At 46.8% G+C, this 72,089-nt stretch overlaps 2 protein-coding genes across 2 annotated transcripts; both read left to right on the top strand.

Annotated features, from left to right (window-relative positions):
- Positions 1-14,099: 14,099 nt before the first annotated feature.
- LOC137542760 (E3 ubiquitin/ISG15 ligase TRIM25-like) lies at positions 14,100-30,388 on the top strand. Its single transcript, XM_068264631.1, has 2 exons — positions 14,100-14,148; positions 28,189-30,388. Exon 2 carries the CDS (start codon positions 28,191-28,193, stop codon positions 30,111-30,113), a length of 1,923 nt encoding a protein of 640 aa, XP_068120732.1. The 5' UTR covers positions 14,100-14,148; positions 28,189-28,190; the 3' UTR covers positions 30,114-30,388.
- Positions 30,389-48,744: 18,356 nt separating this feature from the next.
- LOC137542776 (E3 ubiquitin/ISG15 ligase TRIM25-like) lies at positions 48,745-52,078 on the top strand. Its single transcript, XM_068264632.1, has one exon. It carries the CDS (start codon positions 48,745-48,747, stop codon positions 50,854-50,856), a length of 2,112 nt encoding a protein of 703 aa, XP_068120733.1. The 3' UTR covers positions 50,857-52,078.
- The last annotated feature ends 20,011 nt before the right edge of the window (positions 52,079-72,089 follow it).

Below are 72,089 nucleotides of genomic sequence, written 5' to 3' on the forward strand. Positions count from 1 at the left end.
GAATATACAAATTATTGATGCCAAGGACCCCAAATCTCACAAACTTAGTCATTGAGTGTTTGTGCGTTAGGGTTAGAAAGTGGGCGGAGACAAATACAAATTTCACTGGGAAAATGTAAACTGCAGCCATTCTTACATTGTTAATGGCAGGGTTTTTAAACTTTGCACAGTTGGTCACTGGGTGACTGGGATTAATATTCAGAAAATGGGTGGAGCCTACAAAATTAGGCTCCACCTATTGCTTTTCAAGGGGAATATTTAATTGCTACCATTCTTGCACTGTTAATGGCACAGGCCTCCACCCTGGTACAGTTGGTTATTAGGTGACTGGGGTTCAAATTCAGAAAAGGGTGTGGAGCCACAAACAGCCAATCTGATTTTTTCATTTCAATGCAAATTATTGATACCAAAGACAGCAAAGCTCACAAATTTGGTCATTAAGTAATTGTGTGTTAGGGTTAGAAAAAGTATGCAGAGCCAACACCAGCCAAATACATACCCGGGCAACGCCGGGCAATCAGCTAGTTTATGATAAAAATGATTGGAAACTATGAGAAAGTTGCTTGGGTGTATATACTAATAAACTGACAATCTACCACACAACATTCAATTTTCATAAAAATTGATCAGAAAAATCCAGCACTCGTGATCAACTTTTATCGAATAAAAATGGGAAATCCAATCGGATTTCTTGCTTGAATGAAAAAAAAAAAAAGCTTTCGATTTCTCTGGAAGTCCGATGTTGTTTATCGAAATACTGTAAAATCAGATCATTTTATTGTATCGTGTGTGGCCACCTTTAGGGGGCCACTAATGATCCAATCTTTTTAATACAATCTTACCATTTCTATCTAATATAAGGGAACTGCCTATAGTATCCAATTAATATATTCCATCAGTTTACTCTTCTACTACATAGATTTGGTAAGATTGGATGAAAAAGATTGGATCATTCGTGGCCACCCTTAGACCCAAGTGTCCCCAGCAACCAGCAAGTCCCCATGATTACTGCCACTCAGTGGACACTGATGCAGCAAGTATGCCTGGTGCTGAGTCCCTTCCTGGAGGCAAGCAAGATGGTCAGCGAGGAGCGGGCCTCCGTGTGTCAGTGGGTGGCCATGGTTTGCCTGCTGGACCAGGCAATGTGCAATTTAATCGATCATGGGGAAGAAGCCCTGAGGCAGCTGGAAAAGGACCAGATGGCAGCACAGGAGGGTTCACGGGTAGTGGACGAGGTGGAGGAGTTGGAGGTCCCTAACATTAATGGTGAGGAGGAGCAGAGTGCCGCAGGCATTGTACGGGGATGGCGGCTTGGGGAGGACGACACAGCACAGGAAGAGGACAGGCATGTGATATGGGACGACGAGGACGATCAAGATCTTGCTGCCAAGACCCACTTGTTTCACATGGGTGTGCACATGTTGCGCTGCCTTCGCAGGGACCCCTGGGTGATCCAGATGCATTCAAGGGAGGACATCTGGATCACCTTGATGCTGGACCCACGTATGAAGGGAAAGCTGGGAGAGTTCATGACGCCATCCACCACCGAGCAACGCACAAGGGAGTTGCAGGGGGCCCTTGTGCGCAGACTACTGGAAGCATTCCCCCAGCCTTCCACCCCCACTGTAACTGCTCTGCCAACCCAGCAACAGGTGCCTGACTTTGCCACTATTACACTGTGGTACTACCCAGGGGCGTTCCTAGGGTCCTTGAAGATTGGGGGCACCTGTGGGCACAAGGCGAGGGGGGTATGCGCCGCAGCAAAAAATGGGCGTGGTCATAACATGAGTGGGAGTGGCCATGGGTGGGGCCACATTTACATGAACTTAGCAGCGGTGTAAGCTACAGATAGCCAGCCTGCCCATCAAAATATTGGATGGAGCCCCATGTCCTTTATTTAAATAATTGACAATCAGTATATGAAAGCCCCAATTGTGACAGCACCACTGGAACTCGACGTGCAGCGATCAACCCTGGAGTGCACAGGGTATAGTATCAAATAAGATGTAAGGATCCGCACCATCTAAAATCAGCAATTTTATTAAGACTTCTTAAAATCCATAGCAGGTATTGGTAAGTGTGTGCCGGGTCACCATGATGCACGGCGTTTCTGAGTATAGCTCTTTCTTCAGATGGTACAAGCAACACACTCACATACAATTTTGAATGGTCAATCACTGACCAATTTTACCAACCCCATGCAGTAAGTGGGCCAACAGACAATGAATTTGATGAACAGAGCTAAAATTGGCTAATCAAAATTGTATGTGTGTACCAGGCTTTACAGCTAATACTGTACATAATGAAAGTAGCAGGGATAAGCACACACTGCAGCTAGTTTACTATCAGTACAGGCACAGAGTAACAGCTTATACAGTACATACTGGAGGTAGCAAAGATCAGCACATACTGCAGCTAGTTTACTATCAGTACAGGCACAGAGTAACGGCTTATACTGTACATACTGGAGGTAGCAGAGATCAGCACACACTGCAGCTAGTTTACTATCAGTACAGGCACAGAGTAACGGCTTATACAGTACATACTGGAGGTAGTAGAGATCAGCACACAATGCAGCTAGTTTACTATCAGTACAGGTACAGAGTAACGGCTTAAACTGTACATACTGGAGGCAGCAGAGATCAGCACACACTGCAGCTAGTTTACTATCAGCACAGGCACAGAGTAACGGCTTATACTGTACATACTGGAGGCAGCAGAGATCAGCACACACTGCAGCTAGTTTACTATCAGTACAGGCACAGAGTAACGGCTTATACTGTACATACTGGAGGCAGCAGAGATCAGCACACACTGCAGCTAGTTTACTATCAGTACAGGCACAGAGTAACGGCTTATACTGTACATACTGGAGGCAGCAGAGATCAGCACACACTGCAGCTAGTTTACTATCAGTACAGGCACAGAGTAACGGCTTATACTGTACATACTGGAGGCAGCAGAGATCAGCACACACTGCAGCTAGTTTACTATCAGTACAGGCACAGAGTAACGGCTTATACTGCACATACTGGAGGCAGCAGAGATCAGCACACAATGCAGCTAGTTTACTATCAGTACAGACACAGAGTAACGGCTTATACTGTACATACTGGAGGCAGCAGAGATCAGCACACAATGCAGCTAGTTTACTATCAGTACAGGCACAGAGTAACGGCTTATACTGTACATACTGGATGCAGCAGCAGGGGCGTCGCTAGCCCTGTTTTAGGGGGGCACGTGCCCCCAATCTTTCCTGGGGTGCCACGGATCTCCCGGCCGCCGCTGCCCCCTCTGTCAGCGGCTCCCTCCAGCCGCCGCCGCCGCGTCTCAGACCTCAGGATCAGGCGGCGAGCCGGCGACCAATCGTGCGGGCGCTAGGACCCAGCGCCCGCACTGATATGCGGAAGTGACATCACTTCCGCATATCGAGCGGGTGCGTCCAGCGCCCGCTCGTACATCTGGTCGGGTCGCCGCTGATCCTGAGGTCTGCTGAGAGGTAGGGGGGGAGCGGCGGCGGCTAGAGAGGGGGCCTCCCTGTCACTCACTCACTCACTCACTCACTAAAGGGGCTCCCTGGCACGCACTCACTCCCTAAAGGGGCTCCCTGGCACTCACTCACTCCCTAAAGGGGCTCCCTGGCACTCACTCACTCCCTAAAGGGGCTCCCTGTCACTCACTCACTCCCTAAAGGGGCTCCCTGTCACTCACTCACTCCCTAAAGGGGCTCCCTGTCACTCACTCACTCCCTAAAGGGGCTCCCTGGCACGCACTCACTCCCTAAAGGGGCTCCCTGGCACTCACTCACTCCCTAAAGGGGCTCCCTGTCACTCACTCACTCCCTAAAGGGGCTCCCTGGCACTCACTCACTCCCTAAAGGGGCTCCCTGTCACTCACTCACTCCCTAAAGGGGCTCCCTGGCACGCACTCACTCCCTAAAGGGGCTCCCTGGCACTCACTCACTCCCTAAAGGGGCTCCCTGGCACTCACTCACTCCCTAAAGGGGCTCCCTGTCACTCACTCACTCCCTAAAGGGGCTCCCTGTCACTCACTCACTCCCTAAAGGGGCTCCCTGTCACTCACTCACTCCCTAAAGGGGCTCCCTGGCACTCACTCACTCCCTAAAGGGGCTCCCCTGGCACTCACTCACTCCCTAAAGGGGCTCCCCTGGCACTCACTCACTCCCTAAAGGTGCTCCCCTGGCACTCACTCACTCCCTAAAGGGGCTCCCCTGGCACTCACTCACTCCCTAAAGGGGCTCCCCTGGCACGCACCCACTCCCTAAAGGGGCTCCCTGGCACGCACCCACTCCCTAAAGGGGCTCCCTGGCACGCACTCACTAAAGGGGCTCCCTGGCACGCACTCACTCACTAAAGGGGCTCCCTGGCACGCACTCACTCACTAAAGGGGCTCCCTGGCACTCACTCACTCCCTAAAGGGCCTCCCTGTCACTCACTCACTCCCTAAAGGGGCTCCCTGTCACTCACTCACTCCCTAAAGGGGCTCCCTGTCACTCACTCACTGCCTAAAGGGGCTCCCTGTCACTCACTCACTGCCTAAAGGGGCTCCCTGTCACTCACTCACTGCCTAAAGGGGCTCCCTGTCACTCACTCACTGCCTAAAGGGGCTTCCTGTCACTCACTCACTGCCTAAAGGGGCTTCCTGTCACTCACTCACTGCCTAAAGGGGCTCCCTGGCACTCACTCACTGCCTAAAGGGGCTTCCTGGCACTCACTCACTGCCTAAAGGGGCTTCCTGGCACTCACTCACTGCCTAAAGGGGCTTCCTGGCACTCACTCACTGCCTAAAGGGGCTCCCTGGCACTCACTCACTACCTAAAGGTGCTCCCTGTCACTCACTATCGGGGTCCCTGTCACTCACTACCTAACTGGAGGCGCCTGTCACTCACTAGCTAACCTGGGGGTCCCTGTCACTCACTACCTAACTTGGGGGGGCTACCATATTAAGGGGGCATTCTGCCTATTTATGTGAAATGCTGTCTATTTATGTGCCTCATGACTGCTGAATGTGTCTTGTTGGGAGCCTTATGATTTGTTGGGGGCCTCATGATTGCTGAATTTGTCTTGTTGGGGGCCTCATGATTGCTGAATTTGTCTTGTTGGGGGCCTCATGATTTGTTGGAGGCCTCATGATTGCTGAATTTGTCTTGTTGGGGGCCTCCTGATTTGTTGGGGGCCTCATGATTGCTGAATATGTCTTGTTGGGGGTCACATGATTGCTAACTGCGAGACTATGGGAAAAGCTGAATCCTTATCATATGAGACAATAGCATTAAACCTACTTTTTTAGCGTTTTAAAACAGAAAATAAAACTGGGAGGTTCTAAAAAATTGAATACATTTTTCAGGAGTAGGATGGATGAAATTGTTTATCTTCACAGTTTATTTTCAACTTGGATTTTCCATAATGTTCATGTATGAGTTAAAACGTTTGTACAGTATTTAGTTTAAATTGCTGTTGCCACTTTGCGATAGATACCGGTAAGTGACTTTTGGGTTGCAGTTTGGGCACTCGGCCTCCAAAAGGTTCGCCACCACTGTCCTAATCTGATGTCCCACCATTGCTAGGTTCATGTAAATTTGTCTCCACCCGTTACCACACCTATATTCTGGTCCATGGCCCACCCATTTTTTGGTGCGGCGCGATAAGCACGCCACACAACGTGATCGTCATATTTTTGGCACGCTAGCTGCAGTGTGCTGAATTCTGCTGCCTACAGTATGTACAGTATACGCTGTTCTCTAGTGCTTGCACTGTGTGCTGATTTACCTCCAGTGTGTACAGTGTAAGGTGTTACTCTGTGCCTTTATTGATTGTAAACCAGCTGTATTGTATGCTGATCCCTGCTACTTTCAGTATGTACAGTATTAGCTGTAAAGCCTGGTACACACATACAATTTTGATTAGCCAATTTTAGCTCTGTTCATAAAATTCATTGTCTGTTGGCCCACTTACTGCACGGGGGTGGGAAATTGGGGGTCAGTGATTGACCAATCAAAATTGTATGTGCGTATACATCTTTGATCTACGCCTATACTGATTGTAAATGATCGAAATAAAGGACAGGGGGCTCCGTCCAATATTTCGATGGGCAGGCCCGTTATCCGTAGCTTACACCGCTGCTAAGTTCATGTACATTTGGCCCCACCCATGGCCACGCCCACTCACCGCATGGCCACGCCCATTTTTTTGCCCTCCCCTCCTGGTGCCCACAGGTGCCACTGATCTCCAGGGACCCTAGAAATGCCCCTGTGCAGCAGAGATCAGCAGACAATGCAGCTAGTTTACTATCAGTACAGGCACAGAGTAACGGCCTATACTGCACATACTGGAGGCAGCAGAGATCAGCACACACTGCAGCTATCAGTACAGGCACATAGTAACAGCCTAGACTGTAATGGGACATGGAGGATGGGGCTCAGGCACAGACACACACAATGGGGCACAGACATGCTATCTATCTACCTCTCTATACCTGTACAATGCCCCTATAGGAAGGAGAGAGGAACCTCTCTATACCTGTACAATGCCCCTATAGGAAGGAGAGAGGAACCTCTCTATACCTGTACAATGCCCCTATAGGAAGGAGAGAAGAACCTCTCTATACCTGTACAATGCCCCTATAGGAAGGAGAGAGGAACCTCTCTATACCTGTACAATGCCCCTATAGGAAGGAGAGAGGAACCTCTCTATACCTGTACAATGCCCCTATAGGGAGGAGAGAGGAACCTCTCTATACCTGTACAATGCCCCTATAGGGAGGAGAGAGGAACCTCTCTATACCTGTACAATGCCCCTATAGGAAGGAGAGAGGAACCTCTCTATACCTGTACAATGCCCCTATAGGGAGGAGAGAGGAACCTCTCTATACCTGTACAATGCCCCTATAGGAAGGAGAGAGGAACCTCTCTATACCTGTACAATGCCCCTATAGGGAGGAGAGAGGAACCTCTCTATACCTGTACAATGCCCCTATAGGAAGGAGAGAGGAACCTCTCTATACCTGTACAATGCCCCTATAGGAAGGAGAGAGGAACCTCTCTATACCTGTACAATGCCCCTATAGGAAGGAGAGAGGAACCTCTCTATACCTGTACAATGCCCCTATAGGAAGGAGAGAGGAACCTCTCTATACCTGTACAATGCCCCTATAGGAAGGAGAGAGGAACCTCTCTATACCTGTACAATGCCCCTATAGGGAGGAGAGAGGAACCTCTCTATACCTGTACAATGCCCCTATAGGGAGGAGAGAGGAACCTCTCTATACCTGTACAATGCCCCTATAGGAAGGAGAGAGGAACCTCTCTATACCTGTACAATGCCCCTATAGGGAGGAGAGAGGAACCTCTCTATACCTGTACAATGCCCCTATAGGAAGGAGAGAGGAACCTCTCTATACCTGTACAATGCCCCTATAGGGAGGAGAGAGGAACCTCTCTATACCTGTACAATGCCCCTATAGGAAGGAGAGAGGAACCTCTCTATACCTGTACAATGCCCCTATAGGAAGGAGAGAGGAACCTCTCTATACCTGTACAATGCCCCTATAGGAAGGAGAGAGGAACCTCTCTATACCTGTACAATGCCCCTATAGGAAGGAGAGAGGAACCTCTCTATACCTGTACAATGCCCCTATAGGGAGGAGAGAGGAACCTCTCTATACCTGTACAATGTCCCTATAGGAAGGAGAGAGGAACCTCTCTATACCTGTACAATGCCCCTATAGGGAGGAGAGAGGAACCTCTCTATACCTGTACAATGCCCCTATAGGGAGGAGAGAGGAACCTCTCTATACATGTACAATGCCCCTATAGGGAGGAGAGAGGAACCTCTCTATACCTGTACAATGCCCCTATAGGAAGGAGAGAAGAACCTCTCTATACCTGTACAATGCCCCTATAGGAAGGAGAGAGGAACCTCTCTATACCTGTACAATGCCCCTATAGGAAGGAGAGAGGAACCTCTCTATACCTGTACAATGCCCCTATAGGAAGGAGAGAAGAACCTCTCTATACCTGTACAATGCCCCTATAGGAAGGAGAGAGGAACCTCTCTATACCTGTACAATGCCCCTATAGGAAGGAGAGAGGAACCTCTCTATACCTGTACAATGCCCCTATAGGGAGGAGAGAGGAACCTCTCTATACCTGTACAATGCCCCTATAGGAAGGAGAGAGGAACCTCTCTATACCTGTACAATGCCCCTATAGGGAGGAGAGAGGAACCTCTCTATACCTGTACAATGCCCCTATAGGAAGGAGAGAGGAACCTCTCTATACCTGTACAATGCCCCTATAGGGAGGAGAGAGGAACCTCTCTATACCTGTACAATGCCCCTATAGGAAGGAGAGAGGAACCTCTCTATACCTGTACAATGCCCCTATAGGGAGGAGAGAGGAACCTCTCTATACCTGTACAATGCCCCTATAGGAAGGAGAGAGGAACCTCTCTATACCTGTACAATGCCCCTATAGGAAGGAGAGAGGAACCTCTCTATACCTGTACAATGCCCCTATAGGAAGGAGAGAGGAACCTCTCTATACCTGTACAATGCCCCTATAGGGAGGAGAGAGGAACCTCTCTATACCTGTACAATGCCCCTATAGGGAGGAGAGAGGAACCTCTCTATACCTGTACAATGCCCCTATAGGAAGGAGAGAGGAACCTCTCTATACCTGTACAATGCCCCTATAGGGAGGAGAGAGGAACCTCTCTATACCTGTACAATGCCCCTATAGGAAGGAGAGAGGAACCTCTCTATACCTGTACAATGCCCCTATAGGGAGGAGAGAGGAACCTCTCTATACCTGTACAATGCCCCTATAGGAAGGAGAGAGGAACCTCTCTATACCTGTACAATGCCCCTATAGGAAGGAGAGAGGAACCTCTCTATACCTGTACAATGCCCCTATAGGAAGGAGAGAGGAACCTCTCTATACCTGTACAATGCCCCTATAGGAAGGAGAGAGGAACCTCTCTATACCTGTACAATGCCCCTATAGGGAGGAGAGAGGAACCTCTCTATACCTGTACAATGCCCCTATAGGAAGGAGAGAGGAACCTCTCTATACCTGTACAATGCCCCTATAGGGAGGAGAGAGGAACCTCTCTATACCTGTACAATGCCCCTATAGGGAGGAGAGAGGAACCTCTCTATACATGTACAATGCCCCTATAGGGAGGAGAGAGGAACCTCTCTATACCTGTACAATGCCCCTATAGGAAGGAGAGAAGAACCTCTCTATACCTGTACAATGCCCCTATAGGGAGGAGAGAGGAACCTCTCTATACCTGTACAATGCCCCTATAGGGAGGAGAGAGGAACCTCTCTATACCTGTACAATGCCCCTATAGGAAGGAGAGAGGAACCTCTCTATACCTGTACAATGCCCCTATAGGGAGGAGAGAGGAACCTCTCTATACCTGTACAATGCCCCTATAGGAAGGAGAGAGGAACCTCTCTATTACGGTGACCATACGTCCCGCTTTACCCGGGACGCGTCCCGCCTTCGGGGGGCGCTGTCCCAGGCTGCATGAGGTCCCGGGAAACGTCCCGCTTTCAGCAGCGGGACGTCCTGGCCTCGGACTCTGGTCACCGTACATGAACTAGCCGCAGAGTCTCATAGACGCTGCGCTAGTTCATTCCCCGCAGCCCCGCTCCAGCAGCCTGCATTGTGTTCCGGGCGGCAGGCACAGGCAGAGCAGGGCTACGGGAAGATGGCGTCCGGAGGCGGAGCCCTGTACTGTCTCCAGTACAGGGCTCCGCCTCCGGACGCCATCTTGCCGTAGCCCTGCTCTGCCTGTGAGCCTGGGGAGCTGCACACACACCAAAGGCCGGCTGCGTGAGGGAACTTCTGTCAGGTGAGTACATGCTTTTTTTTTTCCAGGTGAAATGTGCCCCCATTGCATTTTTGTACTGACATGTCTGCCCCATTGCATTTATTTTGTACTGACATGTTTGCCCCCATTGCGTTTCTGTACTGACATGTTTGCCCCCATTGCATTTATTTTGTACTGACATGTTTGCCCCCATTGCGTTTCTGTACTGACATGTTTGCCCCCATTGCGTTTCTGTACTGACATGTTTGCCCCCATTGCGTTTCTGTACTGACATGTTTGCCCCCATTGCGTTTCTGTACTGACATGTTTGCCCCCATTGCGTTTCTGTACTGACATGTTTGCCCCCATTGCGTTTCTGTGCTGACATGTTTGCCCCCATTGCGTTTCTGTGCTGACATGTTTGCCCCCATTGAGTTTCTGTACTGACATGTTTGCCCCCATTGCGTTTCTGTACTGACATGTTTGCCCCTATTGCGTTTCTGTACTGACATGTTTGCCCCCATTGCGTTTCTGTACTGACATGTTTGCCCCCATTGCGTCTCTGTGCTGACATGTTTGCCCCCATTGCGTTTCTGTACTGACATGTTTGCCCCCATTGCGTCTCTGTGCTGACATGTTTGCCCCCATTGCGTTTCTGTGCTGACATGTTTGCCCCCATTGCGTTTCTGTACTGACGTGTTTGCTTCCATTGCGTTTCTGTACTGATGTGTTTGCCCCCATTGCATTTCTGTACTGACGTGTTTGCCCCCATTGCGTTTCTGTACTGACATGTTTGCCCCCATTGCGTTTCTGTACTGACATGTTTGCCCCATTGCGTTTCTGTGCTGACATGTTTGCCCCCACTGCGTTTCTGTGCTGACATGTTTGCCCCCATTGCATTTCTGTGCTGACATGTTTGCCCCCGTTGCGTTTCTGTGCTGACATGTTTGCCCCCGTTGCGTTTTTGTGCTGACATGTTTGCCCCCGTTGCGTTTTTGTGCTGACCTGTTTGCCCCCATTGCGTTTTTGTGCTGACCTGTTTGCCCCCATTGCATTTTTGTGCTTACCTGTTTGCCCCCATAGCGTTTTTGTGCTGACATGTTTGCCCCCATTGCGTTTTTGTGCGGACGTTTGCCCCCATTGCGTTTTTGTACTGACATGTTTGCCCCCATTGCGTTTTTGTGCTGACATGTTTGCCCCCATTGCGTTTAATTTGTGCTGACGTGTTTGCCCCCATTGCGTTTAATTTGTGCTGACGTGTTTGCCCCCATTGCATTTATTTTGTGCTGACATGTTTGCCTGCAGTGCGTTTATTTTGTGCTGACATGTTGCCCGCAATGCGTTTATTTTGTGCTGAAATGCTGCCTGTAATGCGTTTATTTTGTACTGACATGATGCCCGCAATGCGTTTATTTTGTGCTGACATGTTTGCCCCCATTGCGTTAATTTTGTGCAGACATGTTTGCCCCCATTGCGTTTATTTTGTGCTGATATGTTGCCCACAATGCGTTTATTTTGTGCTGATATGTTGCCCGCAATGCGTTTATTTTGTGCTGAATTAAATGTTGCCCACAATGCGTTTATTTTGTACTGACATGTTTGCCCCCATTGCATTTATTTTGTGCTGACATGTTGCCCCGCAATACGTTTATTTTGTGCTGACATGTTTCCCATTGCGTTTATTTTGTGGTGTCTGGGGTAACTGTTGCTGCATTTATTATTTAATGGTCATAGTTGACTATATTTGCTGCTTTGGGGTTACAGTATACTATTAAATAGCATCACACAATTTCTGCACACCCATGATGCGAATCCTTGTTTGACCACATCATGGCGTAAACACTGCTTTCTTATGCCTCGCTGTTACATCATTACGTCAGCTCCGCCCATAGAATGTCATGGCCACGCCCATTTTTCGGCGCGGCGCACCACGTTTGTTGCCGTGGCAGTCCCTCATTTTTCGGCGCAGCGCGCTGCACGCGCCGCACCCCCCCTTCCCCCCTGTCCCAGGTTGAGCCTACAAAAATCTGGTCACTGTATCTCTATACCTGTACAATGCCCCTATAAGGAGGGAAGAGACCCGTACACATTTATAATGCTGTTACAGGCAGGAGGGGAGGGAAGGGAGTGTGAAGTGCGAGATGACAGTGTTATGAGACTACAGTAACAGCATATGTGACAACACACAATGACCAGTGACACACACACACACACACTGAGCTCGCATAGAAAAGTGACATAGCAGGCTTCCACTAACCTCTGACCTGGGCATAGCAACATCTGCACTGAGACACCACTTTACAGAAATTTTGGTAAGCACAGCTGCAGAGCTGCTTACAGGCCAACAGTGACATAACAGGAGGGAGGGGCCCAGTTCATTTTAGAGCCCAATCAGGGCAGTTTCTAGGCTAAAATGTACCCAGGGCGAGGGTGTAAAAATTGTGACCTCCCCCCGCGGAGCCAGGTATAGGTGCCCCCAGTTTAGCCAGGTATAGGTGCCTGCAGTTTAGGTTAGCCAGGTCTAGTTGCACTTAGTATAGGTAGCCAGCTATAGGTACACCCAGTATAGGTAGCCAGGCATAGGTACCCCAGTAAAGTTGCCCCCAGTAAAGGTTAGCCAGGTAGGTGCCTCCAGTATAGGTAGCCGGTATAGTTGCCCCCATTATAGGTTAGATAGGCAGGTGCCCCCAGTATAGGTTAGATAGGTAGATGCCCCCAGTACAGGTTAGATAGGTAGGTGCCCCCAGTACAGGTTAGATAGGTGGGTGCCTCTAATAGGGAGCCAGAATAGTTGCCCCCAGCATAGGTTAGTTAGTTAGGTGCCTCCAATATAGGTAGCCAGTATAGTTGCCACCAGTATAGGCTAGCTAGGTAGGTAGGTGCCCCCAATATAGGTTAGATAATAAGGTGCCCCCAGTATAGATTAGATAGGTATGTGCCTCCAGTATAGGTTAGATAAGTAGCTGCCCCCATTATAGTTTGGATTGGTAGCTGCCCCCCAGTATAGGTTAGATTAGGTAGCTGCCCCCCAGTATAGGTTAGATTAGGTAGCTGCCCCCCAGTATAGGTTAGATTAGGTAGCTGCCCCCCAGCATAGGTTAGATAGGTAGCTGCCCCCAGTATAGGTTAGATTAGGTAGGTGCCCCCCAGTATAGGTTAGATAGATAACTGCCCCCCAGTATAGGTTAGATAGGTAGCTGCCCCCCAGTATAGGTTAGATAGGTAGCTGCCCCCAGTATAGGTTAGATTAGGTAGGTGCCCCCTAGTATAGGTTAGATTAGGTAGCTGCCCCCCAGTATAGATTAGATAGGTAGCTGCCCCCCAGGGTAGGTAGGTAGGTAGGTGACACCCACCCCCCAATAATAGAGGGGTAAGTAAGCCGCGGGGAGGGCAGCCGACCTCTTCCTCCCTTCCTCTCCGGGCCACCCTTTGTGCTCCCCCCTCCGATGCAGAGCGCAGCAGGGAAGCGCTGTAATAGTCACAACTTGCCTGCCTGCGTTCCAATCGCCGGTCACTAGCCGCTGGTCTGCTCTCTGCATGCACGCTGATACACACGCTGCTTCCTGTTAAACAGGAAGCAGCGTATGTATCAACGTGTATGCAGAGGAGGAGACCAGCGGCTAGTGACTGGCGATTGGAACCTGGGAGGTGAGTTGTTACTATTAGCGCTTCCCTGCTGCGCTCTGCATCGGAGGGGGAAGCACGGAGGGTGGCCTGGAGAGGAAGGGAGGGAGAGGTCGGGCTGCCCTCCCCGCGGCTGACTTCCCCCTCCATTACAGCGCCCCCTTCTTCAGCGCTCAAGGCGCCCGCACGGGCCACACGGCCCTAGAAACGGCCATGGGCCTAATGAACACAGATCTACACAAACTGGGCCCCAGCTGCTGCAGTCATGTACTGTAAGTTTCCCTCATCCATCCCTGCTGCATTGCTTTTTCTATCTCTCCCTACCCAGGATGTTCGGGAAGGAGACATGGGGGCTGTGTGCGCACTTGTGTCGTTTGGTGTATGTCACATTACCCTGGTAACACCACACAGCCCTCTCCAGGCTCTGTCCTCCTTGTCCCGCCTCCCTGAGCTGATGGTTTCTAGTTCTTGTTTCCTTGCTGTCCATCAACAGCTCAGCCCCGCCCCCTCCCCATGTCTCCTCCTCATTTTCTCACACTGCGCTGGGGCTGATTGGAGGAGGAGATACGGAGATCAGCAAACAGCCAGGAGAGGCATGCAAGTGAGTCACTGAGTGGAGTGACGACGCAGACAGACAGGACCCAGAGACAGCACAGCACTGCACAGCCAGACTCTTACAAAAAAGGTATGTACTGATCATGGGTGGGTGGGATTTTCTTTGAAGGTTTATTATATTATATATATTTTTTTAGATATATCTTAATGAGGCTTATTCTTAGCTGAGATGTTGAAATTATGTGTATTTATAGTTACCTGGGGCTTCCTCCATCCCCATCAGCACGTAATGCATCAAAGGAAAAGAGATTCCTATGAGTGCTGTGGCCTCCCTTATCATCCTCTTTCTTTTGTTATGCCTCCCAGTATTCCGTTCAGCTGCACTCCTCTGTGCACATGCAGATGGACCGCACGCACCCCTTGTGCTCCCACAGACGGGATCATTCTGTGCCTGCGCAGCGGTACCACGCGCATGCGCAGAAGCCAACGACTGGTGCCGACTGACTGGATTACCAGGAGTCAAAGCGGCAGAATAGAGGGGCCGAAGAGGACAGCAAGGGAGGCCACATTCCTCATGGGGCTGGATGAAACCCCAGGTAAGTATAAATAAGGCCCAGTTTACCATCTCAGGTACACTTTAAAAGATACCAGAGCTATAAGCGTCTCCCTTCTTTGCCACCTAAATGCCCCTCTGCAGCCTCTTCTGTGCGACTGGGTCAGTGAGTGAGTCGCAGTTGCAAAGTAGTGCGCAGGCACTGGCCCGGCTGCGCAAGTCCTAGATCATGCATCTATGTCTAGGAGCAATGCACAACGTAGTCGCGACATGCACATGCTCAGTGCACTGTTCGTACTTCTCAGACAGCCCACCTTTCTTGCTCCAATGGGTGTGCCAGGTCTAGTCCGTGTGGCTGGCACAGACTTGACGTGATCCACAAAAGAATGATGACCAGCACCGGCCGTTTCTTAAAAAAGCAGGTTGTTTATTCACTAGAATTGTGAACCAAACATCGCCATGACATCCAAGAGTCTCCAGGATGTAACTATAGCAGCTCAATTGTATTTATAGCTCTTTGCTACATACAGATGGAGGAAGGTCTCCTTCAGACATAGGTTATGCCTTCATTGCAGCCCAATCATCTGCCAACACAATGGACAGTCGCCGTTTCGAACGGATCAACCGTTCTTTGTCAAGTGATAGCACGTCTATCACTTGACAAATGCTATTACTTGACAAAGAACGGTTGATCCATTCGAAATGGCGACTGTCCGTTGTGTGGGCAGATTAGGCTGCAATGAAGGCATAATCTGTGTCTAAAGGAGACCTTCATCCATCTGTATGCAGCAAAGAGCTATGAATACAATTGAGCTATAGTTACATCCTGGAGACTCTTGGATGTCATGGCGATGTTTTGTTCACATTTCTAGTGAATAAACAACCTGCTTTTTCAGTGCACTCGTGCCTGTGGTAGCGCATGAAGGACGTGTGCAGTTAGGCTAGGGCACGGCTGCACGACTCGCCGACTCAGAAGAGGCTGCAAGGGGGCAATTAGGTGAGACAATGGAAGGGGGTGGACATGAGGACAGATTCCCATACATGTCTGCTCCCCCCGTTTTTTTCAATTCCTTTCGGCTCTGGTATCCTTTCAAGGGTTCTTTAAGTGAAACATGCAGTTTAATTTACCTGGGGCTTCTTGCAGCTCCCTGCAGTCATCCTGCGCATGCCCCTTAGCTCCAGAACCCTCCAGTCAGCAGCGGTAACCCCCTCAAAGCTGGATGGTCATCACAGGAGCATTCTGCACATGGGCAGAATCGATTCTCCCGCACTGAGCACGCGCACAATGCTGCTGTGTATGGGGATGCAATGAGGTGCGTGGCCAGCCAGCTTTGATGGGGATCATCCCGAAAGGACGGCGTGGGCACAGGATGACTGTGGGGGCTGCTAGAAGCCCAAGGTAAGTTCAACTGTTTTTTTTATATACTTTAGATTTCCTTTTAATGAAATCCTAGGTAATTGTAATTAAGCAGTGTCCATACTTTTTGTCTAAAATGCAATATGGACACATACCGTGTCCTCCTCTCCCCATCCCCCACAACTCCATTTAGCTGCAATTTGGTCTAGACTAGGGGGTCGGGGTGCTTGAACTAGTAGAAGTCTGCCGTGCATGCACAGTTCAGTTTGCATAATGTGTACGGGCAATTTATTCAGAATACTGTGACTTCTAGAGCATTCCTCTCAACTTTTTGAGATGAGAAAGAGGGACACTTAAGTAACGCCCCTGCCACACCCCTGATCACGCCCCGTCACATCCCTAGTCACGCATACCATAAAGATTTCATAAGAAAAATATGTTGTTTTAAAATTCAAACCACACTGGTCCTTTCTATCCTTCTTCATTATCCTTCTTATTAACATTATAAAATTAGTAATACATCAATATAAAGAGAACCTGTAACAAAAAAAAGTTCCCCTGGGGGGTACTCACCTCGGGAGGGGGAAGCCTCAAGGTCCCAATGAGGCTTCCCACTCCGCTGTAGCTGCTGCGAAGTCTCCGACAATCCTGGCTCGACAAGCCTGACAACTAGCTGAATTTATTTACCTTCCCTGGCTCCAGCGGGTGGCGCTGTTGTGGCTCTCAGCACGGAGATAGGTGGAAATAGCCGACCTCCATCCGGTCCGCTTTCCTACTATGCAGGGGCAGGAAACTTGCACCTGCCCAGTAGAGCAACCTGAAAGCGCTCAGCTATTTCCGCTTATCTCCGAGCGGAGAGCCGATACTGCGCCTGCGGTGGAGCCGGGAAGGTAAATATTTACATTACCCGCTGTTCGGAGGGGCACAGCGAGACTGCCGTGGGACACAGGAGGACGGTGGAAGCCTTGATAGGATCCGGAGGCTTCCCCCACCTGAGGTAAGTACCCTCCATGGGAGGTTTTTGTTACAGGTTTTCTTTAAAGGATGGGATTAAAGTTTAGAGTCAAAAACATTTTTTAGTAGAGAAATATATATATTTACATAGAAAGAGGGACAAAGTCCTGAAAGAGGGACAAGTGAGGAGGAAAGAGGGACAGAGGGACAGGGCTCCCAAAGAGGGACTGTCCCTCCAAAAGAGGGACAATTGGAAGCTATTTTCTAAAACATGGTGCGCGCACTCACAGTATGTGAAAACTGAACTGTGCATACAGGGCAAAGATTTCTTCCTTCGGTCTGGGCCTACAACGGTACAAATTGTAGCTGAATGGAGCTGTGGGTAATGGAGAACGCCGTCCGTATCCTGCATTATGGTCACAAGTATGGACACTGCATAGTTAAAGGATATCTGAGGTGAAATAAAAAGTTCAGCTTTAATTACCTGGGGCTTCTTCCAGCCCCTAGAAGTCTATCAGTTCCTGTAACATCGCCGGCCCAAGTGCAGAAGCTCCCAGCCACAGGAGTGTGAACGCGAGAGGTGCAGATACCAGCAACCCTGCTTGGGTCACCGATGTTACGGACATCTTCTAATGAGCTTTTCTGAACTCCATTTCATTGCTCCCTAGGCATGGTGATCCCCAGCCCAGTCCAAAGCATGCCAGTGATGCAATCCTAACATCATAGGTCCCAACTGTCCTTCTTTTGGAGGGACAGTCCCTCTTTGGGAGCCCTGTACCTATGTCCCTCTTTCCTCCTCATTTGTCCCTCTTTCTATGTAAATATATGTATTTCTCTACTAAAAAATGTGTTTGATTGACTCTAAACTTTATTCCCATCCTTTAAATTGATATAGTTCTAATTGTAAAATGTAAATATGAAGGAAAATGAACCAGGATAGAAAGGAACAGTGTGATATGAACTATAAAACAACATATTTTTTCATATGAAATCTGTATGGTATGCGTAACTAGGGGTGTGATGGGGCGTGGTTGGGGGTGTGGCTTAAATGTCCCTCTTTCTCATCTTAAAAAGCTGGGAGGTATGCTACTATTATAAAATAAATCTGGCAATGAGCAGAAGTAGTTGGGTAGACTTGCAATTTTTAGAATTTCCAGCACCAAACGAATGCTAATAAAAGTGTTGGATAACCTTAGCAAACAGAAGCATTTTCCAGCATAAAAAACAGAAATTCATTTCTATTCATGTCAAACGTATTATACTGCTGCCCTATTCAGTGCTGTTTTTAGAACTAAATATGCAGCAGAGCAGACACAGCACTGACCCAGCTAATGTCAAATAGTGATGGAAAGTCCGACTCTTTTCAATGAATCGATTCATTCGATTCAGTTCATTAAAAATAACTGGATCATGAACTGAATCATTTGATTCATTTCACTGGGGAGGGTGTGGCTAGCAGTAACTCATTGCTAGTCACTCCCCTCCCCTGCTAATTGGCCCAGGCATCTATTATTCCTCCTCCTGGCTTCTTCTCCTTCAGCTGTGTGTGTACAGGGCCCTTTCCCACTAGCTGCGTTTTTGCCAAAAACGCAAAACGCATGCGTTTGCTGATTCTTAAAGAGACTCTGAAGCGAGCCTAAATCATATTATTACTGTAAAGCACTATAGATAGTGCGAAACCGCCGCATTTCCGCGGCAAAACGAGGGGTTTATACCCTGCAAATCCCCCCTGCAATATCCACGTCTTTCTTGGTTGTGGATTTTGCTGCTGTAGGAGGCAGAGCTATGAGCTGCAGCTCTTCCTCTATGTGCGTCAATCTGCCCACGGATCTCCGCCTCTCCCCGCCCCTCTCTGGGAAGGAAGACTGAGAGGGGCGGGGAGAGGCGGCGATCAGCGGGGATTGACGTGCTGAGAGGCAGAGCTACTGGGCTAAGCTCCGCCTCATCAGGAAGCTCTCCCCGGAGTTAGGAGAGGGGATTTAGGGGGTATAAGCCCCTCGTTTTGCCGCGGGGATGCGGTGGTTTAGCATTACCTATAGTGCTTTACTGTAATTACATGCTTTAAGACTCGCTTCAGAGTCTCTTTAAGTGCAGCCTGTTTAAAATAATAATCCTGGGTGGCCTTTTCCACTGCTGCCTTCCGATTAAAAAAAAAACCAAAAACGTTAATGCATGTGTGTGCGATTATGATGCGCTTTGCTCTTCAATGTAAAGTATAGGAACGCATGAAAAACATTTTGGGCTTGATTCACAAAGCGGTGCTAACCTACTTAGCACGTCTAAAGTCTTTAGGCGCGCTAACCAGGGAGCTAAGTAGGTTAGCACCGGTTTTCTGAATCAGATCGCGTGCTAAGTACCGTGCTCTAAGCAGTGCGTGCGCAAAACTTTGCGCGCATAACTTTGCGCGCGATGCGTTTTGCGCACAAAAACATCTTTTAGACGTGCTAAGGGGCTTTTCACGGGCATGCTAACAGTTAGCACCGCTTTGTGAATCAAGCCCTTTGTGTTTTGTATTGATTTAACCACTAGTATCTTTTTTATGCAAACGAATAAAAAACCGCACACAAAAAAAACGCACATCAAAATTGGTCAAAAACGCAAACGCATAAAAAACATACATCAAAATTGGTCAAGTTTTGCATTTTGCAGTGGAAAAGGACCCTGTGCAGCTGCAGTTCCTGAATCATCCACTGAACTGATTTGGTTCAGTGTGATGAGTTGGATCACTCAACTCACAGGAAAGAACCGGCTCAAATGAACCAATCACTCATGAACCGGACATCACTAATGTCAAACAGACATTCATCACTGTGTCACTGGCTACAGTGTAGTGTCTGATTGTGCTGCCCAAGAGCTGCCTCACTAACACACATGACATGCTCAGTGGCAATCACCTCCAGTATCTCAGCAGTTATACCCCCTGTACATCCCACATTTTGAGGGAAAGTAGCAGTGTATGGCAGGAGTTGGATACTCTCCCTAGGTGCAGCGATCAGGCGTGATGTTAAAGGGAACCTGAAGTGAAGAAAATTATTTAAACTAAGCACATGACGTAGCTGCAAATGAATATTACATACTAACCTCACCCTCAGTTCCTCTCAGAAGCTCACCATTTTCTTCTTACAGTGATCCCTTCCAGTTCTGACAATATTTTGTCAGAACTGAAATATACCAGTTGCTGTCAGTTATACAGTGGTGTGAAAAACGATTTGCCCCCTTCCTGATTTCTTATTCTTTTGCATGTTTGTCACACTTAAATGTTTCTGCTCATCAAAAACCGTTAACTATTTGTCAAAGATAACATAATTGAACACAAAATGCAGTTTTAAATAATGGTTTTTATTATTTAGTGAGAAAAAAAACCTCCAAATCTACATGGCCCTGTGTGAAAAAGTGATTGCCCCCCTTGTTAAAAAATAACTTAACTGTGGTTTATCACACCTGAGTTCAATTTCTGTAGTCACCCCCAGGGCTGATTACTGCCACACCTGTTTCAATCAAGAAATCACTTAAATAGGAGCTATCTGACACAGAGAAGTAGACCAAAAGCACCTCAAAAGCTAGACATCATGCCAAGATCCAAAGAAATTCAGGAACAAATGAAAACAAAAGTGTAATTGAGATCTATCAGTCTGGTAAAGGTTATAAAGCCATTTCTAAAGCTTTGGGACTCCAGCGAACCACAGTGAGAGCCATTATCCACAAATGGCAAAAACATGGAACAGTGAACAGTGATGAACCTCCCCAGGAGTGGCTGGCTGACCAAAATTACTCCAAGAGCGCAGAGAAAACTCATCGGAGAGGCCACAAAAGACCCCAGGACAACATCTAAAGAACTGCAGGCCTCACTTGCCTCAATTAAGGTCATTGTTCACGACTCCACCATAAGAAAGAGACTGGGCAAAAACAGCCTGCATGGCAGATATCCAAGGCGCAAACCACTTTTAAGCAAAAAGAACATTAAGGCTTGTCTCAATTTTGCTAAAAAAAACATCTCAATGATTGCCAAGACTTTGGGGAAAATACCTTGTGGACCGACGAGACAAAAGTTGAACTTTTTGGAAGGTGCGTGTCCCGTTACATCTGGCGTAGAAGTAACACAGCATTTCAGCAAAAGAACATCATACCAACATTAAAATATGGTGGTGGTAGTGTGATGGTCTGGGGTTGTTTTGCTGCTTCAGGACCTGGAAGGCTTGCTGTGATAGATGAAACCATGAATTCTACTGTCTACCCAAAAATCCTGAAAGAGAATGTCCGGCCATCTGTTCGTCAACTCAAGCTGAAGCGATCTTGGGTGCTGCAGCAGGACAATAACCCAAAACACACCAGCAAATCTACCTCTGAATGGCTGAAGAAAAACAAAATGAAGACTTTGGAGTGGCTTAGTCAAAGTCCTGACCTGAATCCTATTGAGATGTTGTGGCATGACCTTAAAAAGGCGGTTCATGCTAGAAAACCCTCAAATAAAGCTGAATTACAACAATTCTGCAAAGATGAGTGGGCCAAAATTCCTCCAGAGCGCTGTAAAAGACTTGTTGCAAGTTATCGCAAACGCTTGATTGCAGTTATTGCTGCTAAGGGTGGCCCAACCAGTTATTAGGTTCGGGGGGCAATTTCTTTTTCACACAGGGCCGTGTAGGTTTTGAGTTATTTTTCTCACTAAATAATAAAAATCATCATTTAAAACTGCATTTTGTGTTCAATTATGTTATCTTTGTTAAGCTGTTGTGGGGTAAGGCCATTTTAAAAATGGAGGACAGATAATTCCATTGATCACAGTGGACAAATGGGACAAAGGAGAGGAGAAAGAGATTGAGGACTAGACTATACAGGAGGTATATATGACCTGTGTATGGTTATTTTGACTTTTTATTTTCAGTTCAGGTTCTCTTTAAAGAGACTCTGTAACAAATTTTTCAGCCTTAGTTCTTCTATCCTATAAGTTCCTATGCCTGTTCTAATGTGCAGCTTTTCCTAATTGCACTGTCTCTGTAATAAATCTTATCTCCTTTCCTCTGTCGTGTCTGTCGGGCTAAGGCTTGAATGTGTGGAATGTGCAGGGCTGCTTGTGATTGGATAGAAGCGATACACACCCTCTGCAGGCCCCCTGCACACTCTGTATGACTCACACACTCTGTTTATGTGAGCCTATTACAAGCTGGTTAGTTTGTTTGTAAACACTGCCTAAAACTGTTAAAGGGGCACTACAGCGAATAACTGTAAAATTTAAAATATGTGCAAACATATACAAATAAGAAGTGCATTTTTTCCAGAGTAAAATGAGCCATAAATTACTTTTCTCCTATGTTGCTATTACTTACAGTAGGTAGTAGAAATCCGACAGAAGTGACAGGTTTTGGACTAGTCCATCTCTTCATAGGGGATTCTCAGCAAGGCTTTTATTCTTTATAAAAGGATTTAAACAATGATGCTGGCCAGCTTCCCTGCTCCCTACACAGTTTTTTGGCAGTTGGACAGAGCAATTGCTGTTCCCTAAGTGCTTTTGAAAATAAATAAATCCATGAGAATCCCCTATGAAGAGATGGACTAGTCCAAAACCTGTCACTTCTTTCATATTACTACTACCTACTGTAAGTGACGGCAACATAGGAGAAAAGTAATCTATGGCTCATTTTACTCTAGAAAAAATGTACTTCTTATTTGTATATGTTTACACATATTTTAAAATTTACAGTTTCTCGCTGTAGTGCCCCTTTAATTACAAGCCAGGATTGCAGCAGAGAGTGGCAGAAACAGCACAGAGGGGCCCAGGAGGAAATAAGGAATAGAATGGTATGCTTTTTAGTGTAAGAATATTAGAGTACAGATTCTCTTTAAGCTGGACAGCTCTGTATCCACTGTAGTACAAAGATAAGAAAAGAAAAAAGCGCTCTCAGCTATTATGTAAATATGGCGTAGGGCCCTATCCAGGACAGGTCTCACCTCCTTAGGATGTGGCTGTGCTTGGACAGCCTGTAATAGCGTTTATTCCACTTGGTAGCCGGGGACTAGGCTCTCAGGCTGCAGTGGTGGAGCTGGACATCCTTCCCTCTGGCAGCGGCGGTGTTGGTATCCCCAGCATGTATTCCAGGCTTGCAAGGAGGCCCCAATGGGGAGCAGTCCGCTCTACTCAGTGGTCGCTGGCATACAGAGTGTGGAAGTTGTAAAATCTCAGGGAGCAATAGCTGCTGAATAAGAACGCTGCACTGCTGATAGGTTGCTGGCAGCATACAGCATATGCTACGGACATCGCTGAATCATAGGTAAAGTAAATTGCTTTTATTCACAGACAACGTTTCACAGAGGTCCTCCCACCATTTCATCAGGTCTAGCGCTTTCCATAGCATATGCTGTATGCTGCCAGCAAACTAGCGACAGAGCAGCGTTCTTATTCAGCAGCTATCGCTTCCTGAGGTTTTACAACTACCACAACCGGCTACCAATTGGGACAAACGATACTACAGGCTGTTATCCAAGCACAGCCACATCCTAAGGAGGTGAGACCTTTGTACATTTTGCATATGTGCAAAATATCAGCCCCCCCCCCCCCCCCCCCCCCATGTAACCCTCTCTTTCTTACACCATCTGCGACACTTCCAGCTTTCACACTCACTCAGCCACCAGCTCCTCCAGGTATAACCTCTAAGTGGACTCAAAGCGATGACACTCAGGCCTTCTGTGTTTAAAAGCTTTATTGAGGTGGAGTCAGTGCACTTGGCTGGAGCCTGTAAGACAACAGGGAAACACTGCCACTATCTGGGATACTGTCAGGCCACCAGCCCACCTATATCATAACAGGCAGTCATTATATTACATTCCCACATACATGTTACCATGCCACCCAACTTTTTGAGATGAGAAAGAGGGACACTTAAGCCACGCCCCTGCCACACCCCTGATCACACCCCCATCACAATCCTAGTCATGCCTACCTTAATGATTTCATAAGAAAAATATGTTGTTTCATAATTCAAACCACACTGGTCCTTTCTATCCTGGTTCATTTTCCTTAATATTAACATTTTAAAATTAGTAATAGATCAATTTAAAAGATGGGAAATTGGGAGTAAAGTTTAGAGTCAATCAAACACATTTGTAGTAGAGAAATATATATATATTTACATAGAAAGAGGGACAAAGTCCTGAAAGAGGGACAAATGAGGAGGAAAGAGGGACAGGGCTCCCAAAGAGGGACAGTTGGGAGCTATGATGTTACATACAGTGACCAGATTTTTGTAAGGTCAACCTGGGACAGGGCGGCGGGGGGGAAGGGGGTGGGGCCGAAAAATGGGGTGCTGCTGCGCCAACAAATGTGGTACCTGCTGCGCGCGCTGCACCAAAAATGGGCGTGGCCATGACATTCTATTGGCGGAACTAATGTAATGATGTAACAGCGAGGCATAAGAAAGCAGTGTTTACGCCATGATGTGGTCAAACGAGACTTTGCATCATGGGTGTGCAGAAACTGTGTGATGCTAATAGTATACCGTAACCCCAAAGCAGCAAACATAGCCAACTATGACCATTAAATAATAAATGCAGCAACAGTTACCCCAGACACCACAAAATTATTATTATTATTATTATTTTTTATTTATATAGCGCCAACATCTTCCGTAGCGCTGTACATAGTACAAACAAATAATGGGGAACAAATATACATAAGAAATACAAGACACTGTACAGTCATGACATTGAATAGAATAAATACAGATACATACATAGTTGATATGTAGTTGGTACATATACATATGTTAAAATTACAGCAGTATGAGAAACATTAGGAGGAGGTCCCTGCCCTTGCGAGCTTACAATCTAGAGGGTAGTGGGGAGGAAACAAAGGGGAAGGAAACACCAGGATTAGTGGGTGAGCCAGTGTGCCTTCAGTGCTGCCTATAGCAAATTATAGGCTTGTCTGAACAGGTGTGTTTTCAGAGTACGTTTGAAGGTTTCCAGACTCGTGGCATGACGAACCGGCTGAGGGAGAGAGTTCCAAAGGAGAGGGACCGCCCGTGAGAAGTCTTGGATGCGAGAGTGAGAGGAGGTGACTAGGCTGTAGGACAAAAGGGTCTCCTGTGAGGAACGGAGGGTCCGAGCGGGGAGGTATCTGGAGATTAAAGAGGAAATGTATGGAGGCGACAGCTTGTGTAGAGCTTTGTATGCAAGTGTGAGAAGTTTAAACTGGATCCTTTGGGCAACTGGTAACCAATGGAGGGATTGGCAGGGAGGGGCTGCCTCAGAGGATCTAGAAGAGAGGTGGATTAGACAGGCCGCAGAGTTTAGTAGGGATTGGAGGGGTGCCAGTCTGCTTTTTGTGGTAGACCACAGAGTAGGGTGTTGCAGTAGTCAAGACGGGAGATGATTAGGGCATGCACAAGCATTTTAGTTGCTTCTTGTGAAAGGAAGGGACGGATTCTGGAGATGTTTTTGAGATGGAAGTAGCAGGAGGTAGTTAAAGTGTTAATATGTGGTTTAAAGGAGAGCTCAGAGTCCAGAGTTACCCCTAGGCAACGAGCTTTGGGGGTTGATGCTATTGGGGTGTTCTCTACATTGATTGTGATAATAGGAGGTGGAACAGAGAGCGAAGGTGGAAATATCACAATCTCCGTTTTGCTCATATTGAGTTTAAGGAAGCGGGATGACATAAATGTAGATACAGCGGATAGACATTTGGGGACTTTAGATAGTAGTGTGGAGAGGTCTGGGGCAGAACAATAAATTTGGGTGTCATCAGCATAGATCACAAAATAAATGCAATGGGCAACATGTCAGCACAAAATAAACGTATTGCGGGCAACATGTCAGCACAAAATAAACGTATTGCGGGCAACATGTCAGCACAAAATAAACGCATTGTGGGCAACATGTCAGCACAAAATGAACGCACTGCGGGCAAACATGTCAGCACAAAAAACGCAATGGGAGCAAACATGTCAGCACAAGATAAACGCAATGGGAGCAAACATGTCAGCACAAGATAAACACAATGGGGGCAAACATGTCAGCACAAATTAAACGCAATGGGGGCAAACATGTCAGCACAAAAACGCAATGGGGGCACATTTCACCTGGAAAAAAAAGCATGTACTCACCTGACAGAAGTCCTCTCACCGGCCTCTGGTGTGTGTGCGGCTCCACGGGCTCACAGGCACTCAGGCAGAGCAGGTCTACGGCAAGATGGCGTCCGTAGGCGGAGCCCTGTACCGGAGACACAAATAGTCTCCAGCACAGGGCTCCGGCTCCGGACGCCATCTTGCCGTAGCCCTGCTCTGCCTGTGCCTGCCGAAGGAGGACAATGCAGGCTGCTGGAGCGGGGCTGCAGGGAATGAACTAGCGCAGCATCCATGAGACGCTGCGGCTAGTTCAAGTACGGTGACCGGAGTCCCGAGGCTGGGACGTCCCGCTGCTGAAAGCGGGACTTTTCCCTGGACCTCATGCAGCCTGGGACAGCGCCCCCCGAAGGCGGGATGCGTCCCGGGTAAAGCAGGACGTATGGTCACCGTATGTTACAGGAGATATAATATACATGTACACACACACATACACACACCCCAAAGCATACAGAAAAATGAACAAGAGAAAACATTTTACAGAGATATTGCAGCAGGGTGATGTGAAGCACTGCATGTCTCATACAGCAGCCATTTCAGGAAGAGCACATGGCTCTCTAACTAACATCATCTACTCAGCCTAGCATGTGCTGCAGGGCCTACAGGCTGCTAAAAAGCTCACATACACCTCTTTACATTCTACAGAACTATTATGGATATAGATCATAACTTTTCACAACAGATAAATAAACTTTAGCTTCAGAGAACACAGACAGAGATCCTACCTCTTCCACGGTCAATCTTTGCACCTCAGAGAACAAACCAACAGGTGCAATACACAGGGGGCTTTCTGGAAGAGTCCATTGCTAAGATTCAGCCTGTTAACACTTCCCTCAGTTTTAGCTAATGACACATTTAAAGAGACTCTGAAGTCTAAAAATGAGGTTTTTACTTTAAAAACTCTTTTTAAGCTAATTGCCCCTCCTAAAACTCCGCATCCGCACGGCTGACAATGCCATAAATCACCCCAAATTATCTGGGGGACATCGCGGGCTCCTTCCGCATAGAGGCAGAGCTTTCAGCTGCAGCTCTGCCTCTACATGCCTCTATCAATGTGGATCGCCGCCTCTCCCCGCCCCTTTCAGCCTTCCTTCACTGAGAGGGGTGGGGGAGAGGCGGAGATACGCGCTGATTGACGCACATGGAGGCAGAGCTGCAGCTGAAAGCTCTGCCTCCCGGAGCAGCAAAATCCACAACCAAGAAAGTCGTGGATTTTTCCGGGGGTAATTAGGGGTGATTTATGGCGTTGACAGCCGCGGGGATGCAGTGTTTTAGGAGGGGCAATTAGGTTAAAGAAGTTTTAAAGTAAAAGTAAAGTCATTTAGGAGACTTCAGAGTCTCTTTAAAAGAGGTTTAATTTGCCTGTCCTGACACTCTGTTAACAGCTTTTGACCAAATTAAAGAGAACCAGAGACGAAGCACCCTCATGTATTTTACCATATATCAATGGGAACATGACAGTAAACACCTACTCTGCTCTTTGTTTCACTCTTCACTGGTTAGTCTACCTGTTATCAGCTCTGATAAGAATCCCCGACTGAGCATTCAGTCTAGCTTTGCCCCGGAATGATTATAGCTGAGTCAGTCTTCTGTGATGTCTTTTCAAGCCCAAGCCTGCCCCCTTGTGGCTCTGCTTTCCTGCTACCAGGATACATAGCAGGAAAGCATCAGGAGGAGGTTTACTGCCATGTTCCCATTGATATATATGGTAAAATACATGACGGTGCTTTGTCTCTGATTCACTTTACACTATATTTATCAAGTGTACATTTCTGCAGCTCCTGCATGTTGGTATGACCCTCTTGCAAACCTGCAGACTGGATATTTGGTGAAACTTCATATGCCTAAAAATCACTGTGCTACACCAGCAATACTGGTTCACAAGATAGGTTCTTATACTCTTATCTCGTGAACCAGCAGTGCTCGGGCTGCAAATTGGCACATATGTATATTTGGTGTATGTAGGGGGAATAACTGCAGAGGTATGCCCCCAGCATAATAGAGTAGGAAAAATAGCACTTATCAGGCTAAAATTGTAACTTTCTTTTTAATTTTGACCGCCGCTGAGCATAGTTCATTTCAAGTTCCTGTTTGAATAACTTTGACACAATAGCTCTGCCCCATAATTATTAAGCAGCTGGTTATACTGTATTGCGAAACATTCACTTTCATTTCCCCGCCCCTCTGTTGCAGTGATGGCATCTGCTGATCTGAGCAAGGATCTGGAGTGTACCCTCTGCCTGGATATTTTTACAGATCCTGTGACCCTGAGATGTGGACACAACTTCTGCCGGGGCTGTATTGATCGTGTGCTGGATACACAGGAGGGGTCTGGAGGTTATTCCTGTCCTGAATGTAGAGAGGGGCTTATGGAGCGGCCTGCCCTGCTGAGGAACATTGCTCTGAGTAACATAGCAGAGAGTTTCCTGTCTACTCAGCCAGATCAGGAGGAGACCGGAGTCTGCTGTACTTACTGTATTCACTCTGCTGTACCGGCTGTTATGTCCTGTCTACACTGTAAAGCTTCTCTGTGTGATAATCACCTGAGAGTCCACAGCAAGGCACCAGAACACGTCTTATGTGTCCCCAACATTTCCCTGCAGAACAGGAAATGCTCTGTACATAAAAAGAGCCTGGAGTATTACTGCACTGAGGATGCTGCCTTTATCTGTGTTTACTGTTCAGCAAAGAATCACCGAAGACACCGGGTGGAGACACTGGCTGCGGCCTCTGAGAAAAAGAAGAAGAAGCTGAGAAATGATCTGCCGAAACTGATGGCAGACACAAAGGAAGCTAAAAAAAGAGTCCAGAGTCTGGAGGAACGTAGGAGGAAAGCTCAAGATAAAGCAGATGGTGAAACAAAGAGAGTCACTGTCCTGTTTAGAGACCTCAGGAGACGGCTGGACAATCTAGAGAAGAGAGTCCTGAGTGACATCATTAGGCAGGCACAGCAAGTGTCACAATCCTACAATGATGTAATTCAGCAGCTGGAAATAAAGGAGGAGAAGCTGTCCAGGAAGATACGTCACATTGAGGAGCTGTGTAACATGACTGATCCACTGGCTGTCTTACAGGAATCAGACACAGGTGACTTGTGTGACAAGGAGGACAGAAAGAGACACGATAAACAGCTCAATGATGGAGGGGATCTGGATGTGGCCGGCATCTCACACACATTACACATAGGACTGTCTGATATCATGTCTGGGGTAATTGTGCAGCAACATACAGATAATACACAGGCCTATCCACATTCTAGTACAGAGGACAAAGTTCCCAACATTGCTAAACTACCTGGGCCACGCCCCCAACCCACCCCCACCACACAACACACACAGGCCTATCCACATTCTAGTACAGAAGACAAAGTTCCAATCAATGCTACACTATCCAGGCCATGCCCCCAACCCACCCCCACTGCACAACACACACAGGCCTATCCACATTCTAGTAAAGAGGACAAAGTTCCTATCACTGCTAAACTATCCAGGCCCTGCCCCCAACCCACCCCCACCGCACAATACACACAGCATCAGGCTGGGGGGACAGAAATTGGGGCTGCACAGCAAACATCAGGGCTGCAAAAGTATGCAGACATATCACTGGCTGTAAACACAGCTGCTAATAATTTACTTATATCAGATGACAGGAAAACTGCATCCAGGACAGACAGAAGCCAGAATCGCCCAGAAACACCAAAGAGATTTGAGGAATATCAGGTGTTGAGCAGCCGGAGATTCTCCTCAGGGCGACATTACTGGGAAGTGGATGTTGGGAGATCAGATGTATGGAGAGTCGGGATGTGTTACCCCAGTATAGCCAGGAGGGGAGATCAGTCATGGATTGGAGGTGATAATAAATCCTGGGGTTTGTGCGGGGGGTATAATCAGTGCTCAGTGATACATGACAGGAAAGTGATCCGGGTACCTGACATGATCCCCAGTGATAGAGTCAGGATATGTCTGGATTATGAGGCAGGGCAAATCTCCTTTTATGCCCTGTGTGACCCGATCAGACTCCTCCACACCTTCACTGCTGCCTTCACTGAGCCTCTCCAAGCTGCATTATGGGTATATACAGGTTGTGTAAAGATATCTGGGCGGAACCAGAGGAGGTGAGGGATCTGCCTACTGATGACATCACAGGAAGGTAACTGTGATTGGCTCATTATCCCACAAATTCTTGCCAGTTATCTGTGATTTTCAGGGACAGTCCTGCCATAAGAATATCTGTCACTGAGAAAATCCCTGGATTTCTGTCATGAACAGTCGTACCATGAAATCCTCATCCTGTGAATGTCTGTAAATCTCTTATCTTCATTTGATACAAAATTAAATAATCTGACATAAATACAGAAATCAGAATAGCAAGACTATACATATATGTGTGGATCTCAAGTATAAATAATGCATTTATTGTTGCCTTAGCAGTGGTAAATATAAGTATCAAAATGTAGCTTTCTTATAAAAACTGACACATACAAGGTAAAAACATCCATCCATGAGTGACGCTCACTTAGTTGTACTGGGGTGTGACACAGTTACTGCATGTGACCAACGCCTGGCAGTGCCTTATGCAAGAGGTCCATGCCACTATGCCAGCTTTACCCCGTGCTCACCACCGATGACACCCCACACTGTGACCAACGCCTGGCGATGCCTTATGCAAGAGGTCTGTGCCACTATGCCAGCTTTACCCCATGCCCACCACCGATGACACCCCACACTGTGACCAACACCTGGAGATGCCTTATGCAAGAGGTCCGTGCCACTATGTCAGCTTTACCAAGTGCCCACCACTGATGACACCCCACACTGTGACCAACACCTGGCAATGCCTTATGCAAGAGGTCCGTGCCACTATGTCAGCTTTAATGTATTCCCAGTTGCCACCAGCAGGAAGCGCTCCAAACATATAGCGTAAATGCAAAAAGGGTGTCGGGGGAAAAAAGGGTGCTTGGTGTAAACGTTAATCTGAAATATTGTTTATAAAAAAATTATATTTTAATATTTTGTTTACAATAATGTTTTACAAATTCAAAATAATGTATATGAAATTCATTAAATAATGTATATGAAATGTATTGGTAAAAACGCTATTCTCTGTAATTATAGACGGAAACTTACAATAACGTTTACATATTCACAATGATGATTATAATTATTATGATTTAAAACTGATTTTACATAAACGATGTTTAGCTACAGTTTTTATGATTTAACCAGATCAAGATCCAAAAACATATCTTTACATTTTATACTACTATAAAGTTTCTAAACGATATTTTGCAAACATTTTTTTATTATAAAATTGACAAACCTTTAAAAAGTCATTTAGTACAGATTAAAACTTAATTCACATATTTCATAAAATCAAATCATAAGAAATATAAGTGCGTTCGTAATAACTGTAGTAAAACATTAGTAAATATTACTAACATCCTACTACAGCTAAACCTAACCCTACTCTTACACAGAACCCTCCATCTACCTATCCCTAACCCTTAGGCCCCTGGTGGTACCTAACCCTAAGACCCCCCTGGTGGTGCCTAACCCTAAGACCCCCCTGGTGGTGCCTAACCCTAAATCTCCCTTGGTGGTGCCTAACCCTAAGACCCCCCTGGTGGTGTCTCACCCTAAGACCCCCCTGGTGGTGCCTAACCCTAAGACTCCCCTGGTGGTGCCTAACCCTAAATCTCCCCTGGTGGTGCCTAACCCTAAGACCCCCCTGGTGGTGCCTTACCCTAAGACCCCCTCTTGGTGGTGCCTTACCCTAAGACCCCCTCTTGGTGGTGCCTAACCCTAAGACCACCCCCTGGTGGTGCCTAACCCTAAGACCCCCCTGGTGGTGCCTAACCCCAAGACTCCCCTGGTGGTGCCTAACCCTAAGACCCCCCTGGTGGTGCCTAACCCTAAACCCCCCCCCCCGGTGCTGGCTAACCCTAAATCCCCCTGGTGATGCCTAACCCTGAATCCCCCCTGGTGGTGCCTAATTCTAAATTCCCCCTGGTGGTGCCTTACCCTAAATCCCTCCTGGTGGAGTGGTGGTGCCTAACCCTAAATCCCCCCTTAGTGATTGCTTTATTGTGTGAATAATAATGTTTTACAAATAGTGACTGTAAAAAATATATTGCAATGTACTTACTGATTGCTTTATTATGTGGATAATAATGTTTTACAAAGAGTAAGTGATAACATTTTAAATAACGTTTTAGTTACTGTATATACTGGAGTATAAGCCGAGTTTTTGAGGCCACAAAAGTGGCCCGAAAGTGGGGTTCTCGGCCTATACTTGAGTGCCCTCCCACCGTGCCGCAATGTTAATAGTATGCCCAGTGTAAATGGACGCTTTAGCCGTGCCCCCTGCCGCGATGGCCACGTGCAGAGTTGTAGCCTTAGAGCATTTGGTATCCGTGCTGTTACAATCCTGGCTCCCGCCGCCAGATTGAAATGTGTGCCACTGCAATACCTGTGATGTATCCCTTCCGAGTGTCCCCACCAGTAGCCCAGCATTAATGGCCGATTTAGCCCCACCGCGATCGCCACGTGCAGCAGAGTTGTACTAATAGAACAGTTGGTATCCGAGTGACTCCCCCACTTTCCTCCTCCCTCCCCACCACTTGATTGACAGACCTGGGGCATCTCTATGTCCCATCCGAGTGTCAGGATATGAAGAGCGATCTGTTTAGCGTTCACTTACCGTGTGTGCTGTGTCAGGATTCCTCGGCTGGTCACATGCAGGCTCATAGCTATGATCCCTGCAGTGGTAGGAGACTTCTCTAGAGGGCGCTGTAATAATGAGCCTGTGACTGACACTGCAGGGGAATCCTTACAGCATGGGCGGCCAAGATAGATACACAGATCGCTCTTCATATCCTGACACTCGGATGGGACAAAGAGATGCCACAGGTCTGTCACTCAAGTGGTGGGGAGGGAGGGGGACGGTGGGGGAGTCACACGGATACCAAATGCTCTATTTGTACAACTCTGCTGCATGTGGCAATCATGGGGGTGGGGCTAAAGTGCCCATTAAGGCTGGGCTCCTTGTGGGGACACTCAGAAGACAGACATGACAGGTCTGGCAGTGACACATATTTCAATCTGGCGGAAGGGGGGAATAGCACAGATACCAAATGTTTCATCACTGTACAACTCTGCACATGGCGATTGCGGTGGTGGGTAGGAGGCTACAAAAAAAAGCTCTTAGCTGCTTTTTTACATTGTTGTGAGGGGTGCAATAGTCTGCCATGGAGGGAAGTGGGGTATGTCATGGAAAGTCTGGCTGATACTGCCATAAAAAGAAGAAAAGCTAAATTTAATAACTTGCTACAGGCTGCTGCATTTGTTACCCTCGGCTTATACTCGAGTCGACCATTTTTTCCGGGTTTTTTTGTGTAAAAGTTGGGGGGTCGGCTTATACTCGGGTCGGCTTATGCTCGAGTATATACGGTAAATACGATAGATATGTTTAGTATGTTTGTAACCATTATTCGTCAGATTTAGCTATTGCTCGGTTTATCAGATGGATAATAGTGTTTCATAAGTATTAAGTGTGAAAAACTATATATTATGATTTTGTTGCTGCACAGTTTATTTGGTGGATAATAATGTTTTACAGAGTGTTAATAAAAAAAAATGTATATTATGATTTTTTTGTTAAAGGCTTTATATGTTGAAAATAAGGATTTATGAAAAGTGATTATTTAAATATTAGATTACGATTTAACTCAAAACTATAAATAAGTATTATTTTATGTGTAAGCGTTACTAGTCGCTGGCGAAGTTGGGAAACATAAATTATCACGGATACAGTTTGAAAACGTAAATTTCCTGTCACCCCAAACATAACCTGTGTAAGGGATGGCAAAGGACTTGCTACTGATTGTGAGTTGATATAAATTGTATGTTAACCACTTCCCTACCACAGGTTTTTTTCCCCTTCAAAACCAGAGCAATTTTCACATCACCCTCTTTCCATTCATTTGCCAATAACTTTATCACTATTTATCACACTGAAATGATCTATATAATAGGCTTTCTTTGGACAGTACTTTTTTTTTGCTACGAATTATATTATTTTAAATATGCATTTTACAGGGAAGAAGAAAAAAATTGAAACAATTCATTCTTTCTCAGCTTTCAGCCATTGTAATTTAAAAATAAAATGTGCCATTGTAGATAAAACAAACATGTTTTACGCCCCAATTATTACAACATTTAAATTGTGTCCATAGTACAATGTATAGCGTTAATATTTTATTTGGAAATGAAGTTGTATTTTTTCCTGTTTAGTTTTTATTTTTGTTTTGTTACTATAACAATAATTAAAAGCCTTTATTTACAAAAGCAACAGTAATATAGCCTCATGACATACATATTAAAAAAAGTCCCTAAGGTAACTTTTTATGTAGGTTTTTTTTTAATGATGTAATTTTTCTGTGTTTTATTTTGGTAACTATGGGGTAGGGGTGGAAGGAGTTAAAAAAAAATATTTTTCTGTGGGAAAGTGTATAATAGTGTATTTGGGTGTAGTTTAACTGTTTGGCCACAAGATGGTGCTACTCTAACTCAGTGTTCTAAAAAATAGAACAAGGAACCAAGTGTATACATCGAGGTTCATGTCGGGTTGTTTTTTCAATTAGAGCCTGCGCTGCTGCCCGAGACACTGATTCATCACAGGCACAGTGATCGGGTTTGGAAACAGCTGTTTCCCATTCCCTGATCATGGAGGGCCTGGATTGCGGTGAATGCGAACAGGAGAGACATGACAATGGTGAATGTCGGCGGTAAGTAAACAGAGACGCATATCCCTGTCTATGATACAGGGGCGTAGATAAGCGTGGCAAGAGTAGGGAAGTGGTTAATGATATACTGTATATATATATATATATATATATATATATATATATATATATATATATATATATATATATATATATATATGTATATATATATATATATATATATATATATATATATATAAAATCGGATTGTGTATGTATGTGTGTGTGTGTGTGTGTATGTATGTGCCGCGATCACGCGAAAACGGCTTGACCGATTTGAACGAAACTTGGTATACAGATCCCTTACTACCTGGGATGATATGTTCTGGGGGTCTCGTGGCCCCCCTGCACACCTGGGCGGAGCTACAAACAGCAAATCAGATTTCACCCATTCAAGTCAATGGAAAAAATGTAAAAGGCTGCCATTCTCACAGTAATCAAGCCAGAGTCCCCACACATGGCACAGTTGGTCACTTGGTGACCGAGGATACAAATCCAGGAAAAGTGGGCGGAGCATAAAACTGCCAAATTTCAGCCATTCATTTAAATGGGAAAATGTAAACTGCAGCCATTCTTAGACTGTTAATCGCAGGGTTCTCAAACTTGGCACACTTGGTCACTGGGTGAATACGATTACGATTCAAGAAAATGGGTGGAGCCTACAACAGCCAATCAAAATTCACCTATTGATTTTCAAGGGGAATATTTAAACTGCTGCTATTCTTACACTTTTAATGGCAGAGGCTTCAAACCTGCTACAGTCGGTCATTGGGTGACTGGGGTCCAAATTCACTAAAGGGGCGGGGCCACATACAGCCAATCAGATTTCCTTGGTGAATAAACTGCTTCCATTCACATATTGCTGCCATTCATGCACTCTTAATGGCAGAGGCCTAAAATCTGCTACAGTCAGTCACTGGGAGACTGGGGTTTAAATTCTGAAGGGATCAGGCCAAAAACAGCCAATTAGATTTGTTTAATTTCAATGGTAAAATGCAACTTATTGATGCCAAGGACCCCAAAGTTCATAAACTTGGTCATTAAGTGACTGTATGTCAAGATTAGAAATAGTGGGCGGAGCCAAAAACAACTAACGTTTTACATGGGAAAATGTAAACTGCAGCTTTTCTTACACTGTTCATGGCAGGGTTCTCAAACTTCACACAGTTGGTCACTGGGTGACTAGGATTAATATTCGGAAAATTAGGTGGAGCCTACAAGAGCCAATCAAAATTCACCTATGTATTTTCAAAGGGAATATTGAAACTGCAGCCATTCTCACACTGTTAATAGCAGAAGCCTCAAACCTGCTACAGTCGGTCGTTAAGTGTCTGGGGTTCAAATTCAGTAAAGGTGCGGAGCCAAAAACAGCCAGATTTCTTTGCTGGATAAACTGCTTCCATTAGCACAATTTTGATGCCACGAACCCAAAAGCTCACAAACTTGGTCATTGAGTGACTGTGTGTCCAGGTTACAAAAAGCGGGTGGAGTTAAAAACAGATTTTTCTGGGAAATTGTAAACTGCAGCCCTTCTTCACTGTTAATGGCAGGGTTCTTAAACTTAGCATAGCTGGTTACTGGGTGACTGGGATTAATATTCAGAAAGGTGGGAGGAGCCTAAAAATGGCAATCAAAAATCACATGTCACTTTTCAAGGAGAATATTAAAATTGCTGCCATTCTTGCACTTATGGCACAAGCCTCAAACCTGGTACAGTTGGTCATTGGGTCACTGGGGTTCAAATTCAGAAAAGGGGACAGAGCCACAAACGGTGAATCAGATTTGTTTCATTTCATGGGAAAATACAAATTATTGATGCCAAGGACCCCAGAGCTCACAAACTTGGTCATGGAGTAGTGACTTTGTATCCAGGTTACAAAAAGTGGGCGGAGCCAAAAACAAATTTCACTGGGAATGTGTAAACTGCAGCCCTTCTTACACTGTTTATGGCAGGGTTCACAAACTTTGCCCAGATGGTCACTGAGTGACTGAGATTAATATTCAGGGAAGTGGGTGGAGCCTATAATAGCCAATCAAAATTCACCTGTTGATTTTCAAGTGGAATATTTAAATTGCTGCCATTTTTACACAGTTAATAGCAGATGCCTCAAACCTGCTACAGTTGGTCATTGGGTGACTGGGGTTCAAATGCTGGAGAGGGGCGGAGCCACAAACGGCCTATCTGATTTGTTTAATTTCTATGGGAATATACAAATTATTGATGCCAAGGACCCCAAAGCTCACAAACTTGGTCATTAAGTAATTGTGTGTTAGGGTTAGAAAAAGTATGCAGAGCCAACACCAGCCAAATACATACCCGGGCAACGCCGGGCAATCAGCTAGTGTATATATATATATATATATATATATATATATATATATATATATACACACACACACACACACACACACACACACACACACACACACACACACACACACACACACACACACACAGACCACACACATATATATTTGCAATAAAAAGTATTTGAACATCAGCAGAATAGCTTAACCTATTTTGGTTTCTGGACGTAGAAACTACGTCCAGAAACCATGTGCGCTACCGCGCGCCCCCGCGGCCGATCGTGCGCGTGCACGCGCACTCCCGGCTGCGGATTCGGTAGTCAGGGAATCAATATATCAGGCTATGAAGCCCGATCACGGATTCCTCTCCCCCGCTGAAAAAGCGACAGCTTCTCTCGGAAGCTGCGCCTTTTCTGGCCGTTCCCTTCCTGATGCGCCACTCTAAGCGTGTGTTACGCTTAGAGTGACGTCATGTAAACAAACTCATGGCCGCCATCTTGTGGCCAAAAAGTAATACTACACCTGAAAATGAAAATAAATTAAAATCAACACACATTTACATTATAAATCTATTGTTTACCCCCCACCCTCCCAAAACTACCCAAATAAAATGTTTACTATAAATGAAAAAAACCATTACAATAAAAAAAAAAAAAAACATGTAAATATTTACCTAAGGGTCTAAACTTTTTAAATATCAATGTAAAGATGAAATATTTCTATATTTTTTTTATTTTAAACTTGTTAATAGTGATAGATGCAAAATGGAAAAAATGCACCTTTATTTCCAAATAAAATATTGTCGCCATACATTGTGATAGGGACATAATTTTAACGGTGTAATAACCGGGACATATGGGCATATACAATACGTGAGTTTTAATTATGGAGGCATGTATTATTTTAAAACTATAATGGCTGAAAACTGAGAAATAATGAATTTTTCCATTTTTTTCTTATTCTTCCTGTTAAAATGCATTTACAGTAAAGTGGCTCTTAGCAAAATGTACCCCCCAAAGAAAGCCTAATTGGTGGTGGAAAAAACAAGATATAGATCAGTTCATTGTGATAAGTAGTGATAAAGTTATAGGCTAATGAATGGGAGGTGAACATTTCTCTCGTGAAAACCACGGAACCTGAATGGGTTAAACAGAATAAAATACACCTTCTGGAGTGGCCCAGTCAGAGTCATAAACTCAACCCAACTGAGATGCTGATGCATGACCTCAAGAAAGCAATTTACACCAGACACCCCAACAATATTGCTGAACTAAATGGTCAAGAATTACTTCTGACCGTTGTGCATGTCTGATCTGCAACTACAGGAAATGTTTGGTTGAAGTTATTGCTGCCAAAGGAAATTCAACCAGTTATTAAATCCAAGGGTTCACATACTTGTTCAAACTGCACTGTGAATGGTTACATGGTGTGTTCACTAAAAATATGGAAACATGAAGATCAGATCACATTTTATGACCAATTTGCGCAGAAATCCATATAATTCTAAAGGGTTGCATACTTTTGTTTGCAACTGTATATACATTTTTCCTTCGATGATAGCAATCTGTCCAGGCCCTGATGTAGCAAAGCAGCCGCAAACCATAATGCCCCCACCACCATACTTTACAGTTGGGATGAGGTTTTGATGTTGGTGTGCTGTGCCTCGTTTTCTCGTCACACAGTGTTGTGTATTTCTTCCAAACAACTCAACTTTTGTTTCATCTCTCCACTAAATATTTTGCCAGTAAATCTTTTGCAAACTTTAATCGTGCAGCAATGTTTTCTTTGGACAGCAGTGGCTTCCTCTGTGCTATTCTCCCATTAACTCCATTCTTGTTTAGTGTTTTACGTATCATAGATTTGCTAACAGGGATGTTAGCATATGCCAGAGACTTTTGTAAGTCTTTAGATGACACTCTAGGATTCTTCTTCAACTCATTGAGCATTCTGCACTGTGCTCTTGCAGTCATCTTTACAGGATGGCCACTCCTTGGAGGAGTAGCAGCAGTGCTGAACTTTCTCCATTTATAGACAATTTGTCTTACCGTGGACTGATGCACAGCAAGGCTTTTGGAGATACCTTTATAACCTCTTCCAGCTTTATGCAAGTCAACAATTCTTAATCGTAGGTCTTCTGAAAGCTCTTTTGTGCGACACATCATTCACATCAGGCAATTCTTCTTGGGAAAAGCAAACCCAAAACTGGTGTGTGTTTTTGTATAGGGCAGGGCAGCTGTAACCAACATCTCCATCTCATTGATTGGACTCCAACTTGCTAACACCTCACTCTAACTACTATGCAGTAACTTCCTCCTCTGGTTGTACCCCTACCTGTTCCCTGATCTGTGGCACACACTGCTCCTGAGGAAGTGGCACTATACTGCGTAACATGTAATCAGAGCTAGATTGAAGGTTAGAGTGACCCTTTATGTTCCTCTCGCCGGTAGCCTGTGTTTTCCCCGTACTAGTCTATGTTTATACTAAAGTTGACATACACTTATAGATTTGCAGCAGATTCGACCATCAGATAGATTGCCTGTCAAGTCCAATCTGGCAGGAATCTATCTGATGTGTGCCACACACTAGGAACAGATTTACAATATATTTCAGAATAAAATCTATTGGAAAGTAGATGTACAGAGGCGCCAAAAGGATAAAATATGCTAAAATGTTTAAAATATTCGGGTGGCGGCGGTGGACCGGCCACTCAGAAATAGACTCGATGCTGTCGCTTAAGATCTCGTGACCTTGAGACTGTACTGTGTACTCCTATCTGTTTATTGCCTGAGGAAGCGGGAATATACCCATGAAACGCATTGCGGTTCTGTTCATGGAGTATGTGAATAAATTGTCTTTATCTTAAGCGACAGCATCGAGTCTATTTCTGAGTGGCCGGTCCACCGCCGCCACCCGAATATTTTAAACATTTTAGCATATTTTATCCTTTTGGCGCCTCTGTACATCTACTTGTCAAGATATCCACCCTTGGTGGTTGGAAGGGTGAAAAACCCTCCTTTCCTTCTTCAGTGAGCGACATCTTAATCCTGAGTGGGGACAGGTCTAATCTCCCCACCTGCCTATATAGTGGTTGCCTAAACGGTAACCCATGTTTGTAAGTATAATACTTACTCCACACTAATTCTCCCTGATCCAATACATACTACACTATATTGGGCTCTCGGTTTCTCTGTAAAATCTATTGGAAATCGATCTAAATGCATTATTGGACCATTAGATCCAATGCAACTCTATGGGCTATCGATCTGCTGCCAGCAGCACATCGACCTAGATTTTCCATCCTTTCAGATAGATCAAATCAATCAAAATCAATCGAAATCAGCTGCAAATCGATCAAATGGGGAATCTGATAGAATCGATTTCTGATTGATCGATTGATTCTATAGAATCGATCAATCGATCGATGCCAGAAATCGACCAGTGTATGGGCCCCTTAAGATAGCATCAGAGAAATGTTTTGACTTCACTCAGTTCTTGTTGAAAATGCAACACTTACACAAGGCTAACTAAAAAGCTATGCTATGAGCTGGTATAATGCTTAGTATGTGGAATACTTAAGGGGCCCATACACTGGTCGATTTCATTCTATAGAATCAATCGATTTATCAGAAATCGATTCTATCCGATTCCCCCATTCGATCGATTTGCAGCCGATTTCGATTAATTTGATCTATCTGACAGGATGGAAAATCTAGGTCGATATGCTGCTGGCAGCAGATTGATGGTCCATAGAGTTGCATTGGATCTAATGGTGCAATAATGCATTTAGATCGATTTTCAATAGATTTCCAACAGATTTCATTCTAAAATCTATTGGAAATCTGTTCCTAGTGTGTGGCACACATCAGATAGATTCCTGTCAGATTCGACCTGACAGGCATCTGACAAATCTATCTGATGGTCGAATCTGCTGCAAATCTATAAGTGTATGGCCACCTTTAGGTATAGTGATTATAAAACAATTAATTAATGATTTGAACTATAATCAACCTATATATTAAAGAGAACCCGAGGTGTGTTTAAAGAATGTTATCTGCATACAGAGGCTGGATCTGCCTATACAGCCCAGCCTCTGTTGCTATCCCAAACCCCACTAAGGTCCCCCTGCACTCTGCAATCCCTCATAAATCACAGCCATGCTGTGAGGCTGTGTTTACATTTGTAGTGTCAGTCTCAGCTGCTCCCCCACCTCCTGCATAGCTCCGGTCCCTGCCCCCGTCCCTTCCCTCCAATCAGCAGGGAGGGAAGGGATGCAGGTGGGGACTGGAGTTCTGCAGGAGGCGGGGAGAGCAGCAGACTGACACTATAGAGATAAACACAGCCAGCTCTGACAAGCTGTTTGTCAGCAGCTGGCTGTGATTTATGAGGGATTGCAGAGTGCAGGTGGACCTTAGGGGGGTTTGGGATAGCAAAAGAGGCTGGGCTGTATAGGCAGATCCAGCCGCTGTATGCAGATAATATTCTTCAAACCCACCTCGGGTTCTCTTTAAAGCAGTAGGATCAGCCATACTATGCCAGGGAAAAAAACCACATATATAAGTAGATACTTGATCGACTTACATAACACATATATTGTACTGTCCACATTTTGATTTCAGTGAATTTTATATAGTAAATGAAGATAATTCTGGTCCTGGTGGGGGCCATGTCCTTTGCCCACAGCTGAGGCTACATACTGATGTCATTTCTTCCCTTAGCTTTCATTTCTCCTCCAATCGCTGAGACTTAGGGAAAGCTTAGTTAGGCTAAAGTTAGGCTTCTTAGCTTGCTCCTTGCTGATACTTATTGCTAATAAGCACTCCACAGCAGCTCTTTTAGAGCTAATGTTGTTCTTGTGATCTTTTTTTTTTTGTGTGTGTGGCCCACTGACACTTGCATATACAGTCCTGTCAGTCAGTCGCAGCTGGCCCTTGCTAATTCCTATACTGTGCAAGTTCCAGCACATTCAGTGACTACCTTTTCACTGCCCGTGTGTGACAGCTGCACATTTGTAATACCAGTCCGACCGTGCATACCTGTTCACGGTACCTGTGTGTGTGACAGGCAGCTGCACATTGTATTGATACCAGTCACTGCATACCTTTTTAGTGCACCTGCGTGACAGCACGCATTGTTATATTATATAGCAGTCACTACATACCTGTTCACGGTACCTGTGTGTGTGACTGCTGCACATTTGTAATACTAGTCACTGCATACCTGTTCATGGTACCTGTGTGTGACAGCTGCACATTTGTAATGCTAGTCACTGCATACCTGTTCATGGTACCTGTGTGTGACACCTGCACATTTGTAATACCAGTCACTGCATACCTGTTCAGTGCAGCTGCGTGACAGCATGCAGTGTTATATTATATAGCAGTCACTGCATACCTAATTATGGTACCTGTGTGACTGCACATTGTATTAGTCAAGTCAGTGCATACCTTTCACTTCATCCCCCCCAATATGGGCAAAACAGGCAGAGGCAGGCCACCCGGCAGGTCTGTTCGAGGTCGTGCTGTCATGATTTCGTGCGGCCCTGGACCAAAGTACAGTGTTCAGAAGGCACGTGCCGTCACCCCCCAAGATTGTCAGGATGTAGTTGACTATTTAACACAGAACACCTCATCTTCCTCAGCTTCCGCACGGAACCGTGACATATCTTCCTCCTTCTGCTCTGATTCTGGCACGCCACTTAACACTCAGTCAGCCGCCACCACCAAAGTGCCATCATCCCAGGGCTCAGCGGTGTGGAAACCTTTTTGTGTGTCTTGGAAAGACCAAGACCCGCGTAGGGACAACTTCCTTATGAAGGCACACGATGACAAAGCACAAACTGCAATGGGATGACCACCTGAGGAAAAGCAGCACACAAAAGCAAAGCCACGCACCACAGTGGAAGATACCAGGCTGCAATTATTTCTCAAAAAAGGCGATACCCAAACTGTACCATGATGTTGAAAGGCAAGTGGTGTCATCTCTGGCACACAGCGTTGGGTCAAGGATGCATCTGACCATGTGGTCTGCAAAGCACGGTCAGGCCTGCCCGAAGACTAAGTCAGTCCCCACCCAGAATCTCTGCCTGCACGCTGCTTGATTGCCTTCTCAGCCACCCACCACCAACAGGGTCCAGGACTCCAGGTGGATTCCTGAATTTTTAAGGCTAGCTATAATAATTTTTCTGGTGTGTGTACATGCCTGCCTAATTTTTCTGGCTGCACTGCGGCTGCAACAACAAAACAAAAGGCATGTACAAGTGCCAATTCCCCTTTGTAATCATTACCTTGCCGCGGTGAAGGGGCTTGCGTATCACAATGAAGCAATGACCGCCGGCTATATGAGTGTGTCGGAGGGGAGGGGGGCAGAGCCGGCCTTTGGGGGTGGCAAGTGGGGCAATCGCCCCAGGCCCCGCGCCTGAGGAGGCCCCGCACCCTCTGCAGTGCTGGGGAGAGCGGGCATAGTTGTTTAAACTCATGTGTCTCTGATGCTCACAGCTACCATCTAGTTCCTCTCCCAGCATCTGTGTATTGGTAACAGCGCCCCCTGGGATGACGTGACCGCATGTCACCACAGGAGGGCACTGTTACCAATACACAGATGCTGGGAGAGGAACTAGATGGTAGCTGTGAGCATCCGTGAAGACACGTGAGTTTTAACAACTATGCCCGCTCTCCCCAGCACTGCAGCCACATTATCTAACCTGTACTGCGGGGCACCTACCTATCTAATCTATACTGCAGGGCTTCTACCTATATAATCTATACTGCGGGGCACCTACCTATCTAACCTATACTGCAGGCTGGCACCTATATAATCTATACTGCGGGGCACCTACCTATCTAACCTATACTGCAGGCTGGCACCTATCTAATCTATACTGCATGCACCTATCTAACCTACTGCAGGCTGGCACCTATCTAATCTATACTGCAGGCACCTTCCTATCTAATCTATACTGCAGGCTGGCACCTATCTAATCTATACTGCAGGCACCTATCTAATCTATACTGCAGGCTGGCACCTATCTAATCTATACTGCAGGGCTTCTACCTAAATAATCTATACTGCAGGGCACCTACCTATCTAATCTATACTGCAGGCTGGCACCTATCTAATCTATACTGCAGGCACCTATCTAATCTATACTGCAGGCTGGCACCTATCTAATCTATACTGCAGGGCTTCTACCTAAATAATCTATACTGCGGGGTACCTACCTATCTAATCTATACTGCAGGGCTTCTACCTAAATAATCTATACTGCGGGGCACCTACCTATCTAATCTATACTGCGTGGCACCTATATAATCTATACTGCATGCACCTATCTAATCTATGCTGCAGGCACCTATCTAACCTATACTGCAGGCACCTTCCTATCTAATCTATACTGCAGACTGGCACCTATCTAATCTATACTGCAGGCTGGCATTTATCTAATCTATACTGCAGGCTGGCACCTATCTAATCTTTACAGCAGGCTGGCACCTATCTAACCTATACTGCGGGCTGGCACCTATCTAATCTATTCTGCGGGGCACCTACCTAATCTATACTGCAGGCACCTATCTAACCTATACTGCAGGCTGGCACCTATCTAATCTATACTGCAGGCTGGCACCTATCTAACCTATACTGCAGGCACCTATCTAATCTATACCGCAGGCTGGCACCTATCTAACCTATACTGTGGGCTGGCACCTATCTAATCTATACTGCGGGGCACCTACCTAATCTATACTGCAGGCACCTATCTAACCTATACTGCAGGCTGGCACCTATCTAATCTATACTGCAGGCTGGCACCTATCTAACCTATACTGCAGGCACCTATCTAATCTATACCGCAGGCTGGCACCTATCTAACCTATACTGTGGGCTGGCACCTATCTAATCTATACTGCGGGGCACCTACCTAATCTATACTGCAGGCACCTATCTAACCTATACTCAGTGGCGTAGCTAAGGAGCTGTGGGCCCCGATGCAAGTTTTACAATGGGGCCCCCCAAGCATTCTATACATAACAATTTATACGGCGCACCAAAATCTGCCAATGGCAACTACAGTGTCAGAGGTGCAAGAAGGGGATGGGGAACCGTTTGTTAATGATTGCCACTATTCAAAGTATCTACAGAAGTCATTATTATGAGCATAGGCCCAATAGAGAGCTAATTCTGTAGTTAAGGGAGGGCCCTTCGGGGCCCCTCTGGCCCAAAGGCCCCGATGCAGTCGCTACCTCTGCACCCCCTATTGCTACGCCCCTGCCTATACTGCAGGTTGGCACCTATCTAATCTATACTGCAGGCTGGCACCTATCTAATCTATACTGCAGGGCACCTACCTAATCTATACTGCAGGCACCTATCTAACCTATACTGCAGGCTGGCACCTATCTAATCTATACTGCAGGCACCTATCTAATCTATACTGCAGGCTGGCACCTATCTAATCTATACTGCAGGCTGGCACCTATCTAACCTATACTGCAGGCTGGCACCTATCTAATCTATACTGCAGGCTGGCACCTATCTAATCTATACTGCGGGGCACCTACCTAATCTATATTGCAGGCACCTATCTAACCTATACTGCAGGCTGGCACCTATCTAATCTATACTGCAGGCACCTATCTAATCTATACTGCAGGCTGGCACCTATCTAATCTATACTGCGGGGCACCTATCTAATTTATACTGCAGGCACCTACCTATCTAATCTATACTGCAGGTACCTATCTAATATATACTGCAGGCTGGCACATATCTAATCTATACTGCTATCTAATCTATACTGCAGGCTGGCACCTATCTAACCTATACTGCAGGCTGGCACCTATCTAATCTATACTGCAGGCTGGCACTTATCTAACCTATACTGCAGGGATCTATCTAATCTATACTGCAGGCACCTATCGAACCTATACTGCAGGCTGGCACCTATCTAATCTATACTGCAGGCACCTATCTAATCTATACTGCAGGCTGGCACCTATCTAACCTATACTGCAGGGACCTATCTAATCTATACTGCAGGCTGGCACCTATCTAACCTATACTGCAGGCTGGCACCTATCTAATCTATACTGCAGGCACCTATCTAATCTATACTGCAGGCTGGCACCTATCTAATCTATACTGCAGGCTGGCACCTATCTACCCTATACTGCAGGGACCTATCTAATCTATACTGCAGGCTGGCACCTATCTAATCTATACTGCAGGCTGGCACCTATCTAATCTATACTGCAGGCACCTATCTAATCTATACTGCAGCCACCTTCTTATCTAATCTATACTGCAGCCACCTTCCTATCTAATCTATACTGCAGGCTGGCACCTATCTAATCTATACTGCAGGCTGGCACCTATCTAATCTATACTGCAGGCTGACACCTATCTAACCTATACTGCAGGCTGGCACCTATCTAATCTATACTGCAGGCACCTATCTGATCTATACTGCAGGCTGGCACCTATCTAATCTATATTGCAGGGCACCACCCTACCTAATCAATACTGCAGGCTGGCACCTATCTAATATATACTGTGGGGTACCTACCTAACTAATCTATACTGCAGGCACCTTTCTATCTAATCTGTACTGCAGGGCACCTACCTACCTATCTAATCTGTATTGCAGGGCACCTACCTGTCTAATCTAAACTGCAGGCACCTATCTAATCTATACTGCAGTGCACCTATCTAATCTATACTGCAGGCACCTATCTAATCTGTACTGCAGGGCACCAACCTATCTAATCTATACTGCAGGCACCTATCTAATATATACTGCGGGGCACCTATCTAATATATACTGCGGGGCACCTACCTGACTAATCTATACTGCAGGCACCTATCTAATCTATACTGCAGGGTACCTACCTACCTATCTAATCTGTACTGCATGGCACCTACCTGTCTAATCTATACTGCATGCACCTATCTAATGTGTACTGCAGGGCACCACCCTATCTAATCTATACTGCAGGCATCTATCTAATATATACTGCGGGGTACCTACCTAACTAATCTATACTGCAGGCACCTATCTAATCTATACTGCAAGGTACCTACCTACCTATCTAATCTGTACTGCAGGGCACCTACCTGTCTAATCTATACTGCAGGGTACCTACCTATCTAATCTATACTGCGGTGCACCTACCTATCTAACCTATACTGGAGGCACCTACCTATCTAACCTATACAGTGTGTGCTTCCAAAACGTGTATCCACAGCATATGTCTCTAGGCCCCGCATATGACACTCGCCCCAGGCCCCGCGTACTCTAAGGCCACCTCTGGAGGGGGGCACACCAAAGACAATAAGGTTGTTGCTTCATTGCGGGCAGACCAAATTTGATCAGCTGGACAGTCACTGTTGTTCTATCATTGAGCTACCACAGCCCGGCGACCATATGGGCTGGAAAACTGCCACGGCCTGCACTCTGGCCACGGTGCGCACCAGTCCAGTACGGCCGTCACTACACAAACAGCTGTTTGCGGTGTGTTACACAGTGAGTTTGGTGTGTCAGTGTGAAGCAGTACACTAAGGGCTTGATTCACTAACCGGCGCTAAGCCGGTTAGTGTGCCCTAAGTGTTTGTGTGCGCAAACCACGGCGTTAGGTGGTTTGCGCCCACACAGTTGAAATAATCCCGCTCACTGCGCGGACAGTGCGGATAATAGTGCGCATTGCTGGTCCTTAAAAGTCGCACCCGATGTGCCGAAAATGACGCATCGGGTGCCCGTTAAGCAGCGCTATGATGCGCCACTTCGGGGGCACCCGATGCATCATTTTCGTCGCATCAGGCGCGACTTTTAAGGGCCAGCGGGTGCAACGTTATCATCGCACCATGCACTAATATTGGCGCACCCGCGCTGAGCGCGCAGTGCACGGGCCGCGCGCAAAGTAGCTGTGCGCACACTAGCGGCCAAAAAGGGCTTAACACTTAGTGCCGGTTAGTGAATCAAGCCCTAATTATACTACCTGATTGATGTATACACATGCAAGATGTCATTGCAATGTGATTTCTGCCCTTAAAACGCTGCTTTGCATCAAATCCAGATTTTCCCCCGGGACTTTTGGTGTATATCCCACTCCGCCATGCAAAACTTCAGGTGTTAGACCCCTTGAAACATCTTTTCCATCACTTTTGTGACCAGCATAAATGTTTGTAGTTTTTAAAGTTCGCCTCCCCATTGAAGTCTATTGCGGTTTGCAAAGTTCGCAGGTTCGCAAACTTTTGCGGAAGTTCGCATTTGAGGTTGGTGAACCTAAAATCGGAGGCTGGAGCCATCTCTATTCACTAATTCTTTGTTGATTGGGACGCAGAACAGCACAAGGGAAATGAGCCTATTCAAACCAATGATCGCTAGTCAGAGTGTTGGACAGAATAGTTGTTTTTTTTTGGGTGGGGGGGTTACAGCAGGCCTAGGGCACTGGAAAATACAAATCTAGCCCTGGAAAGAGAGGTCTTTCAAAAAACTTTATTTTTAATTGTAACTTTCTTTTTAATTTCAATTGCAGCTGTGCAGAGTCGATTTAAAGTTCCTGTTTGAATAACTGTGACTCAATAGCTCTGTCCCACAATAATTAAGCAACCGGCTATACTGCATTGTGAAACATTCACTTTCATTTCCCCTCCCCTCTACTGCAGCGATGGCGTCTGCTGATCTGAGCCAGGAGCTGGAGTGTCCCATCTGTCTGAGCATTTATACAGATCCTGTAAACCTGAAATGTGGTCACAGCTTCTGCCGGGTCTGTATTGATCGTGTGATGGACACACAGGAGGGGTCTGGAGGTTATTTCTGTCCTGAATGTAGAGAGCAGTTTATGGAGAGGCCGACACTGCAGAGGAACATTGCCCTGAGGAAGATAGCAGAGAGTTTCCTGTCTACTCAGCCAGATCAGGAGGAGGCCGGAGTCCGCTGTACTTACTGCATTCACTCTGCTGTACCGGCTGTTATGTTCTGTCTGCACTGTGACGCTTCTCTGTGTGATAATCACCTGAGAGTCCACAGCAAGGCACCAGAACACGTCTTATGTGACCCCAACACTTCCCTGGAGAACAGGAAATGCTCCGTCCATAAGAAGAGCCTAGAGTATTACTGCACTGATGATGCTGCCTGCATCTGCGTTTACTGTTCAGCAGAGGAGCATCGGGGACACCAGGTGGAGACACTGGCTGCGGCCTCTGAGAAAAAGAAGAAGAAGCTGAGAAATGATCTGCAAAAACTGATGGCAGACACAAAGGAGGCTAAAAAAAGAGTCCAGAGTCTGGAGGAACGTAGGAGGAAAGCACAAGATAAAGCAGATGGTGAAACAAAGAGAGTCACTGCCCTGTTTAGAGTCCTCAGGAGACGGCTGGACAATCTGGAGAAGAGAGTCCTGAGTGACATCATTAGGCAGGCACAGCAAGTGTCACAATCCTACAATGACATCATTCAGCAGCTGGAGATAAAGAAGGAGGAGCTGTCCAGGAAGATGCGTCACATTGAGGAGCTGTGTAACACGACTGATCCACTGACTGTCTTACAGGAATCAGACACAGGTGACTTGTGTGACAAGGAGGACAGAAAGAGACATGATAAACAGCTCCATGATGGAGGGGATCTGGATGTGGCCGGCATCTCACACACATTACACACAGGACTATCTGATATCATGTCTGGGGTAATTGTGCAGAAACATACAGACACACAGGCCTATCCACATTCTAGTACAGAGGACAAAGTTCCCCTCACTGCTACACTATCTAGGCCATGCCCCCAACCCACCCCCACCGCACAACACACACAGGCCTCTCCACATTCTAGTACAGAGGACAAAGTTCCCATCACTGCTGAGCTATCCAGGCCACGCCCCCAACCCACCCCCACCACACAACACACACAGGCCTATCCACATTCTAGTACAGAGGACAAAGTTCCAATCAATGCTACACTATCCAGGCCACCCCCCCAACCCACCCCCACTGCACAACACACACAGGCCTATCCACATTCTAGTACAGAGGACAAAGTTCCAATCAATGCTACACTATCCAGGCCACCCCCCCAACCCACCCCCACTGCACAACACACACAGGCCTTTCCACATTCTAGTGCAGAGGACACAGTTCCTATCACTACTGAACTACCCAGGCCACACCCCCTACCCACCCCCACCACACAACACACACAGAGCCAGGCTGGGGGGACAAATATTGGGGCTGTACAGCAAACACCAGGGCTGCCAAAGTATGCAGACATATCACTGGCTGTAAACACAGCTGCTAATAATTTATATATATCAGCTGACAGGAAAATTGCATGCAGGGCAGGCAGAAGCCAGAATGACCCAGAAGCACCAGAGAGATTTGAGGAATATCAGGTGTTGAGCAGCCAGAGATTCTCCTCGGGGCGACATTACTGGGAAGTGGATGTTAGGAGATCAGATGTATGGAGAGTTGGGATGTGTTACCCCAGTATAGACAGGAGAGGAGATCAGTCAGAGATTGGATATAATAACAAGTCCTGGTGTTTGGAGAGGTGGAGTAATCGGTACTCAGTGATACATGATAGGAAAGTAATCTGGTTACCTGACAAGATCCCCAGTAATAGAGTCAGGATATGTCTGGATTATAAGGCCGGGCAGATCTCCTTTTATGCCCTGTGTGACCCGATCAGACACCTCCACACCTTCACTGCTGCCTTCACTGAGCCTCTCCATGCTGCATTATGGGTATATACAGGTTGTGTAAAGATATCTGGGGGGAACCAGAGGAGGTGAGGGATCCGCCTACTGATGACATCACAGGAAGGTAACTGTGATTGGCTCATTATCCCACAAATACTTGCCAGTTATCTGTGATTTTCAGGGACAGTCCTGACATAAAAAATGTTGTCACTGAAAACATCCCTGAATTTTTGTCTTGAACAGTCGTACCATGAAATCCTCATCCTGTGAATGTCTGTAAATCTCTTATCCTCACCTGATACAAAATTAAATAATCTGACATAAATACAGAAATCAGAATAGCAAGACTATACATATATGTGTGGATCTCGAGTATAAATAATACATTGGTTGTTGCCTTAGCGGTGGTAAATAATATAAGTATCAAAATGTAGCTTTCTTATAAAAACTGACACGTACTAGGTAAATCCATCCATCCATGAGTGACGCTCACTTAGTAGTACTGGGGTGTGACACAGTTACTGCATGTGACCAACGCCTGGCAATGCCTTATGCAAGAGGTCTGTGCCACTATGTCAGCTTTACCCTGTGCCCAGCCCACCACTGATGACACCCCACACTGTAACCAACGCATGGCAATGCCTTATGCAGGAGGTCCGTGCCACTATGTCAGCTTTAACCTTCCCAGCGTTCAATTTCCCCAGGATTTCTGTGCAAACAGTGATAAAATTTATTTTTAAAACTTTTTTTTCCCTGTAACTTGCCAAAATGTGTCAAGCAAGGGTCTAGTATACAGTGCAGGAGAGTATTGATGTGTATGCATGTTTATACTGTTCACAGCATGTTTTTTTGAACGGACATTTCTGTGCATACCGCTAGGGAGGTTAATGGATTCCCAGTTGCCACCAGCAGGAAAGCTCCAAACAAAATCTCTATAAGGGATGGCAAATTACTTGCTACTAATTGTAAGTTGATAAAAATTGTATGTTAACCACTTCCCTACCACACTTTTTTCCCCCTTCAAAACCAGAGCAATTTTTACTCTTTCCATTCATTTGCCAAGAACTTTATCGCTATTTATGACACTGAAATTATCTATGTAATAGGCTTTCTTTGGGCAGTACTTTTTTTGCTTAGAATTATTTTATTTTAAATATGCATTTTACAGGGAAGAAGAAAAAAAAATCATAATTTCTTAGCTTTCAGCCATTGTAATTTAAAAATAAAATGTGCTATTGTAGATAAAACAGACATGTTTTATTTGCCCATTTGTCCCAATTATTACAACATTTAAATTGTGTCCGTAGTACAATGTATAGCGTTAATATTCTATTTGGAAATAAAGGTGTATTTTTTCCAGTTTACTTTTTTTTAATTACTATAACAATAATTACAAGCCTTTATTTACAAAAGCAACAGTAATATAGTCTTATGACATACATATTAAAAAAGTCCCTAAGTTAACTTTTTATGTAGGTTTGTTTTAATGATGTAATTTTTCTTCTTTTTTTAACACATGTTTTATTTTGGTAACTATGGGGTAGAGGTGGAAGGAGTAAAAAAAATGTATTTTATTTTTCTGTGGGATAGTGTATAATGGTGTATTTGGGTGTAGTTTTATGTTTTGGCCACAAGATGGTGCTACTCTAACTCCGTGTTCTAAAAAATAAAACAAGGAACCAAGTGTATACATCGAGGTTCATGTCAGGTTGTTTTTCCAATTAGAGCCTGCGCTGCTGCCCAAGACTGATTCATCAAAGGCACAGTGATCGGGTTTGGAAACAGCTATTTCCCATTCCCTGATCATGGAGGGACAGGATTGCGGTTAATGCAAACAGGATAGACATGACAATCATGAGCAGTGGCGGTAAGTAAACAGAGACGCATATCTATGCCCCTGTGCCAGATAAGCGTGGCAAGAGTAGGGAAATGGTTAATGATACACACACACACACACACACACACACACACACACACACACACACACACACACACACACACACACACACACACACACCTGATTTTATATATATAGATGAAGATAATTCTGTTCCTGGTAGGGGGCCCATGTCCTGAGGCTACATACTGATGTAATTTCTTCCCTTAGCTTTTTCTTCTTCTCTCCTCCAATCGCTGAGACATAGGGAAAGCTTAGTTAGGCTAAAGTTAGGCTTATTAGCTTGCTCCTTGCTGATACTTATTGCTAAAAAGCGCCCCACAGCATCTCTTTTGGAGCTAATGTTGTTCTTGTGATCTGTTTTTTTTTTGGGTGTGTGGCCCACTGACACTTGCATATACAGCCCTGTCAGTCAGTCGCAGCTGGCCCTTGCTAATTCCTATACTGTGCAAGTTCCAACACATTCAGTTACTACCTTTCCACTGCCCGTGTGTGACAGCTGCACATTTGTAATACCAGTCCGACTGTGCATACCTGTTCACTGTACCTGTGTGTATGACAGGCAGCTGCACATTGTATTGATACCAGTCCCTTCATACCTTTTCAGTCGGATCAGTGAATAATAGCACACAGCGCCTATGCATAAAAATGGCGTCGCATTAAAAAGATATGCTTATCGCTATTTATCGTTAGTACTGCATAATAATGGCGCACAGGGAAAAAAGAAGAAAAACGGCACACACTAACGTTATTTATCAATAGCGCCGTTCATTTGCCAAACAGCAGACGTTATTGTGCACAGTAACGTTATTTATCAATAGCACCCTACATAAGTCAAACTTCAGACGTTATTTAACTGCAAAACGGTGAATGGATTTAATGTAACACTGTCAAGGTTAGGGTTAGGCACCACTGGGGGGGTCTTAGGGTTAGGCACCATCAGGGGGGTCTTAGGGTTAGGTACCACCAGGGGGGTCTTAGGGTTAGGCACCACTGGGGGGGGGTCTTAGGGTTAGGCACCATCAGGGGGGTCTTAGGGTTAGGCACCACCAGGGAGTCTTAGGGTTAGGCACCATCAGGGGGGTCTTAGGGTTAGGCACCACCAGGGAGTCTTAGGGTTAGGTACCACCAGGGGGTCTTAGGGTTAGGCACCACCAAGGGGTTGGTTAGGGTTAGGCACCACCAGGGGGGTGGTTAGGGTTAGGCACCACCAGTGGGGGGTTTAGGGGTTAGGGATAGGTACAGAGAGGGTTCTGTGTGTTAACACTAAATAACGATAAGGCTTTAACGCAAAATAACGATAAGGCTTTAACGTTAAATAGCGATAAGCGGCAAACGGATTAGCGGCAACACCGTGCGCCATTATTCGCAGGCGCCATTTTCAGATGGATCCCTTTTCAGTGCACCTGCGTGACAGCACGCAGTTTTATATTATATAGCAGTCACTGCATACCTGTTCACGGTACCTGTGTGTGTGTGACTGCTGCACATTTGTTTGTTTTTTTGTTTTTTTATTTATATAGTTACATAGTTACATAGTTATTTTGGTTGAAAAAAGACATACGTCCATTGAGTTCAACCAGTACAAAGTACAACACCAGCCTGCTCCCTCACACATCCCTGTTGATCCAGAGGAAGGCGAAATATCAAACTCAGATGCATGTTTGATATGGGAAGGTCGTCAGCTTATGGCGTGATAGCTTGATAGCCGAACACCAACACTGAAAAGTGCCATCATCATTTCTTGAATATGTATAATTAAGCTTTATTTTATCGTTTCATTATATCTATGTGTGATTCATATACCATAAACTTCTCCCTTCCCTTACACATCATTTCTCATTTCTGTATTAACCATGGCATTCTATCTTATATTTCTCGTATATCTCAATGAAAGGTAGGTGTATTAGATTCTGAGTATATATAAAACATTCAATCAACTTACATTCAGCCATCCATACCCATCCTTAACCCATAACCTATACATACTAACCCACCCCAATCCACCTGACCGCCACCTTTTCCTGCACTTACCCTGCTCAATATTCTAAATATGCAAGTACTTATTGTTTATCCATATACTGTTTTGTAATTTTATGCCAGGTATTTCTGTAAAGACTGCCCCTCTGGGTGCAATCTAAGTCGAGTATCTGACCTTCTGTGCCGTAAAGGGCGTCACCGCCACACAATGAATCCATTCTACTGATCCAGTCATTCAAGAGAGGAGGGGTCGAATCTTTCCATTTTTCTACTATCATTCTTTTTACAACCTTTGTTCCTAGTTCTTTAATTAATATACTCCCTTTGCTGTCGTCTGTGTCAGAAATACCGAAGATAGCTTTGCTTGCAGGTCTCTACTAAAGCACGTTATACTTTCCCAAAAGGGCTTAAAGGGACTCCGAGCAGTGCGGAAACTATGGAAAGATGCATATCATTTTAAAGCTCTCTTTCTCCTCTTTCCAATGATATATAAACCGCCGCCCTACGCCTTTTAGTTTTCGTGATTTTCGTGATTTAAATTGCCGCAGCCGCGATTTCAATCGCGAAAATAGAGAAAACTAAAAGGCGTAGAGCGACGATTTAGGTGTCGTCAGAAAGAGGAGAAAGAGAGCTTTAAAATGATATCCATCTTTCCATAGTTACATTGTATTACACAGGGCGACTTTTTCTGCTAAATGGAGATGCTGACTTTGAGAAAAAGTCGCCCTGTGTAATACAATGCAACTATGGAAAGATGGATATCATTTTAATGCTCTCTTTCTCCTCTTTCTGACGACCCCTAAATCGTCGCTCTACGTCTTTTAGTTTTCTCTATTTTCGCGATTGAAATCGCGGCTGCGGCAATTTAAACTAAAGGGCGTAGGGCGGCGGTTTATATATCATTGGAAAGAGGAGAAAGATAGCTTTAAAATGATATGCATCTTTCCATAGTTTCCGTACTGCTCAAAGTCCCTTTAACTATGGGGCACGTCCACCTCATGTGCAATTCGGACCCGTCCTCATGCCCACATCTCCAGCAAACTTCTGTTTGTCTAGAACATTTTTGGATACGTTCCGGAGTAATGTATCATCTAGCAATGGTCTTGTACTGGATAAGATGCAATCCTGTATCCTGAGTCATCCAATTTTTATGCCATATCGTGGGCCATTTGCTTTTAAGTTAAGAGCCGAGGGCTTTTTCCCATTTTGCACAATAGTGTTGGGTAGTGATTTGGCTCTCTCCTTGACAAATAAGTCTTAAGTTTTCGAAAGTGTTTTGTCCATTTTTTTATTAAGTAAAATAGGTTTTTGAAAATGTTTGGGTCATTCCTTAATCTAGCAAATTTGGAATTTAATTTATGTATAAAGCTTCTTGCTTGGGTTAGGCCCCAAGTTTCATTTTGTCCATAGTTGCAAAATAAGCTAGGTATCCCCAATGCATGGTTGCCCCAGAGATTGATAATGTGCGTGTCGGGACTTATCTTATTTTTGGAAAACCAAGACCCCACCAAACCATGCATAAAATCTGGATTTTCTCTTAGGGTGGTCAGAGGGGATGGGCCGGTATCTTTGTACCACTTTGAGATGAACCAAAAGAGAGTTTTAACTGGTTGTTTTATAATGGGATGATCTGTAGTAGAGTAGATTTTATAGATTTTTTTGGAATCCATGAAAAGATTAAATCTAAGTCACATTCATCCCTTTCTAAGGTAGTCCAAATTTTACCTAATCCATTGGGGGAAGACTCTATCTTCCAGTCCAAAACCCTTGCCAGATGTGTACTCCTATAGTAATTCATAATGTTTGGTGCAGCTAAACCTCCCTCCTCTGTCTGCCTTGAAATAAGTTTGTAGCTAATTCTGCGTCTGGATTTACTCCAGATAAAATTTTGGAAAATGTTATGCCAGTTTAGGAACCATGAACTGGGGATAGCCCCTGGCAGACTCCGCAAGAGAGAAATAAGCTTAGGTAAGACTAGCATTTTAATAATGCTTATCCTCCCAAGTACATTAAAACGTGGATGTTCCCATGATTGGAGTTTCCCCTTGCACTCTTTATCCAACTTGGGATCTAGTGAGGGTAATACCAAGGTATTTAATTGCATAGTCATTCCATCTATAATTGCTATTTAATTTAATAGTTTGCGCAGTGTCACGGGAACAGCCTAAATTCAGGATTGTAGTTTTAGCATGATTAATCTTAAAGTTGGAGTGCAAAGAGAAACCCTCACAAAGTTCCTCACACCTGGCGATGGATTGAATCGGTTTGGTGAAAATTAGTAATAAATCGTCCGCGTAGCCTAGTATTGTAGTCTCATTCGTCTTTGTTTTAACACCTTTAACCATGTTGTCGTTTTGAATTAGATGTATAAAAGCTTCTAAACTAAAGTTGAAAAGCCATGAAGACATCCCCATTCTTAATATCAAAAGTATTGCAAAAAGATCCATTAAAGAGGATCTGTAACGTCAAAATGTCCCCTGGGGGGTCCTCACCTCGGATGGGGGAAGCCTCCGGATCCTAATGAGGCTTCCCACGCCGTCCTCCGTCTCTCAGGGGTCTCGCTGCAGCCCTCCGTGCAAGATGACGTCAATATTTACCTTCCCGGCTCCTGCGCAGGCGCTCTGACGGCTGTCGGCTCCGAAGTAGGTGGAAATACCCGATCGCCGTCGGGTCTGCTCTACTGCGCAGGCGCAAGTTTCCGGCGCCTGCGCAGTAGAGCGGACCCGACTGAGATCGGGTATTTCCGTCTACTTCGGAGCCGAAAGCAGCCACAGCGCCCCCGCTGGAGCCAGTAAAGATAAATATTGAATTTACAGTCGGGTCTGTCGCCGGCTGTTCGGAGGGCTGCAGCGAGACCCCCGTGGGACAGAGGACGGCGTGGGAAGCCTCATTAGGATCCGGAGGCTTCCCCGACCCAAGGTGAGTACCCCCCAGGGGATGTTTTTAATGTTACAGAGTCTCTTTAATATTAACGCCTGCACTTTGATTAATATATAATTTTTTTATTCGGTTTATAAAATTCATACCCAGACCAAATCTTTCCAGAATAGAGAAGATAAAGTCCCTCGATAGTCGGTCAAATGCCTTTTCTGCATCTACTGCAACCATAACTGCTTCTATTCCTCTTATTTTGCAGGTGTGGCTCAAATTTGCAGCAGCGCAGATATTATCTTGTATTTGACTATTTTTAACAAAACCCGTTTGTTGTTTGCCTAGAATCCTAGGATACTGCCCGGTCTGTTTGCCAATACCTCAGAATTTTTTTTTAAAAACAATATAAAGCTATTGTAGTGGCGTAATAGCTAGTGGCGCATAACTCTGTGGACCCTGGCGGTGGGAGCACAGACAGACTGCAGGAGGTTAAAGTAGCAGCAGCAGCAGGAGGAGGAGAGAAACGTGTGGCATCAGGCAATGTAGTAGGCCATGGCACCTAGCGGCGGTACCACAGCACCTAAAGAAAAACCAGGCCAAAGTGGCAGGGTACTGAAGGCTGATGTTGTCACAATAATTCCCAGGCACCTCATGTCCTCCTCTCGCCAACAACAGGGGCCTGGAACATGCCTTCAATCCAGGCCTGGTTTATCTTCAGGAATGTGAGTCTGTCCATAGACTCTGGGGACAGACGAGAGTGCTTCTCAGTGACCACGACACCGGCCGCACTGAAGCACTTCTCGGACAGCACGCTGGAAGGGGGGTAAGACAGCACTTCCAGGGCGTACTACACCAGCTCACTCAAGATCTACAAGCGCCCGACCCAGTACTCCAAGGGGTCCACAGGCTCCTCGCCGGTGTCAAGCCCGCTGAAGGACCCCATGTAGTCGGCCACCATCCGGGTCCAGCGCTGGCTTTGACTTTGAGAGGAGGATGCTGCTGCACGCACCTCCTCTCTCAGCTGCTCTACCGTCATTTAGAGTGCCTTAGTCAATGACAGCAGGTCTCCTGGGCGCCTGATGCTGCTGCTGCTGGCCGCAGGCACCGGCTGCTGTGCTGACTGGACAGGGACTGAGGGGGTGGAAGGCTGGGGGAAGGCTTGCTCCAAATGCCGAACAAGGATCTGCTGCAACTCCCTTGTTCGCTGCTCAGGGTCTCCAGCAGGCAGGAACTGACCCACCTTCCCCTTCAGCCGTGGGTCCAGGATCATGCTGATGCAGGCGTGCTCACGCATCTGCTTAACCCTGGGCTCTGTGCGCAGGCAATGCAGCATGTGCACTGCCATGGGGAACAGGGTGGACTGTCCAGCAGAGACATCAGGGTCAGCGGCCGCAACGCTGTCCTCCTCCTCCTCCTCTGGCCCCTTAGCCTCTTCCTCCTCTCTCCACCCTCGCACCACTGCAGCTGCGCTACGCTCTTCCCCCTCAGCAGCAACATCCAGGACCTCCAACTCCTCCTCCTCCAACAATTCAAATTTCTGTGCAGAAGTGGACTGTGCAGGCAGCTGCTGTTCCAGCTGGATCAGGGCCTCCTCTCCCACATCCATCAGATCACAAAGTGCCATGTCCAGCAGACAAACAAAAGGCACCCACTGGCAGAGGGATGCCCATTCCTTGCTCACCAGGTTGGTTCCCTGCAGGAAGGGAGCCAACACCAAGCAGACCTGCTGCATCTGCCCCCACTGTGCATTGGAGAGGAGCTGGAGTTTGGTGGTGCCGGCAAAAGTGGCCTCCAGAATGTAGCGGTTGACAGTCCTCCTCTGCTCAACCAACTGCTCCAACATCGCCAGGGTGGAGTTCCAGCGAATTGGCACATCAATCACAAGCCGGTGTCGTGGCGTGCCCTCGTGCTGCTGCAGGTCGGCCAGGTTTGCTGCAGCAGAGACTGAGCGGCAGAAACTCCGAACAATTTTCCTTGCCTCTTCCCACAGATTGTCCATCCCCTGGTAGGTGCGCAGGAACTTCTGCACCACCAGGTTCAGGACGTGGGCCAAACAGGGGACGTGGGTCAAGTGTTCCCTGTTGATGGCAGACAGCAGGTTGGACGCATTGTCGGACACCACCATCCCGACTCTGAGGCCTCTGGGGGTCAGCCACTTCTGCTCCTGCTCCCTGAGGTTGGCAAGAACATTGCCTGCCATCAATTTGGTCTTCCCCAGGCTGGCCATCTCCAGCAGTGCTTGGCAGTGGCAGGCCTTCATGCTGCTGATGAGGCGGGGTCGTTTGGCGCTGGGAGCTGCTTATTCTCCCCTGACCCTGCGTGGTGGCACCACATAATGGGCTACTGGTGCTGCTGCTGATGATGTGCCCGAGGATGGACATGCTGCATCCTCACTGGTGCATTCCACTAGGCTGACCTAGTGGGCTGTGAAGGACAGGTAGCGGTCTGTCCTAAAACGGCTGCTCCATGTATCCATGGTGACGTGGATCCACTCACTCATGGCATGATCAAGCGAGCGTCCCACGTTCACCATTGCAAAGCGGTGCAGTGCTGGGATCGCCGTGTGGAAGAAGTAGTGGCGGCTGGGGATTTACCACTCCGGGAATCCGTACTGCAGGAGTGTTCTCATGTCACTCCTGCACAAAGGAGTATGGCAGGAGCTGGGAGCGCATGGCCCGGGCAAGCAACCCATTCAGCACCCAGATGCGCCTGTTGGTAGGAGGCAGAACTTTTGTGACACCAGGGAATGACTCGCTGAGCAGGGTCTGGCGGCATTTGCCTGCACGGGAGGAAGAGGAGGCCACTGTGGAGGGAGCAGATGAGGCCACTGAGGACTGGCTGCCCGGGGGGGGGGGGAGCACTGTCTTTCTGCGCTCCTGCTGCTGATGCTGGATGAGCAGGAGGGTGGGATGCTGCTGCTGATGCTTCTGAAGGCTGTACAGTGGCTGTCTGGCTCTGACCACTGCCTGCACCACTGTCCCTCAGCTTCAGAAAGTCAGTATAGTCCTCAAAGTGCTTGGTCTGCAAGTGGTTCTGCAGGCATGAGGTACCTAACTTGTTGAGATCGCGACCTCTACTCAGGCTGGCACCGCAACTGTGGCAAATGGCACGGGTCTTATCCTCATTGCACACAGTGAAGTACCGCCAGACTAGGGATTTTAACTTGCCCTTCATGCTGAGGGCCGAGCAGGCTTTTTTTCTTTGGAGAGCTGTTTTTTTTCCCTTTGCTTGGAGCTGGAGGTTTCCTGCGGGTGGTGGTAGCGGCTGAAGCAGCAGGCTGTGGCTCCTGCCTTTCACACCCTGTGCCGGCCGACATGCTGTTGCCGCGCTCCTGCACCAGAGACACCGTCTCCTCCGATGACGAGCTGCCTTCACCCAACTGTGGGGGTGGCACATAGGGACGGTCCAGCACCTCATCATCATCATCCCCAAACATCTTCTCTGTGGCCCCAACAAACTCTTATGTCCCCAAATCCCCTGCTTCACGCCCCTCCTCCTCCTCAGCAAAATCAGGTGGTTGTTCTGCACCAACAACAAACTCCTCCACCTCAAAATCCTCCTCCTGCTCCTTGCATGCCCCCATGATCTCCTCCTCCTCAAACTGCTCCACAACATCCCTCGCTCGCGGTCCCTGGGGTGAAGAGCGCGCTCATTGAGGGCAGGCTGGTCGCTGGGGTCGACGTGACCTTAAGCGGTGGTGGAGGACGGCTGCTGCTGCTGCGGACCGCAGTGCTGGCGGTGGCACTAGTCTCGCTGGCGCTGGAGGTCTGGCTGGAAACGGTGGCTTGCTGCTCTGCCATCATTTCCACCACAGCCTGTGCCTGACTATTTGCAATGGGCCGGGGACGACGACCCATGGCAAAGATGGGCGCGTGTTGCTGCTGCGCCTCTGCTCCCTCCTCTGCTCCCTCCTCCACAACTCTGCAGTCAGTGGCTGGCAGCGGACCAGTCACAGACCTGCTGGTGCTGGCAGTGGCTGCGGCAATCGCGCTGCCTCTCCTGGTGGTGCCTCTACCTCTGCCAGTCATCATACAATTATACAAATACAATAAGAAAAACAAAAAAATATATATATGTAGAAAGGGCGTGAAAGGGTGTAAACTTTAATGTAAAGTCTGGGTTGGTGTCAATTTTTTTTTTAAATAGTAGGAGTACTACTACTAGTAGTGTAGTAGTCTACAGTAGTCGATAAGTAACTAGTATAAACAACACAGAAGCCTGATTTAGGATAAATAACACAGATATGATCCTATACTAAGGACTAAAAATTAACTTTTAATAATATATATTAAAATGGACCTTGGCTGCTATAGTTTCAAGACTGATACAGCGACATGGGAGGCTATATAAAGACCTGGTAAGTGTGAGAAAACTATCTCAGTATTGCCCTCTCATGTGGCTGAAAAGAAACACAATGTGGGGCTGTGGTAAAGTATATGAGGATAAACCCCCAGCAGCCTCCTAACATTGCCACTGAATACATTAATACACAACCCCCACCAAATAAGATACAAGATGGATTTATTCGCCAAGAGCGGGGGTACCGTACTCGGAATTGCTTGTGGTATAACCCAGGGATCCCCAACCTGTGGTCCGCGGCCCACTGGTGGTCCGCAGGACGCTTTCAGTTGGGCCGCGGGACTGTCCTCTTGCCCCCGCCCCGCCCCCTCCGCAGCCGCCGCTGCTGTTATCTCTGGCGGCCGATTGGTTTTTTACATTCCCCTTCTCTCCCTCTTGTCAGCGACGCGTGTGAGTCACAGCAGCGCGCCCTGCAGCTGCTGTAACAGAGAGGAAGAAAGCAGGAGAGAAAGAGCGGCTTCCTGTAGCGGCGCGCCGTTACTATGGGAACCGCTCTCTCTTTCCTGCTTCCTCCCTCTCCATCACAGCAGCAGCGGGGCGCGCTGCTGTGACTTACACTCCGGCGAGAGAGAGAGAGGGGAATGTAAGACAAGGTAACTGCAGCAGCGGCGGACGCGGGGGGGAGGTGGGGGCTGCTATACTTGGGCACTATACTGTGGCACTATACTTGCTATACTGGGGTACTATACTGGGGCGCTATACTGGGCACTATACTGGCTGTACTGGGGCACTACTAGCTATATTGGGGCACTATACTGGCTATACTGGGCACTATACTGGCTGTACTGGGGCACTACTAGCTGTACTGGGGCACTACTAGCTGTACTGGGGCACTACTAGCTATACTGGGGCACTACTAGCTATACTGGGGCACTATACTAGCTATACTGGGGCACTATACTGGCTATACTGGGCACTATACTGGCTGTACTGGGGCACTATACTAGCTATACTGGGGCACTATACTGGCTGTACTGGGGCACTACTACCTATACTGGGGCACTATACTGGCTATACTGGGGCACTATACTGGCTGTACTGGGGCACTACTAGCTATACTGGGGCACTATACTTGCTATACTGGGGCACTATACTGGCTATACTGGGCACTATACTGGCTGTACTGGGGCACTATACTAGCTATACTGGGGCACTATACTGGCTGTACTGGGGCACTACTAGCTATACTGGGGCACTATACTGGCTATACTGGGGCACTATACTGGCTGTACTGGGGCACTACTAGCTATACTGGGGCACTATACTGGCTATACTGGGGCACTATACTGGCTATACTGGGGCACTATACTGGCTGTACTGGGGCACTACTAGCTATACTGGGGCACTATACTTGCTATACTGGGGCACTATACTGGCTATACTGGGCACTATACTGGCTGTACTGGGGCACTACTAGCTATACTGGGGCACTATACTAGCTATACTGGGCACTATACTAGCTGTACTGGGGCACTACTAGCTATACTTATACTAGCTATACTGGGGCACTATACTAGCTATACTGGGCACTATACTAGCTATACTGGGGCATACTAACTATACTGGGGCACTATACTACCTATACTGGGGCATACTAGCTATACTGGGCACTTTACTAGCTATACTGGGGCACTACCTACCAACACTGGGCACTATACTAGCTATACTGGGGCACTACCTACCTATACTGGGCACTATATTAGCTTTACTGGGCACTATACTAGCTATACTGGGGTAACTGTACTAGCCATACTGGGGCAACTAAACTCCCTATACTGGGGCAACTATGCTAGCTATGCCCCCCCCCCGGGTAACCCGCCGTGCACGACGCTGTCCACTAGGACGCTACACCCCCTGCGGGCCCCGGAGAAAAATTTGGTCAGAAAGTGGTCCCCGGGCCGAAAAAGGTTGGGGACCCCTGGTATAACCCGACATGTTTCACTTCCTTTTGGCCTCTTTCCAACCAAGAAGTTGCGTTTTAGGGGACGTTAAGGTCGCATAACGTGCCCCTAACCCAACGTATGGTGGTGTTGAAGTTGGACGTCAGATTAAGCTGTGTTATGCAGCTCTCAAAGCTGCCGCTCCAGGATAGTGATGGGAAGTCCAGATCTTTTTAAGGATTCGGATCATTCGAATTGGATCATTGAAAAGATGCGGATCTTTGAACCGAATCATTTGAATCATTTTACTAGGGAAGCAGACTGGGGGTGAAATGACTAGCAGGACAGGACTTTCGGTTAGTCCGAAACATGTCAGCTAATTAATGCGTGCCTTGGTTTTGATATGTCCGTTTAAATAAAGATGTACTTTTTTGGCAAGTGCGGACCCTTTTCATCCTTCCTGAAACCTTGGACTTGCTAACCAGGTCGGGCACTGTCAGGACTGTTTGTGGAATGTGAGTGGTGTTCACCTCATTTAAGTTCCTGCCTTCAGTATAGGTAGCTAGGTACAGGTGCCCTTAGTATAGGTAGCCAGGAATAGGTGCCTCCAGTGTAGGTAAAGTGGGTTGCAAAAGTATTCGGCCCCCTTGAAGTTTTCCTCATTTTGTCATATTACTGCCACAAACATGAATCAATTTTATTGGAATTCCACGTGAAAGACCAATACAAAGTGGTGTACACATGAGAAGTGGAACAAAAATCATACATGATTCCAAACATTTTTTACAAATAAATAACTGCAAAGTGGTGTGTGCATAATTATTCGCCTACCTTTGATCTGAGTGCAGTCAGTTGCCTATAGACATTGCCTGATGAGTGCTAATTACTAAATAGAGTGCACCTGTGTGTAATCTAATGTCAGTACAAATACAGCTGCTCTGTGAGGGCCTCAGAGATTGTCTAAGAGAATATTGGGAGCAACAATACCGTGAAGTCCAAAGAACACACAAGACAGGTCAGGGATCAAGTTATTGAGAAAATTAAAGCAGGCTTAGGCTGCAAAAAGATTTCCAAAGCCTTGAACATCCCACGGAGCACTGTTAAAGCGATCATTCAGAAATGGAAGGAGTATGGCACAACTGTAAACCTACCAAGACAAGGCCATCCACCTAAACTCACAGGCCGAACAAGGAGAGCGCTGATCAGAAATGCAGTCTAAAGGCCCATGGTGACTCTGGACGAGCTGCAGAGATCTACAGCTCAGGTGGGGGAATCTGTCCATAGGACAACTATTAGTCATGCACTGTACAAAGTTGGCCTTTATGGAAGAGTGGCAAGAAGAAAGGCATTGTTAACAGAAAGCATAAGAAGTCCCGTTTGCAGTTTGCCACAAGCCATGTGGGGGACACAGCAACCATGTGGAAAAAGGTGCTCTGGTCAGATGAGACCAAAATGAAACTTTTTGGCTAAAATGCAAAACGCTATGTGTGGCGGAAGACTAACACTGCACATCACTCTGAACACACCATCCCCACTGTGAAATATGGTGGTGGCAGCATAATGCTCGGGGGTGCATCTCTTCAGCAGGGACAGGGAAGCTGGTCAGAGTTGATAGGAAGATGGATGGAGCCAAATACAGGGCAAACTTGGAAGAAAACCTCTTGGAAACTGCAAAAGACTTGAGACTGGGGTGGAGGTTCACCTTCCAGCAGGACAATGACCCTAAACATAAAGCCAGGGCAACAATGGAATGGTTTAAAACAAAACATATCTATCTGTTAGAATGGCCCAGTCAAAGTCCAGATCTAAATCCAATTGAGAATCTGTGGCAAGATCTGAAAACTGCTGTTCACAAACGCTGTCCATCTAATCTGACTGAGCTGGAGCTGTTTTGCAAAGAAGAATGGGCAAGGATTTCAGTCTCTAGATGTGCAAAGCTGGTAGAGACATACCCTAAAAGACTGGCAGCTGTAATTGCAGCAAAAGCTGGTTCTACAAAGTATTGACTCAGGGGGCCGAATAATTACGCACACCCCACTTTGCAGTTATTTGTAAAAAAAAATGTTTGGAATGATGTATGATTTTCAATCCACTTCTCACATGTACACCACTTTGTATTGGAATTCCAATAAAATTGATTCATGTTTGTGGCAGTAATGTGACAAAATGTGGAAACCGTCAAGGGGGCCGAATACTTTTGCAACCCACTGTAGCCAGGTGTAGGTGCCCCCAGTATAGGTAGCCAGGCATAAGTGCCTCCAGTATTGGTAGCCAGGTATAGTTGCCCCCAGTATAGCTTAGCCAGGTATAGGTGCCCCCAGTATAGGTAGCCAGGCATAGGTGCCTCCAGTATTGGTAGCCAGGTATAGGTGCCCTCAGTATAGGTAGCCAGGAATAGGTGCCTCCAGTGTAGGTAGCCAGGTGTAGGTGCCCTCAGTATAGGTAGCCAGGCATAAGTGCCTCCAGTATTGGTAGCCAGGTGTAGGTGCCCCCAGTATAGGTAGCCAGGCATAGGTGCCTCCAGTATTGGCAGCCAGGTATAGGTGCCCCCAGTATAGCTTAGCCAGGTATAGGTGCCCCCAGTATAGGGGCATAGGTGCCTCCAGTATTGGTAGCCAGGTATAGATGCCCCAAGTATAGGTACTCAGGCATAGGTGTCTCCAGTATTGGTAGCCAGGTATAGGTGCCCTCTGTATAGGTAGTCAGGCATAGGTGCCCTCAGTATAGGTAGCCAGGAATAGGTGCCTCCTCCAGTGTAGGTAGCCACGTGTAGGTGCCCCCAGTATAGGTAGCCAGGCATAAGTGCCTCCAGTATTGGTAGCCAGGTATAGGTGCCCCCAGTATAGCTTAGCCAGGTATAGGTGCCCCCAGTATAGATAGCCAGGCATAGGTTCCTCCATTATTGGTAGCCAGGTATAGGTGCCCACAGTATAGCTTAGCCAGGTATAGGTGCCCCCAGTATAGCTTAGCCAGGTATAGGTGCCCCCAGTATAGGTAGCCAGGCATAGGTGCCTCCAGTATTGGTAGCCAGGTATAGATGCCCCCAGTATAGGTACCCAGGCATAGGTGCCTCCAGTATTGGTAGCCAGGTATAGGTGCCCCCTGTATAGGTAGTCAGGCATAGGTGCCTCCAGTATTGGTAGCCAGGTATAGGTGCCCCCTGTAAAGGTAGCCAGGCATAGGTGCCCACAGTATAGGTAGCCAGGCGTAGGTACCTCCAGTATTGGTAGCTAGGTAGAGGTGCCCTTAGTATAGGTAGCCAGGAATAGGTGCCTCCAGTGTAGGTAGCCAGGTATAGGTGCCCCCAGTATAGGTAGCCAGGCACAAGTGCCTCCAGTATTGGTAGCCAGATATAGGTGCCCCCAGTATAGGTGTCCAGATTTCCTGCTTCCACAAGCCCCTGCCTATAATATGCCCATTAGACAGGGTTCTAGTTTTATCAAAAGCACACAAACCACCTACAATACATTCTGATTGTCAGTGGTAACACACAGAGGAAGTAAGAGTAGCAGCAACCTGACAGCTGCTGCTTTTCCAGAAAACTGATTTATTTACAAGGGTAATTATAACATTTCTTTGCAAAGCATGTTGCATCATAAAGAGTTGCATGAGGGTGTATTGAGAGGGAATGAAGACAAAAAAAGACAAAAGAATAGGTAAAAACCTGTAGGGGCTTTAAAAACACAACAGTCTCTGGCTGCATTTCCCTCCGCTGATCTGTTCGGAGTCTGTGTGTAGCAGAGGGGAGGGGGAGGAGGGAAGCCAGGTGCAGCTCTGAATCTCTATGTTTCCAGCCGGAACTAAAAGCTATTTGTCGTCTGGAAAAGTCAGATGGTGTCTGTGGATTAAGGAACATATTAATAAAAAAAAACGTCAGGCAGCCAGGACCTGCGGGGCCCATTGTGGCAAAGGGCCCCATAGCAACTGCTATCATTGCTATGGTGATCCCTACACCTGTGCTAGGAGTTGACAACAAGCAAACTTTGTGTATCACTGGGATTTGATAAAACGCAAGTTTGAAGCCAATTGAGTGCCTCCTTCATATTTACTACATTGTACTAGGAGTTGCACCTGCATACCAGACAATAACAGAGGAGCACAGGATGGATTCAGCAGTAGCTGTGTAAAAGCTGGTCAGAAGCTCTTGTAGAATTCCGAACCTTTTCAGCTGCCACAGGAAGAATTACCTCTATTGTGCCTTTTTCTGTATGTTGGTGGTGTTCTGCCCCCACTTTAGGTCGTTTTTCAGGGTTGTTTTATGTTTAATGACTTTAACGGAGTCGGCGGACGGCGTACAGTTGTTGGTGTACAGAGAGAACAGGAGCGGGGACCAGACACGGTTGTTAGTTCTCACGCTGGAGGGGCAGTTTTCAAGCTTCACCCTTTGGGTTCTGTTGGAGAGGAAGTCCTTGAACCACACATAAAGAGTGGTGTCAACTTCCAGCTGGGTAAGGTTATCAATCAGGATGTCTGGTCAGATCATATTGAAGGGAGAGCTGAAGTCCAGGAACAGGATCTGGGCACAGAAGTCAGGTCTGTCAAGGTGTTTCATGATGTACAGCAGACTAACGATGATGATGTCCTCTACAGACCTCTTTGCTCTGTATGCAAATGGATGTGGGTCAAGGAGGGCATTGGTGGAGCGCTTCAGGTGGACGAGAACCAGTCGGTCAAAGATCTTCATGACAATGGGAGTTAGGGCTATGGGTCTGAAGTTATTAAGTTCCATGTTGCCCAGCCTTTTAGGGACTGGTATGATTGTGGACTTTTTGAGACAAGAGGGGACTTTGCCTTCCGATAGGGACCTGTTGTAAAGGAAGGACAGCACAGGGGTAGCTGGTCCGCAAAGATTCTCAGGCAGATAGGTGAAACACCATCCGGCCTGAGGCTTTCCGGGGGTTGGACCTTGTGGAGGTGGCAAAGTTCATTTGCTTCCTGGAGAGCAACTGGCACAGAGGCGCTGCAGCCCCTCAATGGGGAGAGATTTGTGTCAGGCACAGGGACCATGGGCTGCTTGGGATGGTGCTTGAAGCTGCAGTAGAACTCGTAAAGTTCCTTGGGCTGTTGGGTGCAAGGAGTCACATGTTGGGGGAAGATTTTGAAGTTCCGGACTGCTCTAAGGCCTTTCCATACGTCCCCCAGATTGTTGGACTGGAGGCTAAGACCTAGCTTGTCAGCATAGGCCCTCTTTGCAGCTCATAATTCACAGTTTAGAGTGTTCCTTGTTTCCCTGAACTCTTCTGGGGTGCCGGACTTACAGTATGTGCCGCATTCTTTAGTTTTTGGAGCTGTCACAGCTTTCTGTTGAACCATGGCTTGTTATTTGGGAAGACCTTGAAACACTTGGTTGGGATACATGACTCCTCGCAGAAGCTGATATAGGAGGTAATGTCCTCTGCCCATTCCTCCATGGAGGGTGCCTACTGGGCCAACCAGTCAGTGCAATCGAAGCAAGCTTCAGCTTTGCCTCCTCTTTCTACCTTTTGACTGTCTTGATGACAGGTTTTGTGGTCTCAAGGTGGGGATTAGGTGGATAAGCCTGTGATCTGAGTTCCCCAGTGCAGCCCCTTAAGTGGCCTTGGATGTGTTCTTGAGGACTGTGTAGCAGTGGTCCAAGGTGTTGCGGTCCCTGGTGGGGCAAGTGATGAGTTGCTTATAGCAGGGCATCTCCTGTCTTAGGTTAGCATTGTTAAACCAGAACCAGTCTCACCAGGATGATGAAGAGAGATTCTGGGTGGACAGTTTCCCACTGTTTACGCTCGCAGGCATTCTTGGCGTTTGCATCAGAGGGGATGTAGACCCCAACCAGAACAAAGGAGGTGGACTCCCTGGGAGAATACTGCGGCCTGCAGTTGATGACTATGAACTCAATGTCCAGGGTACAGCCTTTGCTGAGGATGGTGGTGTTAGTGCACCAGGTGGTGTTAATGAAAAAGCATATTCCCCCGCCTCTCGTTTTTTCCATAGAGTACTTGATCACGGTCTGTACGGAAGAGGTCATAGCCTGGCACCTGTATCGAGTTGTCGGGGATGCCTTCATTAAGCCAGATCTCAGTGAAGCAGAGTACTGGGGTGTTCCTGCCAATTGAGAGTATGCTGCCGAGTAGAAGGAGCAGCTCGTCCACCTATTTAGGAGTGAGCATGTGTTTGCTAGCAGTATGGCTGAGCCGCTGAGACAGGAGAGTGAAGACCTTCAAAAGGGCACCTGCTCTTCTCCCCGTGGCGGCTTTTGTTTTAGGCGAACTTGGCACTGCTCGGAGTCGGCATGTGGTTGATGTGGGCAATGACTGTGTCCCACAGGGGAGTACTTGTTGGCAGATTGTTGCTGATGGGGGCTTCCCATTTCAGGAGCTCCTCCCTGGACAAGGTGACGATGTGACGTATCACCAAGGAGAGTGGCTACCCTATGCAGGGCCCTAGTAGGGGGTGATAGTACATAGCACAGGGGCAGAAGAACCATCAGTGATTGCAGGGTAGACTAAGAGTCTAGTCCAGAACAGCACAGGGTACGAAACCGTAGACTGCATACATACTCCTAGCAGTGCGGAAAGGCAGCAGGGCAAACAACTGTGCCAGTGTGGAACAGTGCTCAGAGTTAGTGAAGGATGACAATATAAACAGTCCGACCAGCTGACAATCCCAGCAGCCGGTCAGTATGTAAGGACAAGTGGTAAAGCAGTGCAGGCGGGTCCATCCGAAAATGGCGCAGGGAGAAAAATGGCGCACCGTTCTGCCGATAAATAAAACGCTATTTACCGTTTTGCAGAGCGGTGCGCCATGAAAAACCATGCAGGGGGCTGGGGTCGGTAGTACAGGCAGCGGGGGCTGCTAGTGTAGGCAGCGGGGGGCTGGGGGAGAGAGGCTGCGAGACACTAGAGGGCATAGGCAGCGGATGTATGCAGAGGCATACGTTACCTTGTCCTGGGCCGGCGATCGCTCCTTCCCTCCGCTCCTTCCATTCGTTTGCTGTATTCCTGCAGCCGGCCAATCACCATGCGGAGACTGAAGCCACATGGTGATTGGCCGGCTGCAGGACTACAGTAAACGAATGGAAGAAGTGAAGGAGCGGAGGGAAGGAGCGATCGGCGGCCGTGACAAGGTAACGTATGCTTCTGCACATCCTCCCCCGATGCCTATGCCCTCCAGCTGCCTCTCTCTCTCTCCTCCCCCGACCCCCGCTGCATTTTTGACCACTTATAACGCTATTTAGCGTTATAAGTGTAAGGCACACTGCCTGCGCCATTTTTTAACACTTATAACGCTAAATAGCGTTATATAATGTAAGTCTATGGGGCGCCCTTTTTATCCCCCTGGCACTGTGCGCCATTTTTAACTGACACCGTGCAGGCACAGGTTCCTAGTACACACCGGAGAATGACCAGACAGTGCAAACAGTGTGAAAAGCGGGATACTAGTGCTCAGCAGCAGAGCCAGGTATAGGTAGAGTTCAGGACACAGAGCAGAAATAGCACATTTTGACACAGCATGCCCAGTAGCAGTGATAGACTGAGTCAGAGGCATAGCAATGGGAGCACAGAGATACAGCATGTGCAGGGCAGTACAGCAATACCGTTTAGTTCTCACAACATGTGTGGAGCTGTACACTTCTCACCATCCATCGATTGGATGCCAGCGGAGGTTGGTGGTGACCGGATTCCTCGAAGCAGTGGGCAGTGTGACCAGGAGGCAGCAGTGTGGCCAGGAGGCCACGTGGCGGTGATGGTTTTGGCAGGCCCAGAAACACATGGCAGAGGTGAAGAGGATGGAGAGGAGGATGGTGGTTGGATCCCTCGTGGCAGCGGTGTGGCCTGGAGTGCTTGTGGCAGAGAAGGTACGGCAGACCCGAGGGGCATGTAACAGATGTAAAGAGGTTGTGGGCCTACGAGGTTCATACTGAGTGGTCAAACACCCAGTGCTCAGGGTTCAAGTAAAAACAACAGTCCAAAAACTGTTATCTTTCTTTCACCACACTGACACCAGAAAGGAAGATACGGGTATTTGGACTGGCGTTTTTACTTGAACCATGAGGGCTGGGTTTATAATAAAGTACCGTTGATTGCTATATTTTAGCGCTGCTACATTTTGTGTTTATCTCATACTGAGTGGCACCAGCAATGTTTAGGCATGCTGCGGCAGGGCATGGAGGCCTTGTGGCTGCTGGCAGCGGAAGTGTCAGACACGTCTTCAGCTTCTCTTGGGTTTCAGCAACATCAGCAATTTCCCCTGAGAGCCAGACAGGAGATATACAGACTAACAGCTTGTACAATTAGCTAGCTGACTTGGGGGTTGATTCACTTTGTAGGACAAGATCCCCACACTTTGGCCCACTAGGCTGCTTG

Source organism: Hyperolius riggenbachi, chromosome 2 (assembly GCF_040937935.1).
Source record: "Hyperolius riggenbachi isolate aHypRig1 chromosome 2, aHypRig1.pri, whole genome shotgun sequence".
NCBI lineage: Eukaryota > Metazoa > Chordata > Amphibia > Anura > Hyperoliidae > Hyperolius > Hyperolius riggenbachi.

Bases quoted from the DNA above. Each gene is read 5' to 3' on its own strand.
- LOC137542760 (XM_068264631.1), top strand. From the start codon at position 28,191: ATGGCATCTGCTGATCTGAGCAAGGATCTGGAGTGTACCCTCTGCCTG.
- LOC137542776 (XM_068264632.1), top strand. From the start codon at position 48,745: ATGGCGTCTGCTGATCTGAGCCAGGAGCTGGAGTGTCCCATCTGTCTG.